The 64,620-nt window shown below is 39.3% G+C and overlaps 1 protein-coding gene across 1 annotated transcript; it reads right to left on the minus strand.

Moving 5' to 3' along the window:
* Positions 1-31,781: 31,781 nt before the first annotated feature.
* SPATA16 (spermatogenesis associated 16) lies at positions 31,782-60,127 on the minus strand. The gene is made up of 3 exons (XM_011941001.1): positions 59,990-60,127; positions 57,342-57,425; positions 31,782-32,115 (listed from the first exon to the last, which is right to left on the minus strand). The coding sequence occupies exons 1-3, from the start codon at positions 60,125-60,127 to the stop codon at positions 31,993-31,995; spliced, it is 345 nt and encodes a 114-aa protein (XP_011796391.1). The 3' UTR covers positions 31,782-31,992.
* Positions 60,128-64,620: the final 4,493 nt, after the last annotated feature.

The following is a 64,620-nucleotide window of genomic DNA, read 5'->3' on the forward strand; positions in this document are numbered from 1 at the left end:
AAAGAGTCAATAAGAAACCTCTAGTGGAGATTTAAAAGAAAAGTATAGTAATTGTTATTTTGAAATGATTTAAGTATCATCACCATGGTTTCATGTTATCTTTTTTATTTTATATTCTTAGAGAGGCTTGGATCATTTCCAGATACTGAAGCACCCAGTGTATATACAAATCGAGAAATGTCAAAATAGGATTAAAAACTGTGCTGTATTAAAAAATGTGTGTGTGTGTGTATATATGATCAATTATTTCTTTTAACACCAAAGTACAGTGTACTATAAATAAGCTTTTCACAATATAGTAACAAAATTGATTTTAAAAATCCTATTTCAAAGTATACTACAGGCACTATGAAGAACATCTTCTTTCAGTCTTGTCACTGTGTCTTTGGGAAGACTTTACAAACCTATGTTTGATGGGACTACACTGGCCATTTGTGTATGTGAGGTCTGAGTCACAGTGGGGTGGCCACAGACTTGTGGTGATGGACTCTGACCAGTACCTCTGAAAGCACAATCCTTGGCATAATGTAGATGCTCAAGAAAACTTTGTTGAATTAATCAGTGAATTCCTATGTCCTGATTACCACTTACGAAGTGTGCTGAAGATCTTTAAAACTGGTGTGCTGCTAGATTTGGGTAACAGTTTAAGATTCCATTGTTACAAAGGGAAAGAACACATTGCCTTTGCTGGGCTTCTGCATTCTTTACATGGGTGACTGCCTTAGAGAGGGCTCGGTGCCCTCTCTAAGAGAAGAGGGGGGAAGTGGAACATGATGAGGGACATGGTCAAAGGAGCTCTCTCAGGCTCAGTTTGCTCGGGTTGTTACTATTCAGAGGGCTTGAGGATTTCGGGGTTTTATAATGCACAAATCACACAGCATCAACCCTGTAATATATTAATAGAAGTTAATTCTACCAGCAGCAGCATTCGAGCATTTCTAATTTTCCTAGAAATTAAGATAAATTCATCTGTTTTTAAATGAAAGACTTTTTAAAATTTAATCTATAATCCCTGTTTTTAACAATAATTCAAAAGTGTGCTAACACCTGAGATATGACCTCCATCTTCAGAGTTTGTGTATCTAGAACAGATTATGCCAACTAACCTCATGCTTGCATGATGCTTCCTGTCATTGCCAGACCACCTTCTCATCTAACTGTGGCTCACTACTGACAGAGAGAAAGTGGGGTAAAGCGTTTAAATCCTCCTTAAATTGATGCAGCTTAGTAGGCTCAGCTTTGAAGCCCTTTGAGTCCCGAGGGCCTGGTTTTCCCATTCTAGATGGAATAATGCTTCTGTTCATTCTCCCAAAGTAGGTAATTAATTCTTGATAGTGTGGCGGAGAGAAGGTGAAGGCAAGTTGCTTTAGTTTTGAGTCTTTAAAAGAATCTGGTCTCCTTTACCCATGGGATCTTTAAGTATTCTGGTACACAAGAGGTAGAAATCGTAGTAATGATAATAATAGTAATAGTAATAATAATAATAATAATAAACCCATTATAGTCTTGTATTTAGGAATGACTCATCTACAAAAATCTGTGGATTTTTAAAAGTACGACTCATCTACATATCCTCCCTAAAAGTGAAAGAAAGATTCACTTCACTGAGGAAATTCAATTTAATGTACATACATTGAATGTTTAGTGTGTGCTCGATTCTATGTCAGGCATTTTGTCTGGAAGGATATAAAGATGATTCTAGATTATGGTCTTTGTTTTTAAGCTCAAAATCTAAACGTGGAGGCTGGCAGCACCCAAGTAAAGGAAGCCTGGCAGGTCTCAGGGCCAAAGCCCTGGCCCCATCATCATGCTGACACTTCCTGTCTCCTTTCTCTCCTCCCTTCCCTCACTCACTTCAGCTACCAATGACTGGGTGCCTGTTTTTTGTTAGGCCAGAGGCTAAGCACTAGGGGTATGAGGGATATGGACATGAATACAGTTCTGGAATTGTTCAGAAGTGCACAATCTCGTAGTGTCTTTCTCAAAAGCACCTAGGTCTCTTGCAAGTACCTGCACATACTTGAAGGTAGCAAGAGGCCTGGATGCTTTGAGAAAACCACTAGGTGTGCATGTGTGCGGCCTGGAGCGCAGACACATCGGCCTCCACTCTTCTTCTCACTCTCTTCCCAGACACTTTCAGTGAGAAGAAAGTTGAGAGTAGGGCTCAGAAGACATCTTCCCAAAATTCTTGACATGTCAGAAACCTTAACTTCCCTTTCTTTTACTTAATAATGTTATGGGCTGAACTGTTCCCCCACTACACCATCCCCTTCAATTCATATGTTAAAGTCCTAGCCCTCAGTACTTCAGAATGTGACTGTATTTGGAGCTAGGGTCTTTAAAGAGGTAATTAAATGAGGTCATATGGGTGGGCCTTAATCCAATATGACTTGGTCCTTTTAAGAACAGGAAGAGAGGCCACGCGCGGTGGCTCACACCTGTAATCCCAGCACTTTGGGAGGCCAAGGCGGGTGGATCACCTGAGGTCAGGAGTTCAAGACCAGCCTGGCCAATAAGGCGAAACCCCATCTCTACTAAAAAATACAAAAATTAGCCAGGCATGATGGCAGGCGCCTGTGATGCCAGCTACTGAGGCAGGGAGATTACTTGAACCTACGAGGCAGATGTTGCAGTGAGCCGAGATCACACCACTGGACAACATCCTGGGTAAGAGAGTGAGATTCCATCTAAAAAAAAAAAAAAGAAGAAGAAGAGGAAGAGACACCAGGAGCAGGAGCACACGTAGGGAAGACCATGTGAGAACACAAGGAGGGAGAAGGCAGCCATCTACAAGCCAAGGACAGAGGCCTCAGCAGAAACCAACGCTGCTGACACCTTGATCTCAGATTTTCAGGCTCCAAAGTTGAAAGAAAATAAATTTCAGTTGTTTGAGCCACCCAGCCATGATACTTTGTTATGGCAGCCCTGGCTAACTAAGACAACTCATTCATGCACTACCCTGCACAAGTGAGAGCAGCTGGACTTTTCTACTTCATCTTTTTGAGGAAGCTCTGAGGTTTGAAAAGCTAAGGTAGCTAAAGGCTAGAGATGTGGGATCATCATGAGCAGTTTGGTTGCCAAGGACTTACAAGAGGATGAATACCAGGAAATCAGGCACCTTAAAAGTCAGCACAGCTGATGAAAGATTATTTAGAGAATTGTGGATAAGGATCTAAGTATATCAATTATGGGTGAGTGAAAGATGTTTATATTTACTTGAACAACGTAGTAGTGACATACTACTATCTACTAAAGTTTAAGTTCTGTAACCTAGATTTTGAGAACCTTTTTTGTTGATCTTTGACGGCATTCTAATTTGATTTCTTACTACTCCCCAATTGGCCGTCTATGCTTTGACTGAATGAACTGCCCCTTGAATGTATTTTCTCACCTCAGTGTGTTTGTTCATGCCAGAGGGAAGTCTCTTTGAGGATGCCTTTTTCCACCGGAATCCCTATCTTCCTATTTATTCAAATCCAATCTATCGTTTATGCCCCGTACCTCTGCTTTCATGAAATACTAATCTTTCCCCAGCATGGAACCAACTCCCTTTCTTTTGAAACTCCATTGCACCTAATTTGAATCTCTTTCAAGCTTGCATGACAATTTTCTTTTCATGTTCTCTCCCTTAATAGGCCATACGCATATCAAGCCCAGGGTCCACATTCTGATCATTTTTGTATCCCTTACAATGCCTTGCACATAGTAGAAACTCAATAAATAGCTGATCAATAAATACATATTGCCATAAACTGAAATATCTGGATAATAGATATTTTTGGCCATTATATTAAATTCTCAATTGTTTCAGTGACTCTCATCTTTCTTCTAAATCTGCTTCTCATCTTAGAGCATCTTTTTTCCTCAATTTCTAATTTCTGGTTACCCAGACTCCCTAGAGCTATTTCTGACAATTTCTTCTTCTTCTTGACTTCCTACCTGGTAATTTCTGTATCTTATTAATTTTTTATTTAATAAGATCTGTTGTTGTCTAGACTTTAATTGTCTGCGGTTTTTCAACAGCCTGATTGTTTGACCGCAGGCTTGCCTTCTCTAATATCCCTTCCTATCACTCTACAAAGCCAGACTCATGTATTGGTATGGTTTGGATTTTTGTCCCCACCCAAATCTCTTGTTGGATTGTAATCCCTAATGTTGGAGGCGGAGCTTGGTGGGAGGTGATCGGATCATGGGGTGGAGTTCTCATGAATGGTTTAGCACCATTCCCCCTTGGTACAATATAGTGAGTGAGCTCTCATAAGAGCTCTCATAGTTGTTTAAAAGTGTGTGGCACCTCCCGCCCCCTCTTCCTCCTGCTTCCACCATGTGAAGTGCTCGCTCTCCCTTTCCCTTCTGCCATGATTGCAAGTTTCCTGAGGCCTCCCCAAAAGCCAAGCAGATGCCAGCATCATGCTTCCTGTATAGCCTGTAGAATCGTGAGCCAATTAAGCCTCTTTTCTTTATAAATTACCCAATCTCAGGTATTTCTTTATGGCAATTAGAGAATGGACTAATACACATATTTAACATGTAATAGTAATCATAGTCAATATTTATTGAGTACTTCTGAAGCACTGTATTTACATACTGCATCTCATTTTACCTTCTGAATAAACCTAGGAGGTAGAGTTATGGATTGAATGTTTGTGTCCACCAAATTTATATGGTGAAGCCCTAACCCCCAATGTGACTATATTTGGAAATGGAGCTTTTGTGGAAATAAGTAAGGTCAAATCAGGTCATAAGCATAGGACCCTGATCTGATGGGATTAGTGTCCTTATAAAAAGAGACAAGAGAGGCATGGATTTCTTTCTTCATGTGCACACACCAAGGAAAGGCCACGTAAGGATGCAATAAGAAGGCTGTCATTTGCAAGTCAGGAAGAGAGCCCTCATCAGAAACGACTATAATGGCACCTTGGTCTTGGACTTCTGGCCTCCAGAAATGTGAGAAAACCATAAACATCCAGTCTATGGTATTTTATTATGGCAGCTTGAACACACTAATATGAGTTAAGTTACATTATTATCCCACTTTATGAATGAGGATAATTAGGTTCAGAGGAGCTAGATGACTTGCTCAAAGTCTCACAACTTATAGATTGTAGAGCTAGAATACTAATTCTTGTCTGCCCAATTCTAGATTCTTATTTACTTAAATATTTTGAGACAGGGTCTTTCCCTGTCACCCAGGCTAGAATGCAGTGGTGTGATCATAGCTTACTGCAGCCTCGACCTCCTGGTCTCAAGCAATCCTCTCATCTCAGCCTCTTGAGTAGCTGGGACTACAGGCATGTGCCACTGTGCCCGGCTAACTTAAAAAAATGTTGTAAAGAGGGAGTCTTACTTTGTTGCCCATGCTGGTCTCAGACTTCCGGGCTCAAGCGATCCTCCTGCCTTGGTCTCCCAGAGTGCTGGGATTACGGGAACAAGCCACCATGTCTGGCCCCTCTTTTTAACCACCATACTATATTCCTCATTCTTTCATATTAATACTCCCAAAGGTGTGTGGAAAACTGGCTTTCTGAAACAACAACAACAGCAAGAAGCCTGATTTGTAGTGTTTGTTGATTTATATGATATAAATACTCCCACATTTTAAGTTACCCATAGTTTAACAACCAGTTAACATTTCAAGTTACCAATGGTTTAGCAACTAGTTCTAAATATTTATTTATTTACTTGAGACAGGGTCTCACTCTGTTTTCCAGACTGGATTATAGTGGCACGATTGTGTCTCACTGTAGCCTGGAACTCCTGGGCTCAAGGGATCCTCCAGGCTCAGCCTCTGGAGTAGTAGCTAGGAGCTAGGACTAGAGGCACATGCCACCATGCCAGTTATTTTTATTTTATTTTATTTTGTTCTTGGAGATATAGAGTCCTGCTATCCTGACTTGCCTGGTCCCAAACTCCTGGCCTCCAGTGATCTGCTTGCCTCGGCCTCCCAAAGTGCTGGGATTACAGGTGTGAGCCACCATCCCCAGCTCGGTTTTGAATATTTAATAATTGGCTCCTGCAAGCCAGGACAAGCTGCCTCTAGCCCACCACTGGTTGCTCCTTTGCTCTAGAACCTCTTGAGGGGGAAAAAAGGTCTAATAAGAGTAAAAGCTCCATGAAAGCAGGAATAATGCTTATCTTTTTAATTAGCATAGTGGGCCTTCCATAAGTATTTACTGAACATTTATTAGCTACTTAGGAGATTTTATGTGTATTCTTTCAATTAGCTAATGGTCTGTGCAGGTAAGCATTATTTTCTTCATTTTACAGATTTTAAAAAATGAGATTAAGTAAAGTAAGTCCCTTGCCATCTTTCCATTCCTATCCCGGGGCAAGGATTTTGCCTCCCCTGTAGTGTCAAGAAGCTGAGTTTTAAGTAAGAGCTCAATAAATACTTGATGCGTGATTGTTTACTTCATCCTGAGAATTATGACTCCCAAGGCTGTTACATGCACAGCCATTCCTGTTAAATGGTTAAATCTTGTTTTACATAGGTGATACGTGTGTGTGTGTGATGAGATTATATGTTTGTGTGCAGGTACCTGAAGTAAAAGCAATGGGAAGCGAGGAAAATAATAATAACAATTAAAAAAAGCATTTTTTTTTCCTTAAATCCACTCAAAATAGTATATCTAGAAACAAAACAAGAGGTGTTTTTCTGCTCCACTCTGAGGGTTAGGCACATACTGTTCAATGCCTGTGAGGAGCCAGATCCAGGGGCCAGCCTTCCTTTGAGGAGAGAATAAAAGATACTGTTAATTGGAGCCACATTTAGTGCTGTGGATTTGCCTGGCATCCTCTCACTCAGGCTGAGACAAATTTCTGTGCCAGAAATGGAGGATCTGGAGAGAAGACATCCAAGCTTGATTAATTTTTAGACCTGCCTAAGAGCATATCTTCTGGACCCAGAACCAGGGTTGGAAGAGAAAGTGTTGGGCCCCCAAATCCACTCCATGAGGAACAGCTCCAATCAAAGGCCTATGTACTGAGTGGGAAGTTGGCTGCAGGAGGTAACTACTACATGTGCATTATGTTTAAAATACCATTTCACTCTTTCGAACCTAGTTTATAAATGGCAGTTTGTTTAAAGGCCCAAGGATAAAGTGGGTGAATACATACTGATGTCTCAAATCCAGTGAAGCAGGGAAAGGTGCTGCTTCTTCAGGACACTTGACTGCTTTGTCTGCAAATTTTAATAAGGAATGGGCAGATCTGTGATAGATAGGATGTGAGTGTCATCCTCTAGAATAGAGCAGGGCATAACCTACACATGCTGGGGCCCTGCAGGGATTATCCAGGGTGTGTAAAAGTATGCTGGTATGGAGGGCAGGGGAGCGAACAGGTAGAAATATAAATTTAGTCAAATTAAAAAAGGATTCTTATCCAGGATCTATAATGAGATGCAACATTTATATAATCTTCATCATATTCTGAGTGGCATGAAAATGTTAAAATCTAATTAACCTTTAATGCACTCATCTGAGATTATTATGTCAATTTTAAATAGATCAAAGTGAAGGAAGGAGGGCAAATTCGTGGCCCAAGAGTGTTGAGGGAGTGGCATGGCTAAGGTTAAATGTAATTTTCTCTACCTCTCAGTTGGAAGGGCTTGCTTTTTCCTCATCTATCCTTGGCCACCAAGATGAGTCTGAAGCAAAGCTTTAAGATGCAAGTGGAAAGTAGCAGAGGCTGAACATATAAATGGATTTCAAGAAGGTTTAGATAAATTAATGGATGACAGACCCATCCTGGTAACCGAGTAACACCTGAAAAGCATCCGTGACTATTGTATGTAGTGGCAGCAAACAAGGATGTCTTTTGAGGGGGCCGCTGGCAGAGTTAGAGAACTAGGACTCGGGCTACGTGTATGTGTTTCCTATCACCCTGGGCCACCCTAAAGTTCCTATTAATGCCTATTAATGTTCTCTCTCCCCCCTCCCTCCATCACTTCTTTCTTTTCATTTCCAATTTTATAGTCTCCTGCAGGTATAGACTACTGCTGCAAAAGAACAAACAGAACTGGAGCTTTATTTCCAATTGCCTCAGAACCATGGAATGAATGTTCAATGTGAAGCCTTCTTCTTGTCTATTTATTGGAATATCTATTATGATCCTTGCTCTTATAGTTGAGGCCTCCTTATTGTCTGGAAAAAATAAAAAGGGCAGGCTAACTCAAATTCTAGTTTCAATTTCAGCTTCCAAATTTTTTCTTCCTTCACTGATTGATTGCTTTATTGATTGAGTCATTCATTCATGAGGAGTAACGAATAGTTTTTGTGTACAAAATATTTGACTGGGGTCTCTAAAGATGAATACATCACAGTTCCTGGTCTCAAAGAGTTATGTATTAATAATAATTATGGTGATAACTAAGTAAAAATGATAATAACAACAGCTAACGTATATGGAGAGCTTACTACATGTCAGGCACTGAACTAATTTCATTATGTACAGATATTAATCCTACTCTCAATGATCCTGTGGAATAGTTATTATATCCTTTTTATAGACTCAGAAACTGAAGCATAGTGAGGGGAGCTGACTTTCATTACAAAGATTTTCTCATTGCAATGTGAAAAAGAGAATAAAACATAAAAACTCTAAAACAAGGCAGAAAGTAAAGAGAACTGAAAGTGAGGAACATGCTCTGAACTAGAATTGACAACATGAGAGACAAGTTCAGGCTTCAAAATGGTGTCTGCACTGGGTCTTGAAGGAAGACGATGGTTTTGGCATTTAGAAACCAAGCATTCCAGATAGGGATAATGTGTCATAGATATTTGCTGTGTTTGGCTGCCCAGCCTCTATTATTTGTTTTTTTTATACCCAACACTCTGATTTGCTCTTGGGGAAATTCTCTCCATTTATTGGGTAAAGTCCACAAAATTATCTACAGAGATGCTCTGATTACCTCAAGCTAAAGCCAGGTCAACTGGATTCTCTCTGTAATCTGAGCAGAGTGGAAAGAGAAACAAAAAAAAAGCAAAAATGTGGACCTCATTTGTTCACTCTGGTTGTGCCCTGAAAAGACTGTCCAATAGTTTTTGTTACTCTGAGACCCTATCCCTGAGCCCCAAACCGAGCTTTCTAAGCCTAACACTTCAGTTTCTGTGAATTTCTACACATCCTTCCACTATATCCCCTTTTCCCTAAGGTAGCCAAAATCAGTTTTTGTGGCTTGCAGCAAACGAGTATTAAGTGCGCAAAGTAAATCCATGTGTGGGCTACACTGCAAAATGCCAAACCTTCCATATTGTCAGCAGTGCAGAATGCATGAAGGAGAGTAGTGAGCAACACATCTGGAAAGATAACTGGGGGCCAGGTTGTCTGAAGTCAAATGACAGGTTAAGGAGATTGAACTTCATTTGGTGAAAAAGGGAGAACTATGAAAACATCTGAACTGGATGATATGATTGCATCTCTCCTTTAAGATTACTCTGGCAGCAATGTGGTCATAAATTGGAGAATGTGGATATTAGAGATAGGGAGACCAGTTAGGAAGCTATTGTATTGGTCCAGGTAAGTGGTCATGAAGGTTTGGACTCATGGTGTAAAAGTGGAAATGAAGAGATACGCACAGATGAAAGGGCATTTTGTTCTTCTGGATGGGAGCCAATGGGAGAGAATGCTGATTTGCAACAGAGCTGGTGGGGAGCACATCCCACAGGCATATAGAGCTGATGAATTCTGCTGCATTGCACCTTAATCGCCCCAGAGAAGGAGGTTTGGGCTCATAAAGAGGAATGAAGCAACTCAGTCTGGAAAGCAAATCAGTTGGATTTGGACCAAATTAATATCTTGAGTTGTCAATGTTGAAGCTTTGACCACTCCCTTGACAAATAATTTTTGGTTGAGGCAGCAGGCAAGAGAAGTTCCCATTGGGAAGATTTGGTATTTCTGTGTTTTTTTCTGAAAAAATTAAAATACAAGCCCCAGTTTTTTTTAGTGGTTCATAAAAAGTTGCAAAAGGGAAAACATTATTGAGCAATAAAAGGTGTGTTTATGTGTATTCATAAGAAGTGGGCTACAGGCCAACTCCCATAAATGCTTTAGACTTGTACCTTGGTACTGAGCAATTTCAAGAACCCTGGAGGCTCCTATTTCACTGGGAAAATGGAATGGAGGCAGCTTCTGCAGCCCTTTCAGGCTAATCAACTTGACACAGACTGAATTGGGAAGCCTGCCGCTTTAAGTGTTGACAGGAAGCAAAATTGTAGTATAGCAAAAATGGTCTTTGGAGTCCAATTCTTTCTATTCTCCTCTCTGGCTTGGCAAACATCTGTGTCTCCATGTGTTCCCTTGCATTTCCAGCCAGTATCATGGGCTGTTAACCTATCTCAATTAACATCCACTGCTTATCAGTTTTGGGGACACCACTTTTCAACAGACATTTTGTCATCCAGGCACTATAGCATTGTGAAAACTAGATCTTTGATATCCACAGATAAAAGATTTTCTTACAGGAAGCAGGGATGGTAACCTATTCAATTGGCTGTGATATTACTTTCTTAGGTCTCAGAGCCCAGAAGAGAAGTGGGAAGGAATTTTCTAGGGAAGTAGATGAGGAAACCCTTATCCTTCCGCATGAAATCATACTGCAGAAGCAACTGTTCATCCCATACAAGAACAAGGCTAGTTCTGCCTTCCGTAATATGTATTGCCTGAAACATACAAGGGCCTTGGAGGCCGAAGATTTTGCTCTGTAGTCACTTGACTCCTTAGTCCTTATTACATAGAAACCATCTGGTCATACAGGATTTAAGGTTCTCTTGAAGGCAGAACCTATTGGAAGAAAATGCTTCAAATATTAAACTTCCTTCTTTTTGCCTAAGTCTTAGTTGAATGCCTTGGATTTTTACTGCTTCTGTAACAAATTTCTGTGAATTTAGTGGCTTAAGATAACATAATCATGGCCTCCTACAGTTCTGGAGGTCAGACCTGGGCTAAAAGCAAGAAGTTGGCAGGGCTGCATTCCTTTCTGGAGGCTCCAGGGCACAATCTGTCTTTTTTTTTTTTTTTTTTTTTTGCCTTTTCTAGTTCCTGGAGCTTGCTTGTGTTGCTTGACTTATGGACCCATTTCATTTTCAGATCCAGCAATGGCTGTAGAGCTTTCTCACATAGGATCTATGACACTAACTCTTTCTTCTGCTTCTTGCCTCTATTTTTAAGGACCCTTGTGATTACATTGAGGCCACTCAGATACTCTTCCTATTTTAATATCAGTTGATTAGCAATCTTAATTCAACTGCAACATTAATTCTCCCTTACCATGTGACATAACACATTTATGGGTTCTGGAGATGAGAACTTGGACATCTTTGGGAGGCTATTATTCTGCCTGTCACAGTGAGAAAGGATTAAAAATTCTGCTCCTTCTTCTGTGTTCTGGTTACTCTTAAAACCTATAAAATTCTTAAAATGTATTCAAACTACTTACAGGCCTCAAAAGTAGTACATCAAAAAATAGTTTTCAAATGAATTCAGGGTGCAGATCCTGTATTAGGAGCTACTGGAAGTACACAAAAGAACATGTGGGATTATACTGCCTTTAAGGAATTTGTAAGACACTATTTGAGTGAATGAAACACATACATTCAGACAACAGAGTAGAGCAGGATTTGAGAAATGCCATGGACTGATTCAGCTCATTCGTACCATGGGAGTTTAGAAGAGGGAACATCACTCTGAATCCCACTGACGGAACGTTTCCCCTCCCAACCTACAGTCATTTCAATAAGGCTTCGTGGGAGCAAATCTTCCATTGTTTTTTATTGCTGCAGGTATCCCTCAGCCTGGGGGCTGACAGTGGGGGAGAACAAATGCCAAGTATTCTCACTAGCTGGCCCTAGATAGCTATAACTTACATGATCTTCCCTTTATACTACCCAGTGCTGGAGAGGGCTCTCTCCAGCCACCGCTTCAGACTGATAACAAGAGTCAGCAAAAGTCAGAGAGCAAGAGTGCAGCTCATTGGCACAGCAGCCATGGTCAACAAGGAGGAAGAGAATCCCTTCATGAGGACAGGAGGGAAAGAAGGAGGATTTACTTTAAACCCATAAGTATTTCCAAGGCGACTGCTGGAGGGAAGTAAACAGTGGCTATAAGTAATTTTCTACCCCAAATGCTTTGGGGTCTTTTCAGCTACCTTCACCTTTGAACATCATCTGAGACTTGACATACTCAGTGAGGAGAACTTAAAGAGGGGATGGAATGAACGTAAGTGCCGTTTAGGGTAGCTCTTGTAGACATTTTAAAATGGAGTCTTGGTGATTTGCTTCTGTGCCTCCATTATTTGCCGAACAACATACTACTAGTGATATCAGAAACGTGCTATAGTGACTGCTGAAGAGGTAATCTCAGAGGTGGCTTCCTTCTCTGCGGTGACCATCCAGCCTCGTAAAGAACAACAAAGGTTGAAGGGCTGCCCCATGATTAATATCTGTGGTCAAGAGGGAAAGCCTGGTTTTTAGTCTGCTGGGAAATGCAGTCAGTGGCAGGTCAGGTTGCTGTCCCCTGGACTTCCTTCGAATTAACTGCAGCATTTCCTATGATAGTGGCTTGGTGATGCTAGAAGTCACAAATTTATTTTCTTGATTATTTAGAGCAGCAGTAAACTATATTTAAGAAGTCAGGTGCATTACCTAAACCATGGTCGTATAGGGAATGACTTCCTTTTCTACAGCTTGCAGTGCTGCCCATAATAGGGCTGTCAGTCAAAGATAAATGAGGGAGTATGACTTGTTTTTGTCACAGAAAAACAGGCCCATAATCACAGACCTGTCCAGAGTGAAGGAATTTAAAGGTTACCATTCTCCCTTTTAAAGAACATATTCCTTCCATACCCTGGATAGATCCAGCCTTTACTTGAATATTTCCTATAATGAAAATCTCACAGTCTCAGCAAACTTTTTCCATGAAGGGCCAGACTGAATATTTTAGGCTATGCAGGCCCTTGGGTTTTTGTTGTAATTGCTAAACCTGTTAATGTGGGAAAATAGCTATGGATGGACAACATATAAGTCAATGGGTATGACTGTGTTACAATAAAACTTTATTTACAAAAACTCGCAATGGGCTGAATTGGGCTCACAGTCATAATTTGCCTACCCCTGAGATAGGCCATTATTTTGCGAGACAGCCATGGTTTGTAGAACTTCTACCTTGAACTAACTCTCTGAGGACTTTCACTTGTCCTGCAGTGAGTGATTTTCCAGCTTCCCTCCGTTCTCTGTTCATTCCCTGATTTGCCTCTGGGCTTCTGAGGCCCCTGTGCACACACTGTCAAATAATCCAAGGCATCGTATTTTTATTATAGTCTGACTTGTTTCTCCTCAACTACACTGTGAAAGCAGAGATCCAGCTTTATTTCCTGTTACCACAGGAAGCACATTAGTTGGTACATGATAATAATTGCTGAACCAATGTTTGTGAAGTGAATAAATGACAAAACAAAGGAGATTTATCATATGTCTTGAGCTGGAGTCTTGATTAACACTGGCTACCGCTTTGGTTATTTGGAGATGACTACCAATGCAGAGTGGTTCAGGGAAGGGGGGAACACAGATAGTTGCTTTTGCATAGAGCTGTGCTGTCCAATACCACAGTGGCTAGATATACATGACTCTTGGGCATTTGCAATGTGGCTAGTCCAAATTGAGATGTACCGTAAATCAAAAAACACGTACTCAATGTTAAAGCCTCATTAACGTCTCATTAATACTTTAAAATTATGCTTACATTAAAAATTATAATATTTTGGATAAATTAGACTAAATAAAATATATTATCAAAATTAATTTTACCTTTTTAACTTTTTTTTTTTTTTTGGAGACGGAGTCTAGCTCTGTCGCCCAGGCTGGAGTGCAGTGGCGCGATCTCGGCTCACTGCAAGCTCCGCCTCCCGGGTTTACGCCATTCTCCTGCCTCAGCCTCCCGAGTAGCTGGGACTACAGGCGCCCGCCATCTCGCCCGGCTAGTTTTTTGTATTTTTTTTTTTTTAGTAGAGACGGGGTTTCACCGTGTAGCTCAGGATGGTCTCAATCTCCTGACCTCGTGATACACCCGTCTCGGCCTCCCAAAGTGCTGGGATTACAGGCTTGAGCCACCGCGCCCGGCCCCTTTTTAACTTTTTAAATGTTGCTATAAAAATTAAAAATTATATATGTGGTTCACCTTTGTGATGACTCATTATATTTTCATTAGCACTGATATGTCTTTGTTTTCTGCTGCTATAACAGAATACTATAGACAGAGTAATTTATAATGAACGGAGTTTTATTTGGCTTCTGACTCTTAAGGTTGGCAAGTCCCAGAGCATGGTGCTGGCATCTGGCAAAAGCCTTATCCCATGGCAGAAGGCAGAAGTGAGTACACGAGACAGAGGGAAGGAGGAGGCCAAACTCCCAAGATAACTTATTCCTTCCCAAGAGAAAAGCAGTAATAGGTTCATGGGGCCTCATGGTCTAATCACCTCTTAAATGTCTCACCTCTTAATACCATTGAGAGGTGACAATGCGTTAGCAGCCTACACTCTCAGTACCTCCTCAGCCTGGGCATCCAGGCTGGTGGCGCTTGAGGAGCCCTTCCGCCCACCACTGCACTGCCGAAGCCCCTCTCTGGGCTGGCCGGGTCTGGAGCCGCCTCCCTCTGCTTGCGGAGAGGTGTGGAGGGAAAAGCACCGGCGGGAACCGGCGCTGCGCAGGGCGAGTTCTGGCAGGCGGGGGTGCAGGCTTGGCGGGCCCCCTCACTCGGACTGGCCTGCCGGGCCGTAGGCTCAGTGCAGTGAAGAGCTTAGGACCCAGGCCAGCAACTTCGGTGGGTGCACCAGGTCCCCCAGCAGTGCCAGCCAGCTGCCTCCCAGCGGGACAGGGCTTGGGACCTGCAGCCCATCATATCCGAACCCCTTCCAAACTGCGGTGGGCTCCTGTGCCGCCAGAGCCTCCCCGACAAGGGCTGCCCCCTGCTCCGCAGCACTCAGTCCCCTCAACCGCCCAGGGGCTGAGGAGTATGGGTGCATGGTGCAGGACTGGCAGGCAGCTCCGCCTGCAGCCCAGGTGCGGGATCCACTAGCTGATGCCAGCTGGGTTCCTGAGTCTGGTGTCGACTTGGGAAACTTTTATGTCTAGCTAAGGGATTGTAAACTCACCAATCAGCACTCTGTGGCTAGCTCATGGTTTGTAAATACACCAATTAGTACTCTATATCTAGCTAACCTAGTGGGGACTTAGACAACTTTTCTGTCTAGCACTCTGTGTCTAGTCAAGGGATTGTAAATGCACCAATCAGCACTCTGTGTCTAGCTAAGGGCTTGTAATACACCAATCAACACTCTGTCAAAACAGGCCAATCAGCTCTCTGTAAAATAGACCAATCAGTTCTCTGTAAAATGGATCAATCAACAGCATGTGGGCGTGGCCAGATAAGGGACTGAAAGCAGGCGGCCCGAGCCAGCCAGCGCAACTTGCTATGGTCTCCTTCCGCAGTGTGGAATCTGTTCTTTAGCTCTTTGTAATAAATCTTGCTGCTGCTCACTGTTTGGGTACACACCACCTTATGAGCTGTAACACTTACCGCGAAGGTCTGCAGCTTCACTCCTGAAGCCAGCAAGACCACAAACCCACTGGGAAGAACGAAGGACTCCAGACGCATTGCCTTTAAGAGCTGTGACACTCACCACGAAGATCTGCAGCTTCCCTCCTGACAGCGAGACCATGAACCCGCCAGAAGGAAGAAGCCTCAGACACATCTGAACGTCTGAAGGAACTAACTCTGGACAGACCATCTTTAAGAACTATAACACTCACTGCGAGAATCCGCGGCTTCATTCTTGAAGTCAATGAGACCAAGAACCCACCAATTCCGTACACACCATCACAACGGTAATAAATGTTAACATAAATTTTAGAGAGTATATTCAAACCATAGCGACTTGTTTAGAGAGCAGATCCAGCCTGGGGAAATGGTAGCTATACCCTTCCATCTTGAAAGTTAGGCAAGATGTTTTTGCATTCACATATTAGGTCGTCTTACCAGATCATGTATTCTCATTTTGTTCTTAGAAAATGTGATCCCCACATAGTTTCATTACCGTGGCAGTAACCAACCCCTTGAGAAGTTGCCCTGTTCTATGGCCCATGGCATAACCACATTGGAGATGTTCATAAGGTATAGGAAGGCAGGAGCCATTTACTCAGTCAGTTCCTGCAATACTACAGCTGAGGACCCTGTGGCTTGAAATTTTGGCTGACCCCTTTGAAAATGTCTCATGCCCTGGCTTAAATCTTTCTTTCTTTATTATTTATTTTATTATTACTGTTTTTTTGAGACAGAGTCTAGCTCTGTTGCCCAGGCTGGAGTGTAGTGGCACGATCTCGGCTCACTGCAACCTCCTCTTCCCGGATTCAAACAATTCTCCTGCCTCAGCCTCCCGAGTAGCTGCAACTACAGATGCTTGCCACCACGCCCAGCTAATTTTAGTATTTTTAGTAGAGCCAGTTTCACCACTTTGGCCAGGCTGATCTCAAACACCTGGCCTCAGGTGATACACCCGTCTCGCCCACCCAGTGTGCCCAGCCTGGCTTAAACATTTCTTACTCACCTGGGTAAGTCTTAGTTACTTGGCAATACTCAACAAGTTTGGTTTGATTACTTCCTAAGACCTGTGAGATCAAGGGTGATGACAGTGTGAAAAGAGCATGTTAGTTACTGTTTTGTGGTTATTAGTAACGAAATCTTACGTTTGTTCATACCACTAAAGAGGAACAGAAGCAAAGTTCCAAATTATTTGTACTGGAGTTTTGCCTGTGTTGTGTGATTTAGAGAGGGAATGGGGAAGTGATGAAAAGTAGATATCCTTCACTTAATTATATTTTGCTTAGGCCAGAAATAAAATTGCATTCCTTCTGTATACATCTCTTTTTCTCTTTCCTTGATCAGGGATTCCTTTGAGCTTTCTCCATTTGGAAATGTCTTACTCATCCTTTAAAATCCAACTCAAATAGCGTCTTCTATGTTAAACGTGCCTGCCTGGGTCTCTTGGCATAGATTTTTATTTGATTTTGAATTTCACAACAACACACAAATAGTTCTGTAATGTAATTGTTTGTTTCTTTTCCCACTAGACTATATGCTTTTTGAGAGCAAGAACTCTCTCCTTGCCATTTTTGCATATCCCACGCTTGTTACCTTTTCACACTGCCTTGTGTATAGTATATGTTCAGTAAATATTTGTGGAATAAATGAATGAATAAATGAAAGAGTTAATTTGCTGTCTGAGAATAGTAATGATTATAAAAGAACTGGGTGATTTTTTTTCAAGTGTGTTGCTTGCCAAATCTACATGCAAATGATGAAGAGCAGAGTGCCCATTTCATTTATGTTTGTATAATGACCACAATTAAAATAACTAACAAGAGGCTGTTTATCCAACTGGAATTTCTGAGGCTACCACATCCATCATAAAACACTATATAGAAATGCTCTAATGCTACATATGATAGGATTTACTCCGTTTTGCAGCCTCAAAGAGCAAACACCTCATAGGTCCCAAATGTCTCCTGTGTATAAAGCCACCCAGGAGCAGATAGAGGATAACATAAGTGATGGGTATAGGAGTGCAGTTCTTCAATCAGGTCAGTTGTCAGCATCATACCAATTTCTTATGCTTGATATATTTTCTATGGTATAAAAGGATATGCAGTACCGCTGGATCAAGAGGAAAAAGAAATCAACAAAGAGAAGAAAAAGTTCTCCTTTTTAATTTTGAAATCACTGGATTTTTATGTTATCCTTACAGTTACCCACTTGCGGGATTTGAATAACACTTTAAAAATGTAACATAATCCATGTCTTCTTTTTTCATTTCTCTTTCCCTGGTGCAGCTATAGTCTTCCAGATGGTTGCATATATAGCACAATAATACAGGTGAGTGCATACTGCTGTGGCCCCACTGTAGGCACTAACAGTTAATAACCAGACTAGAGTCCAGAGGCATTGGATCCAAGATATTTGCATTTGTTTCTTTGCATATGAGCTTTGATACCTTCACACTGCATTTCATGAACAGGAAATTTCTAGAAAAATCAAGATTTTCATTTGTTATAGCAGTCCTTATCAATTCGATAGAAGTTCCTTTAATATACAGAGGAAAAAGAGCTGAAAAAATTTCTTACTAAGGAATAAAGAGCACTCTATTGTAATAGGGTGTTGTAGGAAAGGGAGAGGTAGAAATTTCCCCTGGATTACTGGTATAAAAAGTATGTATGGCCAGAAAGCATTAGAAAAATGTCATTTAAAAACCATTCAGGAAGAGCCTTGCTTTGTGTTGTTTCTTATGATTATAGACCGGGAACATGGAACAAGATATCAGCATTTAAAACCTGTGCTTGTTTATGAAAAACATTCAGCAAAAGCCTTTTTGGTTTTAACCTTTTTAATATTCTGGATGCTAATTGTCCAGACCATCTCACCCTTCCAGGTAAATGAGGTGGCTAACAGACCACAAAAGAAAATGACTGATCAATCAAATTATGATAAACAAGCAAAACCGGAAAACAAAAGCAAAACAAATGGAAAGATTGGAAGTTACACAGGCTTTTATTGTCTTCAAAGAATGTACAGCAACATTACCATTCCGTTGCCTCCTTGTGATGGATTGCAAAAAGAATCAGAAAAGGCAAAACATGAATCTGCTCTCAGGACAATGATTGTAATCAAAATAGGAAATGGTACAAATGTAAGCCATTCTCCTTGCAGTTTAAAGATTATAAATCCCTTATTCATCTGTTATGATCCAGGGCCTACTTGTGATTTTTATGGTTCTTCACACGCTTGGAATTTTAAAACTATAATGTGAAGGGGCTACAGCTGTTCTCTTTCTGATTTTGATGTTTAATTCCCGCTTGGAGCATTGCACCCTGGTCTCTCCCTCTGTCCATCTGCAGCCCGAGCCTGCTGCCAATGCCTTTCACATGAGAAATTCAGTCCTTCCTGGTCCCTTCCACTCCAGATGTTAAGACACAGCATCTCCTTCTCTAAAGGGCTCTGGAAAAATTTAGGAGCACTTGTAAAGGGTTTTGCTCTTTCTGGAAGACTTGAGCTATTCTCATGATCATTACGTAACTTATAATGGAAATGAGACCTACAGCAGGTTTGGACCCAGAAGACTTGGATTTTTATCTTCAATGTGCCTCTTTCTGGGAGTATGACCTGCTTTCTCTGAGCTTTTGTTTTTTCATTAGGAAAATAACTGCCCTGCTTACTGCACAGGGCTGTGTCGAAGATCAAAGGAGCTAATGCATGTGAAGTGCTTTGGGAACTGGGGCCAGCTTTTCAAATGTAAGATGTTGTCAGTATTGCTATCTGGCAGTGAGGTGAAAAAAGCAAGTGGGACATAGTAGTAACAGTGATTTGTAGCCTTGTAGATTTCTTAAGTACATTGAGTGCTTTGAGCTAGAGCTAGATGTTTCCTGTTTGTAAAAGACTCTTAACAGTGACTCTTAACCTCATGGTCCCTTGAGAGGCCTAGTTTTTCATCTAGTAAAGTTGGGAGCCTTTGGGTGTAAGAGAAATTTTTTTTACCTACTTCTGAGGGAACAACACATGTGATGCATGCTCTAAGGTACTCGGCTTATACCCTGGAAGATTCTTGTTTGTTGGGTCATGTGTTCTCACATATATTTTTCATTTTTTCTTTTTATATTGAAATTCTTCAGTAATTATCAAGATGAATATCTATGTTCCAAAATACTTATAATGAATGAAGTTTAATGCTTATTGCAATCCTTTCTGTTCATCATCATAGTCACGTTTTGAAAGTGACATCAGGCTGGGCACAGTGGCTTACTCCAGCACTTTGGGAGGCCAAGGTGGGTGGATCACGAGGCCAGGAAATCGGGACTCTCCTGGACAACATGGTGAAACTCCGTCTCTACTAAAAATAGAAAAATCAGCTGGTTATGGTGGCACATGCCTGTAATCCCAGCTACTTGGGAGGCTGAGGCAGGAGAATCGTTTGAACCCAGGTGGCGGAGGTTGCAGTGAGCTGAGACGGTGCCACTGCACTCCAGCCTGGTGACAGAGCGATACTACATCTCAAAAAGAAAAAGAAAATGACATCAAAGCTTGATACTGACACAATTTTGCCAAATATAACCTTTCGCTGTTCTTTGAAGAGTCCATTTCTCTCTGGAGTAACCATCCTTTCAACTTTGCTGTACTTTTTGCCTATGAAGACTCTTTCTCATGGCATCTACCTTGTTGGCAAGTTCTTCCTGTTTTCAGCTGTGCTGGGATGGCAGAATCCCTGTTTCCTAGTCACACACTGCTCCTTCACTTGTGGCTATGCCTTCCTGCATAACCCATATGGACCTTCTATTCGTGAACAATTTCTCGTTTCCTATGGTCAAAGCTGATGCAGAGCCTAACGCTTTTAACTATTGTTTGTCTTTGAGTTGGATGCCTGACACTTCCAAATTTGGGTAGCACAATTTATTCTGTGGCCATTTTGGTTTTGCATTTTCTAATTTCATTCATGTCTAATTTCCTTCACTTCTAATTTCTATGGAGAGAAAAGCAGAATTAAGCCTACCTTTTATCAGGTGGTCTCATGATTTTAAAGAATCTCCACACATTAAATTCCATTTTTACGTAATATCATTTTAATAGAAATGCTCATTTTATGGAAGGAAAATGACTAATAAAATGTGAATGATTCTTAGGAGCCTCTTATACCCTTTTTATTGCATTTTGATGTGGCTTACTTCATTAATAAAGGTAGAAGAGTTGGAACTGTGGCATATTTTATCTCCTCTTATTATTCAACAAAAGATAATTTTTTTCAATAAATGTTTAGAGAAAATTTCCGAGTTTTCTTTTCTCAATAGTATATTTTTTAAGAAATAGAATGACCACAGACTCAATTGATTGGTATTTTAAAGCCATTCTTTCAATTCATTTATTCTCTTAGCCCCAAGGAGTAAGATATGATATTATTATTTCTATTTTGCAGATGGGGTGAGTGATATTCAGAAAAACAATGTGGGTTGCCCTGGAACACAGTGCACCAACAGCATTTCTAGGAACTAGGCTAAGAACCAGTTGTTTTAGATTTTAAACCCAATTGCTAAACATTCCCCCTACTCTTTCCTTCTCTTTCATCTTCCCCTTCTTTCCTATAAATACTCATGGAGAATTCACTCTATTTTAGAAACTGGAGGAGCTTTGGGGATAAAAAGAAAAAAAATCCTTGCCCTCTAAAAGTTCACACTGTAATGGAGAAAAATAATGTACACATAATTCATTCTTATATGATATGACATGACCAGAGTTATGCTGGTAGTATGAAGAAAGTGTTATGTGAAGACTGAGAAAAGTATGATTAAGTCTGCCTGGGTGTTGGAGAAGGGAAGTGACTGGGTAAAGATTTTAAAGAATGAGGACATTTTGAATTGAGAATTTGAAGACTGAGTAGGGAAGAAAGGAAAGGGTTAGAGGAGATCATCAGGGTGTAGTACTAATATGGTTCGGCTGTGTCCCCATCCAAATCTCATCTTGAATTCCCACGTGTTGTGGGAGAGATGTGGTGGAAGGTAGTTGAATCATGGGGGCAGGTCTTTCCCATGCTGTTTTTGTGATAGTGAATGGGTCTAATGGTTTTAAAAACAGGAATTTCTTTGCACAAGCCCTCTCTTTGCCTGCCGCCATCCACGTAAGACGTGAGTTGCTCTTCCTTGCCTTGTGCCACGATTATGAGGTCTCACTAGCCATGTGGAACTGTAAGCCCAGTAAATCTCTTTCTTTTGTAAATTGCCCAGTCTTGAGTATGTATTTACCAGCAGTGATAAAACAGACTAATACAGTAAATTGGTACCAGTAGAGTGGGATGCTGCTGAAAAGATAGATACCTGAAAATGTGGAAGTGACTTTGGAACTTGGTAACAGGCAGAGGTTGAAACAGTTTAGAGGGCTCAGAAGAAGATGGGAAAATGTGGAAAAGTTTGGAACTTCCTAGAGACTTGTTGAATGGCTTTGACAAAAAATGCTAGTAGTGATATGAACAATAAGGTCCACACTCAGGTGGTCTCAGATGGACATGAGGAACTTGCTGGGAACTGGAGCAAAGGTGAGTCTTGTGTGTTTTAGCAAAGAGACTGGTGGCATTTTGCCCTTGCCTTAGAGATTTGTGCAACTTTGAACTTTAGAGAGAGAATTTAGGGCATCTGGTAGAATAAATTTCTAAGCAGCAAAGCATTCAAGAGGTGACTAGGGTGCTGTTAAAGGTATTCAGTTTCAAAAGGGAAACAGAGCATAAAAGTTGGGAAAATTAGCAGCCTGACAATGCAATAGAAGAGAAAAACCTCATTTTCTGAGGAGAAATTCAAGCTAGCTGCAGAAATTTGCATAAGTAACAGGGATCCAAATGTTAATCTCCAAGACAGGGAAAATGTCTCTGGGATATGTCAGAGGTCTTCACAGCAGCCCCTCCCATCACAGGCCTGGAGGCCTAGCAAGAAAAAATGGTTTCATGGGCTGAGCCCAGGGCCCCCATGCTATGTGCAGTCTAGTGACTTGGTGCCCTGCATTCCGGCTGCTGCAGACATGACTAAAAGGGGCCAAGGTACAGCTTGGGCCATGGCTTCAGAGGGTGCAAGCCCCAAGCCTTGGCAGCTTCCATATGGTGTTGATCCTGCAGGTGCACAAGAGTCAATAAGTGAGATTCGGGAACCTCCTCCTAGATTTCAGAAAGTGTTTGGAAACACCTGGATGTCCAGACAGATTTGATGCGGGGGCAGGGCTCTCATGAAGAACCTCTGCTAAGGCAGTGGGGAAGGGAAATGTGGGGTCAGAGTCCTCACACACAATCCCTACTGGAGCACTGCCTAGTGCAGCTATGAGAAGAAGGCCACCATCCTCCAGACCCCAGAATGGTAGATTCATCAACAACTTGCACTGTGTGCCTGGAAAAGCCACAGACACTCAACACCAGCCTGTGAAAGCAGCCAGGAAGGAGGCTGCACCCTGCAAAGTCACTGTGATGGAGCTGCCCAAGACAATGGAAACCCACCTCTTGCATCAGTGTGACCTGGATATGAGACATGAAGTCAAAGGAGATCATTTTGGAGCTTTAAGATTTCACTGTATTTCTGGATTTTGGATTTGCTTGGGGCCTGTAGCCCCTTTGTTTTGGCCAATTTCTCCCATTTGGAATGGCTGTACCCAATACCTGTACCTCCATTGTATCTAGGAAGTGACTAACTTGCTTTTTATTTTACAGGCTTATAGGTGGAAAGGACTTGCCTTGTCTCAGACGAGATGACTTTGGACTGTGTACTTCTGAGTTGTTAATGCTGAAATGAGTTAAGACTTTGGGGGATTGTTGGGAAGGGATGATTGCTTTTGAAATGTGAGGACCTGAGATTTGGGAGGGGTCAGGGGTGGAATGATATGGTTTTGAAGTGTCTCCATCCAAATCTCATCTTGAATTCCCATGTGTTGTGGGAGGGACCTGGTGGGAGGTAATTGAAGCATGAGGCCAGGTCTTTCTTGTGCTGTTCTCGTGATAGTGAATGGGTCTCATGAGATCTGATGGTTTAAAAATGGGAGTTTCTCTGCATAAGCCCTCTCTTCGCCTGCTGCCATCCATGTGAGATGTGACTTGCTCCTCCATGTCTTCTGACATGACTGTGAGGCCTCCTCAGCCATGTGGCATTATAAGTCCAATAAATCTCTTTCTTTTGTAAATTGCCCAGTCTCAGGTACATCTTTATCAGCAGCAAGAAAGCAGACTAATACAGGTACCCATCGTCCTGAAATATGGGGTGCTCCAGGGTGGGGTTACCCAAAAGACAGGGCAGCAAGTTAGGTAGAGCTGGTTCTTGAAATCCCAGTGCCTTTGAAGTAGTCTGGAATCTCTTGTGGAAATAGGGAGCTGCCTCTGGTGTGAAAGTGTGTGACATTCATACACCCATGCAGATTCAGATTGTGAAATTCATAAAGATTGTTCTGATCATGGTGTGGAGGGGGGATTGGAGTGAGGAGAAATCAGGGAAAATGATACCTGTTATGGGGTGCATCATTGTGACCCCCCAAATTCATGTGTTGAAAACCTAACCTTCAATGGGATGATATTAGGAGATGCAGCCTTTGGGAGGTAATTAGGTCATAAGGGTAGAGACTTAATGATGGGATTATTGTTTTCATAAATGGAGACACAATGAGCTTGCTTCCCTTTTCTACTCTCTACCAGGTGAGAATACAGCAGGAAAGCATCCATCTATAAGCCAGGAAGAGGGTCCTCACCAGACATCAGATCTGCTAGCACCTTGATCTTGAACTTCCTAGACTCCATAACTAGGAGTAATAAATGTTGTTTATGCCACCCAGTTTATGATAATTTGTTACAGCAACAAACTGATTGGGGCAAGACCCATCCACAATGACAACTTGTAGGAGATGCGAAAAAGTCTGAACTAAGGCAATGACAGTGGGAATGAAGCAGGCAAGGTGGAAAAATTTGACATTTTGTGCTAGAATAGAAAAAAAAGACTGCCTTGTTGCAAAGTATAAGGGAGAAGACATACTTCTATCTTAAAAAGATCTAGAGTTCTGGTAGAGCATGCATATATTTAGTTTTAAGTTGTTACTATTTGGACCACAGGTCATTAAATACCTCAAATAATTGGCTTTTCTGTGTTAAACATTTATGAGAAAGGCAAATGACAAGAAAATAGCCTGAAACCAATTTTATTTTCCAGTAAGTCATTTCTACTTTCTGTTTTGGGACCACTTCATATTAGTTCAATTTCGTACATCTTTGGTGTCACATTCCTGCCCCTCTGTCCTCTGAACATCCATTTTCTGGTTGTCCTGCATTCATACACCCACACAGAGCTAGCAGCCCCTTCTTCCTTGCCGCATAGACTCAGTTAGGCAGCACTGTCAAGAGATATTTCAGGATAGTCCTTTGCATTCTTGCCCCTTCTGCTATAGTGTTAACTCCTTTAGGCCAGGGACTGTTTTTTTACTCCACTTTCTATCTCAGAGGGAGGACACTAATATTTAGAGTCTCCACTATGTGTCACACACTATTTAGGCCATTAAAATGTATGGGGGCTCTCAATATCCATATGAGGACTATTATCATCACTTCATGGATTTGGTAACTGAGATCTGGATTGCACAATGAGAAAGCCAATGCTTTCTGTATTACTTCACATTACTGTCCTAATGTCCATTCTATGTCCTGGCATATATTTGGACGCTTTCGTTTAATTAGCATTATATGGAGGTCAATTTTCTCATCAAGAGACAGCTCTTTCTATGCTAGTGGAAGGGAATCTCTGTCTCTGGAGTATATAAATAGTATTGTGTTTCTACTTTGTTCTTAGTTAAATGCATTGTGTCTGTTAGTTCAGGAACTTCACTTTGCTACCACTTGTGTTTTTATGCGATAATGTGACTCAAGGGACTAACACTGGTTACAGATGTTCCCAGTACATCCTTGGCTTCTCCTGTGTTAAGTAACCATGTGTTATGTTAACAATAAGATCGCAAATCTCAATGCTCTTTGAGTATCCACCTTTGTACTAGTAGAAAATTTCAGGCTTTTCCTGGGATTATTCTGCTCAAGTATTCCCAGGAGGCACTGTTGTGCAAGGTGGGTCCTTGAGCAATCACCATCTGTCTTCAACCAAGGCAGATCCTATAGTTCTGCTTTATAAAGAAAGGCTTTATTGGGGAAACAGTGCAAGGTTCAGTCAGATGTAATATTTGTCATGTCCACAGCATGATGTGCTGGCTGTAGGGCATTGTGTTGGACACACTGTGGGTGCACATTTTGGGAGCAGAACCTGCTTCCTTGTTGATCTCTTATCTTAAGGAAAAGTATTAAAGGGGATAGATACTGATGTTGTCTGGCTCTGTGTCCCCACCCAAATCTCATCTTGAATTGTAACCTGAATTGTAATCCCCATGTGTTGGGGGCGGGACCTGGTGGAAGGTAATTGAATCATGGGGATGGTACCCTCATGCTGTTCTCATGATAGTGAATGAGTTATCATGAGATATGATGGTTTTATAAGAGGCTTGCCCCCTTTGCTCTGCACTTTTCTCTCCTGCCTCCATGTGAAGAAGGACACGTTTGCTTCCCCTTCACCTCCCATCATTATTGTAAGTTTCCTGAGGCCTCTCCAGCCATGTGGAATTGTGAATAAATTAAACCTCCTTCCTTTAGAAATTACCTGGTCTTGGGCTGTTCTTTAGTAGCAGTGAAAGAACAGACTAATACAGATAGTAACAGACTATAGGATTTTCATGGCCAGTTGTCTGGAAAAGCCAATTGCCCTGCTCCTGGGGACCTTGGGTCCACAGAAACTTACAGTCGAGGTCTGAAGGCTGAGATCCAGTTCAGCTCATCCTGCCAGAAGAAGTGGAGAGCTCTCAATTCCATCTGACTTATTGTCCAGGCCAGTGCTGTTCACGGAAATGTGATTTGAGCCACCTATGTAATTTTAATATTTTAATAACTACATTAAAAAATTAACAAAAAACAGGTAACATTAATTTTAATATTTTATTTGAATCACTATATCTGAAAATTGTTGTTTTATGTAATCAATATAAAAATTGTTATTGAGGTGTTTTACATCCTTTTTTAATACCAAGTCTTTGAAATTAAGTGTGTATTTTACACTTACAGCACATCTCAATTTGAATGCTAAATTTTCATCCAAAATACTTGATCTGTATTTAGATTTCATAAAATGTGTAGTTAAAAAGTCAATATTCATACCCAAGTTGTCCCAAATATACTTCAACATTTTCCAATAACTGAATTGAGTATCAGTTTTTAACTGATTTTAACTTGTTAAAGTTAAGTTTAAATTTAAAAATTTAGTTATTTGTTTGCACTAGGCAATTTCAGGGCCTCAGTTGTCCCACATGAGTAGTGGCTACCAAATTGGACAGAGTGAGTTCCCACGGTCATTTTTGGGCAATCTCAGGCATGTGTATTTCTAATTTTACTTAGGACCCACAAGGTCCTAAAAACAGTAATATGAAAATAAAACACAGAAAAGTAGTATATCAATTCCCTATTCTGGAGTAAAACTGCCTGGTTCAAATTCAAGCTTTACTACTTTCCAGCTGTAAGAAAGTCACTCCACCCCTTGGGCTTGACGTTACTATTAGGTCAAAAGAAGATAACATTTCTTGCCTCAGCAATGTGATAAGGACTAAGCTGAACAATGTTTGGTTTATAGTGAGTTGTCAATACAGGTAAGGTATTATTGCTTCAGTGTTTAAAAATTATTTCATAATTCATTATGTCATTTATTCCTTACTAAAACCTTATTAGGTAGGAAAAGAATGATCCCTTTTTACACAGAGCTAGGATTTGAACACAGGTCTTCAAAATCTAAGCCCATTTTGCTTTTCATATGATGATCACTATCATCATCAGCTAATTTGAGTGGTACCCGTGAGAGGTATCTTTCTATTTAACAGCTGTACTACACCAGCTTTCCCTTCCGGCTTTATGGAAGCAGACCTGAGGCAGCAATTTTATCTGTAAACCTGTTGTATGAGTTTTAGAGAAAGGGCTGACTTCCTGCTAACATCAGGGATTTGGTCTTCTCATTTCTCACTAAATATTTGCCTTGCTACTTTTTCAAACATTTATCTTAAAAGGAAACTAAAGTCTTGATTATTAATGCATATTAATTCTGCACATTGCCTTGGATGGCAGATCACAATAAAAGCATATATTCAGTATATAATTTTCAAATTCCCATACTATTTATTATATCACATGCATGGAGAATAATTTTGAGCTTTGATTACCTCTTGTGGTCTGAGTGTCTCTGGCTTTTTTCATTGAGATACAAACAGAGTATGCTCACATTATAACTTTTGGGATGCTCTTTGGGTCTATCTTCTGACTTACCTTTCTTTTGATGGTTTGTCATAAATAGCTGCCTGCCTCCAAGTGTCATTACACTCCATCTTGACAATCTGCTGCTTGTCAAGATTGTACAATAGTCCTTTGTATCCATGTCCATGAACCCAGGACACTGCTGAGTGGATCAGGCCACTTGTGAAATATCTGATTGAACTTAGACTCCATCATACCATCTCAATGAATCAGGCCACTGTAAATCACAGCTTTGCTCTGCCAGTGGTCTCTCAACCTTCAATACCTTTTGATTTAAGGGACGTTGGTCTGTGATCATCTCATATTTCATGAGATGATATACTATGAGTACAGGGAAAGAACTAAACAAAATAATCAGAGGAGAAACTTATGGGGAACACAAGTGAGACAGATAAGGGACAACCCACATATTACCATATTTGTTATTTGTAAACACAGATAAAATACCATAATTGGTTCTTTAGTAATAGTTACTTAGTGACCTTCTGGACTTCCCGCACCAGGGATGCTTGGTGGAGGCAGTCATAAACATTTTTATGCCTTAAAGAATTCTTTAAGTGAAATGCTTCTTTTGGCTTCTGTCTGTGCAATCACCATTATTTATGATGCCAGTATCAGAATATATATATATATATATACTGAAAAAATAATTTTTTCTTATAAAGAAAAAATACATATTTTTATATAAACTAGGAAGAAAAGGTGATGTGAATTAGTTCTTTCTCTGCAAAGTGATAAATAATAATAATTTTTTTTAAAATTTTTTAATTTTTTTTGAGACGGAGTCTCGCTCTGTCGCCCAGGCTGGAGTACAGTGGCCGGATCTCAGCTCACTGCAAGCTCCGCCTCCCAGATTCACACCATTCTCCTGCCTCAGCCTCCTGAATAGCTGGGACCACAGGCACCCGCCACCTCGCCCGGCTAGTTTTTTTTTTGTATTTTTTAGTAGAGACGGGGTTTCACTGTGTTAGCCAGGATGGTCTCGATCTCCTGACCTCGTGATCTGCCCGTCTCGGCCTCCCAAAGTGCTGGGATTACAGGCTTGAGCCACCGCGCCCAGCCAAATAATAATTTTTTAAAAGAAATCAAGGAACATATTACATAACATTAAGGAAAAGATAACAAAATTACTCATAATTGCTCCTACTAGAGATAGCCATTCTTATTTCTTTCCAGTCTTTTATAGGTATATATTTAATAACAAATATATATTTAATTCAAATTATAATGTAGTTATAATTATGTGGCATATATTAATAGTTCTGTATCTTTTTTCTTTTAACATAATTTTATAAAAAGTTTCATTTTCAATTGACAACTAGTAATTGTATATAATGTGATATTTCATTATATGTGTATATTGTGGAATGATCCAGTCAGGCTAATTAACATACCCCTCACTGCAAATATTTATCACTTCATTATGGTGAGAACATTTAAAATCCTCCTTTAGCGATTTTGAAATACACATTATCGTTAACTTGTAGTCGCCATCCTGTGGAATACATTACCAGGACTTACTCCTCCTTTCTAACCATAATTTTGTCCTCTTTGACCAATGTCTTCCCTTTTCCTGTCTCCCCCAAGTTTCTTGTAACTACTATTCAGCTCTCTACTTCTGTGAGTATCCTTTCTGTTCCAGGGGTGTGTGAAAATGTGCAGCCACTCCTCTGCTTGGGAGGGTGAGTTGCTGCCAGTGGTTTCTGTCTTGGCTCCATTAGTGGCAGCTATACGTGGGAAATGTCAATGGGGTCTAGGAATGTGGCGGTGTAGGGGTGTCTGGGCCCCAGGGCAAGATGCTGTGTAGTGGGCACTGGGTTCTCAAACTGGCATCCTGCTGGAGCTACTTAGGACCTGGGTGTTCGTGGGGCTCTTTGTGGGCTCCCTCTCTGGAGTACAGTCTTCAGGCCATTCTTTATGTTACTCAGGGCCTGCAAGGGTCAAGGGGCTTTCCAATGGCTAGGACTGCAGGAGTCTGCAGTGGGAATATGGACCACTAGGGGTCTCTCACTTACCCTTAACCTGCATTAGAAAACTTCTCCAGGCTCCCAGCCAATAGGAGCTGAGCAGGCTGACCTGCTTCCCTTTCCTTCCTTGCTTTCAGTGTTTCCTTTCCCTTGTCAGATGAATTCCAGTGTTCTCTCTTATATAATCTATTTGAAGTATAATTATCTACTTGCTGTTTGGTTCTTCTTTGCGGAAGAAGCAAGTGCCAGATGCATTTAGTCAGCCACCTTGTACTGTTTTGTCCTCTGATAATTCTTTTACCTTATTAAGGAATCCCCATATTGTTTTCCAAAATGGTTGTACTAATTTACAATACCACCAACCATCTACAAGGGTTTTTTTTTCTTCAAATCCTCAACAATACTTAATATCTTTAATCTTTTTATAAATAGCAAATCTAACATATGTTAGGTGATATCTCACTGTGGTTTTAATTTACATTTCTCTGATGATTAGAGATGTTGAGCATTTTATATATCTGTTGTCCACTTATATTTTAATTTGAGAAATGTCTTTTCAGGTCTTTTGCCATTTTTTATATGGTGGTTTTATTTTTACTGAGTAGTTTGAGTTCCTTGTATATTTTAGGTATTAGCCCTTTATCCAATAAATGATTTGCAAATATTTCATCCCAATCTGTGGGTTGTCTCTTCATTCTGTTAATTGTTTCCTTTGCTGTGCAAAAGCTCTTTAGTTTGATGCAAACCCAGTTATTTATTTTTGCTTTCATTATGTGTGCTTTGGGCTCTTAAGAAATCACAGCCCAGACCAATGTTATGGAGCTTCCCTTCTATATTCCCTACTAGTAGTTTTACAATTGCAGATCTTACATTTAAGTCTTCAACCCGTTTTGAGTTGATTCTTGTATAAGGAGTGGAACAAGGGTCCATTTTTCCTTTTCTGCATGTGGATATCCAATTTTACCAATGCCTTTCACTGAAGAGATCATCCTTTCCTCATTGTGTATTCTTGGCACCTTTGTCAAAAGTCAATTGACCATAAATGTGTGGGTTTATTTTAGAGCTCTGTATCTTATTTCATTGGTCAATGTGCTGTTTTATTTTAGGGCTCTGTATCCTATTTCATTGGTCAATGTGCTGTTTTTGTGCTAGTACCATGCTGTTTTGATTACTATAGCTTTGTAATCTATTTTGAAATCCAGTAGTATGATGCCTCTGGCTTTAATATTATAAATTTTTGTATGTTATTAGGTTAAGATTGGATAAACTGTCATAAATCATTTAGTCTATTACTTCTGCTGGGAAATTTTGATTGGTTTCATTTTATTTTTTGAGCTTTTATCAATGTATTCCAAAATTCTATTTATTTTTCACTATTAAACAAATTATGTTTTCCTATTTTACTCAGGATCTGGGCTCTTCCTCCTTATTTTATTCTCAAATCTTTTTGTTGGCATCAGTTGAGGTCTTCAGTGATGGCTATCAACTCACTACTTTGTCAAACATGTGCAAACTTGACTACCTTGTCAGATTTGTGTTGCATAGCTTAAGAGGCAGAGAAAATACAATATAAAGGATCTAAAGGAAAACAACAATTTAATGAGACAACTTAACTGATGTCAGCCATACCATGTATGACTATCTTTATAAGAGTTGGGAAAGTACATTATAAGTTTTATAAGTTCAATTTTGCATTTATATTGTTTTCTATATCTGTAGGTGGCCCGTGAATAATTCTTAATGAATGCACATGATTATAGATGTATACTATAAACATTATTGGGTAGACCTGGTATACCTTCATCCATTTTGAAAGATCAAGGCAGTGAAAGAGGTATCAATGGTTATTTTATAAGCTCTTTAAACAAGAAAAATCTGAACAAAAGTCAAGTCAAACCTGCTGAGAATATTTATTGCTGTCAGTTGAGATTAATGAAACATAGAGTGTCTTCGGTAAAGATGAACTGAGGGGAATACCACCTCTTTCGTTTGGTGACAAGTTTTTGTTATCCAGCTGTCACAGTTCTAGGTGGGCATTGGGATGGGTGCCCTTGCCTCTTCTTCTGGGATGTCTTAGTGGTAGTGCCTGCTCCCTAATGACTAGCTTTGCTGAACAATTTGAAGTCGCTTCATTTTTGTTTTTTGCCTTCGAGCCATTCTCAGTTTTTTAGTTTTTAAGAAACTGTCCTCTAATTGGTATAGAAAATCTTCAATTTGTCCAACCTAGAAGAAATAAACAGATGCAACAAGATTTTTTGTTGGTATCCTGGGTTTTGTATACTTATAAAAAATGGTGAGGTATTTAAAATAAATGGCACACACAAATCCATGTTGGAACAGAACTGGCAGAAACAGAAATGATTAAACACAAAAGCCTCCTTCTGTTTCCATTACAGATCCCCCTGTTTTACTAACTTAATGCAAAGCAGAAGCACAGGAGTTTGCTTTATCACTTGGTCCAAGGTATTGGAATGGAAATGGGGATTACTGTCACCATGCAGTTTTTAATGGTCAGTAAAACCAGGGATTTCAAAAGAAAGTGGATGGTAAAAGATTAATCCATGGCAAGCCTTTTCTCCATCTCCTTTGCCAACAATAAGAGTGAAAACAAACAAACTTACCTCCCTCAAAGCCAGAGATTCTAGCATTTAGATGCCCCTAACCAACATGGGAGAAAAATGAATATTTGTATAGTCTTGGCAAGAATCATTTCTCCTTTCAATCAAAACAAAATTCTGAAAGAATGCATTCTTTTAAAAAATGCCACACTCCAGGGAATAAGATAAAATAATGATATACACAACAATTCTTGAAAAAGAATTAGTCTTTCTTCAAAGAAAACTTACAATTATTCAATGGCAGTTGATAGAATGTATCATACTGTTTGTCAGAGAAAAACTATAGAATAAAAGTTTACACATATGCTGAATTGAGTTCTCATGAAAGTCAGTAGATATACAATTCATAGGTAACCCTGACTCCTAGGACCTGCATATTGTATTAGCCTAACATTACTCACTGAAGAGCTCATTGTCATAAAGTTAACTCAAAGCTAGAGCACTTACTATTCAAGGTACATGAACGTATCATCTACTTAAGATAAAAGCACTTACAACTTCAGTTTTCCAATTTTGAGTTCCACTTTTAAATTGCTTGATTTATCATTCAGAGTAATATCCAAAGGATGATTCAGATTGTCAAAAAGGGAATAATAAATGGTAGCACTCATCCATATGTTATGCTTAGATCTTATATCATACTAGTGATATAAACTGTCCACTGTTTTTTTTTAAGAAAACAAAATAAATTATTTATATGAAAACTATTCTTTTTGAAACCCTTGTAAAAACTATTTCAGGTACATTTTTTAAAAAGCACATTGTTTTTTAAGATGTCTGATCACTGCAGGACATATCAAAATCATTTGACAGAATATTCTTGGATTCCTCCATGAAGTCAATGCATTTTTCTATGTATTCCATACACACACACACACACACACACACACACACACACACACATACACAATATCTGATTTTCACCAAAGTAAGACATTTAAAAATTAACATGGAGCACAATCAGTGCAAATATAATGGATGGCAGCTTACCATTACTTCAATAGTTGAGTTGATGATTCATTCACATTATTTGTACTGACAATATATCATTTAAATCAAAGCTCTTTACAATGAGAATATTTGCAATTAGCCCAAATATAATTTAAAATTACAATTCTAATGCAGTAAAAAAGCTTCCTTCAATAAGACAGTGAAATAATTGTTTTTAAATATCCATTAGGTATCTGCTGTCTTTTAAAAACAATTGTATTCATTAAGAGTAGTATTTAATAACAGGTTTGCATTTTATTTTAAAAAGACAAAGAAGAAATACAAGATGTGTCACTGGAAAAAAAGAATTCTGCTGAATTAACTGGGCAGGTCCAGACCACATATTATGTGCGTGCTGTATCTGGCCCGTATGTTCATCTCCTACCTGGCCTGTCTCCCTCCTGTGCTTTTAATCCATCTCATAAAGATGCCAGAATGAACTTTCAAACAGATAAATCTGATCTCACATCTTTCCCTTGTTCAAATTCCATTAAATGGATTTCTAAACTCTTACCATGGCCTATACACCTGTATACCTGGGTTATCAGGTTTCACTTGCATCTCTGGCACTAACATCAATCCATCTGCTTTAGCTATGGGGGACATCTCTCAATTATCTGAGCACAGCCATGCACTGTTCTATGTCCCCTCCATCTTCCTAATGGAACATGTCCATTAGAACACTTACATATCCTCTGGATTTCATGTCAAACATCAATGCCTCAGGGAAGTCTTCCTTTAGAACCGAGGCCAAGTTGGTTGTCTCAGTAACATTTTTTCATCTTTTTAGATATCATAATTTTTAAACTTAATTGTTTATAATGATTTATATAATATCTGTCTTCTCATCTGGACTTTCAGCTCCATAAGGCAGGGACCAGGTCCATGTTGTCCACTATTTCCAAAACCTAGGATATTGTAGACCCTCAGTAATCCTACTCTCTAATAAAAGAGTTGAAGAGATTCAGAAGACCATGTGTTTTTTCCATATTTAAGTGATGCCTGGAATGAAGGATATCAGAAGTCCTTCTTTTCTTCTATAAATTAAATAAACATGACTTTCTCATGCCACCATTCTTTTACCATTGTTTAGCTTTGAGACTGTCAAGACAAGCAAGGTTATGACAAGGTGTTGCCTGTATACTTGAAACAGCCAGGAGTAGAAAAGGCACTGGATGAGGAGTCAGCAGGAATGCTGAATTCTGCTCTCGGGTTGGCTTCTAACCCTGCTCTGTGACCCCAGGGAAATTACTTGGCCTTTCTGAACTTCAGTTTTCACCAACAGTTGGTATTAAAAGAGGATTGGCCTGGAAAATTCCCAAAGACACATCTGGTCATAAAATTCCGTGACTTACAACCATATCAGATCCAAGTAGTCCAGTCCTAAAAATGAGTACTCACATTTTCAAATCAGAGGTTATTCTCTTATATTACACCATTAGATGAATGACACAATACGCAGCAAAGTAAGTCAATTTTAGCTTCTATACTTACTGACGTGTAGGAGAGCTGCAACATGTTTTTTAGAAAAGCTGGTTCTTTTCATTTTTTTTTTATGTCAAGGAAAGAAAAATGCTGGTTAAAGAGAAAATAGATTCATATAACTAGAAGAACAGATTGCAAATGATAGAAATTTCTGTAAAGCCCTTGGGAAAATAAAACACAAAGAAATATGTAAATACACAAGAAAGTACACAGTTTTTGAAGCAGAGGCTTTATTATACTCTCTTTGGTACAGAATCTACTTGCTTAACTGTATGAGATAGGCTACTTGGTCATTCTGGGTCTAACTTTCCCTTTGCAAAATGGGCAGATAACATTTTTGTGTGTGTATATATGTGCCAATGCTGACTTGACATTACAGTGATGTGGACATTAGACCAAATGAGCTTGCAGAGAATTTTAGGCTGATGATGGAGGGGAACGAACTATCTCTGTTGGAGGGCAGGTTCTGACCCATCATATGACTGTTGGTCATAACCCATGTCAAAGAGTAAGGAAATTGTCATCAGCCAGTTTCTCAACGCCTTTTAATTCACATTTAAACACTACTATTATGGGCTGAATCATGTTCCCCTCTCAATTTACATGTTAAAGTATCCAGTACTTTCCAATGTGGCCTTATCTGGAGGTATTTACATAGCTAATCAAGTTAAAATGAGGTCTTCAGGGCAGGCCCTAATCCAGAATGACTGGTGTCATTATAAAACAGGGACATTTGGAGACAGATGCACACACAGGAAGAATACCATGTGAAGAGGAAGGCAGAGATTGGGGTGATGCCCCCACAAGCCAAGGTACGATAAAGAATGCCAGCAAATCACCAGAAACTAGGGAGAGGCATGGAACAGTTCCTTCTTCACAGCCCTTGGAGGACCCAACCTTGAAGACACTGATTTCACATTCTTACGCTTCAGAATTGTGAAACAATACATTTCTGTTATTTAAGCCCCTCAGTTTTTGGTACTTTGCTATGGCAGTCCTAGCATCTGAATATAACTACTAAGCCATAAAGTGAAGGGAAGAGCAATTAAGTTATAATTTTCCCCTCAAACATGACTTTGATCCTTTCTGAAACTCTCATTTCCCACTGATGTTCCCTACTTGGTTGATGCCCCCTGGCACAGGTGTAGTGTATACCTTGGGAACCAGGCTTCTCTCTTGCCAGTAATGGCTGTGAGAAGAAGCTGATCTCAAACATGAATGAACAAGTAAATTATACTGAGAAGGAAGATGCTGGGCTTGAATTTAGGCTTCCTATTAAATTTCATGTAGTCTGAATCAAGGAGAGAGGATTAGGTGGGTTTATATGGGTTTGCTTGCACATGTTCATGCCTTAGGAATTGAGTGCTCAAATAATTATTTTAATTAAAGCTTTAAAAGACTTTTTTAAAGAAGAAAGTTGAGGAAATAGGAACACAATTCATCAGGAATAAATATCAGGCTTATATGACTATAGTGGTAGTTACAGAATGGGAATGTGTTTCAGTGATTAGCAGTTTGGACCAAAATCCTCTCGGCAAAACAGACATTTCACCCCACCACAGTGGATTTGATAACGTTAGTTTCTTTGCTCTGTTCCAGTTTTATTTCCAGACCAAAAGCTTTTAAATATTTATCATCCAAAATGGTTTGAATTTTAATTCTTATTAGAATTACAGTTGTTTTCAAATAGGCTTGAAATTAATTTCTAAAATAAACTTAGTTTCTGAAACGGAGTTGTTTCTACTATTCATAATACAGCAGTTTCCTTTAGCTTTGGGCTGGTATTCAAACAGACAGAAAAGCCCCTAAGTTTTTGCTTTTTCATTTAGTGAATTTGGTATATTATTTAGTTTTTTGTCATAAGAGTGTAACATAAAAATCTGGGGTCCCTACCCCTGAGATTTTATAAAACATACAAAAAAAATGCTAAACTATATCACCAACTCTTGAAAATACCCATAATCATAAGTCTTTTCAGTGTGTTTAATATAGAGTTAGAAACTCTTATGAAATTTTGCTATCACATAGTCCAGGAAAGTGTGTGTTATGGTCTGAATGTCTATGTGCCCCCAAACTCATATGTTGAAATTCTAACTCCCAAAGTGATAGTATTAGAAGGTAAGATCTTTGGAAGGTGATTAGGTCACAAGAATGGAGCTCTCGTGAATGGCATTAGTACCCTTATGAAAAGAGGCCCAAGGGAACTTGTTTGCTCTGTCCACCATGTGAAGACACAGCTAGAAGGCACCATCTATGAACCAGAAAAGGGGCCTTCAATGGACACTGAGTCTGCCGCTGCCTTGATTTTCCAGCCTCTAGAATGATAAAAAATAAATTTCTGTTGTTCATAAGCTACCCAGTCTATGGCATTTTATTATAGCAGCCTGAACAGGCTACCATGTATCATAGTTTTAAAAAAATTCATTTTGGTAAGATTTATCTGAAGGTTTGAATATATATTATTAAATTAAACTTTTGTTTTGAGATAATTGAGGATTCACACACATCAGTAAAAAGTAACTCAGTAACACCCAGCATAATTTTTACCCAGTGTCTGTCAGTGGTAATATCTTGCAAAACTATAGAATACTACAGCCAGGATATTGACATTAATACAGTCAAGACATGGAACAGTTCTATTATCACAAAGGTCTCTCATGTTGCCTTTTTATAGCCATCTGTTTTCCTCCTGGTCCCTAACTTCTTCTTAAGCCCTGGCAACCACAATACAATAGTAAGTTCTTTTTTTTTCTTTTGAGACAGTCTCGCTCTGTCACCCAATCGGCATAGTCTCGGCTCACAGTAACCTCTGCCTCTTGGGTTCAAGTGATTCTCTTGCCTCAGCATCCTGAGTAGCTGGGATTACAGGCATGTGCCACCACAGTAGGCTAGTTTTTGTATTTTTGGTAGAGACAGGGTTTTGCCATGTTGCTCAGGCTGGTCTCGAACTCCTGGCCTCAAGTGATCCGCCTGCATCAGCCTCCCAAAGTGCTGGGATTAGAAGTGAGCCACCGTGCCTAGCCATAGGTTCTTCATTTATATAATTTTGTTATTGCAAGAAGGTTATCTAAATGGAATTATATAGTATATAACTCTACACTTCTCTGGAGATTTATTCAGGTTGTATCAATAGTTTATTTCTTTTTATCACTGACTAATATTCCATGGTATGAATTAACCAGTTTGTTTAACCATTCATGCTTTAAAGGATAGTTAGATTATTTCCAGTTTAGGGTTATTGTAAGATATGTTACAATAATTTGGGCTATTGTAAAATAAGTTATAAACATTTGTATACAGGTCTTTGTTTGAACATGTCTTTATTTTTCTGGGATAAAAGCCCAGGAGGGCAGTTTCTAGGTTATATGGGAGTTGCATATTTAATTTTTTTTTTCCAGTAGTGCTGATTGGTTGGATTGGAAATGAAATCAAAGGGAGTTGAAGCTGTCTTGTGCTGAGTCAGTTCTGGGAGGAGGCCACAAGGTCAGATGAGCCAGTTTATCTGTCCGGGTGGTGCCAGCTGATCAGGTGCAGCATCTGCCAAATATCTCAAGCACTGATCTTAGGCTTTATAATAGTGATGTTATCCCTAGGTTATATTTAGTTTTATTTATTTATTTATTTATTTATTTTTGAGATGGAGTCTCACTCTGTCACCCAGGCTGGAGTGCAGTGGCGCGATCTCCTGCTCACCGCAACCTCCACCTCCCAGGTTCACACCATTCTCCCACCTCACCACCTCAGCCTCCCGAGTAACTGAGACTAAAGGTGCCCAGCACTACGCCCAGCTAATTTTCTGTATTTTTTTAGTAGAGATGGGGTTTCACCGTATTAGCCAGGATGGTCTCGATCTCTTGACCTCATGATCCGCCCGCCTTGGCCTCCCAAAGTGCTGGGATTACAGGCGTGAGCCACCGCGCCCGAAACTGTCATATTATTTTCCAAGTGGTTGTGCCATTTTACATCACATTAGTAATGTATTAGTGATCTAATTTTTCTGTGTCCTTACCAGCATTTAGTATTGTCATTATTGCTCATTTTAGACATTTTAATAGGTGTGTAGTGACATCTCATTGTGGTTTTAATTTGCATTTCCTTAATGGCTAGTGATGTTGAACATGTTTTAACATGCTCACTTGTCATTCACTCTGGTGAATGTCTGTTCATATCTTTTGTCATTTTCAAATTGGACTGGTTTTTTTACTCCTGAATTTTGAGAGCTCTTTATAGAATCTGTATATAGATTAGTCTTTTGTTGGATGTGGGGTTTGCATGTATTTTCTCTCATGCTGAGCTTTTTTTTCATCCTTTTTTTTTTTTTGTAACAGAGTCCTTTCACAGATACAGTTTTTAATTTTGATGAAGTCTAATTTATAAATTAAACTTCTATGGATTGTGCTTTTGGTGTCAAGTCTAAGAAGTTTGCATAGACCAAAATCCCATAGACTTTTTCCTATTGTTTTGTAGAAGTTTTATAGTTTTATATTTTGCATTTAAGCCTATGACCTAATTTGAGTTAATTTTTGTATGAAGTATAAGGATTAGGTCAAGGCTGTGTTTTGGTTTTCTTTTATTTTTGGTCTACAGATGTGTAAATGTTCCAGCATCATTTGTTGAAAATGCTATTTTTCTTCCACTGAATTGCTTTTACTCCTTTATAAAAAAAATCAGCAGAGGATATATGGGTTTATTTCTGGGTTCTCTATTCTGTTCCATTGAGCTTTGTGTTAATCCGCCAGTACACAAATTCTTGATTACTGAAGCTATATAAAAAGTCTTGTATATCAAATTTGAGAGTTCAATGTCTATATTACGTCAGATCTTTCAATCCATAAACATGGTATATGTCTCCATTTATTTAGAGCTTTGATTTCTTTCATCACTCTTTTGTAATTTTAGGCATACAAGTCCTGTAGATGTTTTGCTAGATTCACACCAAAGTATTTCATTTGTTTGAGTAATTGTAAATAATACTGTCTTAAATTGTAGTGTCCCCGATCACTGCTATTATATAAAAATACAACTGAGTTTTGTACATTTGTTTTGTATCTTGCAACGTTGCTGAACTCATTTTTTGGGGGGGATTTTTATGTAGACAATTATGTTATCTGCAAATAGGGAAGGGCAGATTTCTTTCTTTCTTTCCGTTTTACATGCTTTTTATTTCCTTTTTGTGCCTTAATGCCATGGCTAGAATTTCCAGCACTATGTTGAGTAAGAGCGGTGAAAGCTAATATCCTTTTCCTCTTCCTGATTTTAGAGGGAAAGATTTTATTCTTTCACTATTAAGTGTAATGTTAGCTGTAGAATTTTTGGAGATGCTCTTTAACAATTTAAGGAGGTTCCCCTTTATCCCTAGTTTTCTGAGTATTTTTTAAATCATAAATACGTGTCAATGTTGTCCAATGATTTTTCTGCATCAATTTATATAACTTTGTAATTTTTCTTGTGTAATCTGTTTATATGGTAGATTGTACTGATTTTGAAATATTCAAACATCCTTGCATCTGTGGGATAAATTCCACTTAGTTATGGTATGTAATTTTAAACATATTGCTAATTTCTATTTGTTAATAATATTAAGATTTTTGCCTCTATATTCAAGAGAGATATTGGTTTGTAAATTTTTTTGGTACTATTTTTGTCTGATTTGGTATTAGGATAATACTAGTTTTATAACATGAATTGGGAAGGCTTTGCTACTCTTGTATTCTCTGAAAGAAACTGTGCAGAATTGGTGTTAATTCTTTAAATGTGTGGCAGAATCATCCAGTGAAACAATATAGGCTTGGAGATTTCTGGGGAGTTTATAATTATGAATAGTTAGAGGGTTAATGAAACTATTTTATATTGGGTGAGTGGTGGTAGCATGTTTTTTCAGGAATTGGTATATATCATCAAAGTTGTCAAATTTATATATGTAGAATTGTTCTAAAGATTCTCTTATCCTTTTACTGTCTGCAGCATCTGTAGTGACGTTCCATTTCATTCCTGGTATTGGTGATTTGTGTCTTCTCCCTTTTTTATTCATTAGTCTTGCTAGATTTTTTTTTTTTTTTTAATTTTACTAACCCATTCAAAGAACCACTTCTTTGTGGCATTGGTTTTCTCTATTTTTCTGTTTTCATTTCCATTGATTGCTAGTTTAATCCTTATTGTTTTCTTCCTTCTGCTTGCTTTGTGTTTATTTTGCCCTTCTTTTTCTAGGTTTTTGAACTCGGACTTGAGTTATTGATTTGAGATAGTTTCTTCTTTTATAATATATGCATTTAGTGCTATGAATTTTTCTCTCATTGCTCTTTTACCTGTATCCCACAAATTTTGATACATTATATTTTCATTTTTATTCAGTTCAATATATTCTTATATTTCCCTTGAGACTTCATTTTTGATCTATGAACTATCCAAGTATTTGGAGATTTTTCTAATTTTCTAATTTTCTGGTCTAATTTGAAGACTTTTGCTAATAGTCTTCAGAAGTTTGACTATGATACATCCTGGTATGAATTTCTTTGGGCTTATCCTAGTTGATATCCACTGAACTTCTAGTTTGCATCCATTGCAGTTGTAGAACACATTCTTTATGATTTCAGTTTTTAGAAATTTGTTAAGTTTGTTATGATCCAGAATAGCATTTATTTTGGTGCATGTTCCATGGGCACATAAATGTTGATTAGATTCTGTTGCTTGATGGTGCTATTGGGTTATTGTATATTCTTGTTGATTTTCTGTTTAGTTGTTCTATCAGTTGTTGAGAAAGGGCAGTTGAAATCTCCAACTATAATTGTGGACATGTCTGTTTTTTTTTAGTCCCATCGGTTTTTGCTTCATATATTTTACAGACCCTGTTGTTTGTGCATACACACTTAGAATTGCTTTGTCTTTTTGGTGGATTGGTACTTTCATTGTTATAGAATATCATATCCCTCCCTGTCTCTGGTAACTTCCTTTGCTTGAAGTCTCCTTTGTCTGATATTAATATAACCACTACTGCTTTCCTTTTGTTAAAGTTTACATGATATTTCTTTTTATATCTTTTAACCCTTAAACTTTCTATGTCATCACATTTGAAGTGAGTTTGTAGACAGAATATTTGGGTCATATTCTGAATATTTTGCCAGTCTCTGTCTTTCAATAAGTGTATTTAGGCCACTCAAATTTAGTGTAATTATTGGTATGTTAGACCTTAGTCTGACATTTTATTTTTATTTTTTTTGGTTGTTGCTTCTGTTTTATCTCCCTACCTTTCTGAGGTTACTTAAACAGTTTTTAGAATTCCATTTTGACTTAACCAGAGTTTTTGATATATCTTTTGTATAGCTTTTTAAGTATTTGCTCTAGATATTACATTATATGTGTGTATGTAAAATATGTATGTGTGTTCATTTTAAATTTGAAGTATAGAATCATTTCTTTCTTTGTCTCTTCACCCTCTCCCATTTATAATTATCTTAAATCCTTTATATAAATTGAGAACTACATTAAGCAATGTTATTATTTTTGTTTCCCCCACCAAACATGATGAAGAGGAGAAGAAAAGTGTATAATTTTTAGTCATATTTTTACTTACTGTATTCTTTCAGCCTTTTTGATATTTTTAGGTGATTCTTTTGATTCCTTTCTATTCAGAAAACTTTATTCAACTCTTCTTTTGGAGTAGGTTTTCTGATGATGAATTCTCTCAGTTTTCCTTCATTTGAGAATGTCTTAATTTCTTCCTTATTCCTGAAAGATGTTTGCATTGGATTGGTAATTCTTTTCTTTTAGTGCTTGAAAAATATTATGCCACTTCCCACTGGCTTCCATAGTTTCTTATGAGAAAGCCATTGTCATTAATTTTTTCGTATGGATAAGGCATCATTTCCCTCTCACTGGTAAGATAATTTGCTAATAGTCTTCAGAAGTTTGACTATGATATATCCTGGTATGAATTTCTTTGGGCTTATGCTAGTTGATATCCACTGAACTTCTTAAATTTATAGTTTTGTCTTTTGCCAAATTTGGGAAGTTTTCAGCCATTATTTCTTTGACAACTTTTTTCATCCTGCCTGCTCTTACTCTTCCTCTGAAACTCTGATGTCATGGATGTTAGATCTGTTGTTACAGTCTTACAGACTCCAGAGGCTTTTTTTAGTTTATTTTTTCTTTATTGTTAAGAATAGGCAATTTTTTTTTGAGGTGGAGTCTCACACTGTCACCTGGGCTTGGGTGCAATGGTGTGATCTCGGCTCACTGCAACCTCTGCCTCCTGGATTCAATCAATTCTCCCTCAGGCTCCTGAGTAGCTGGGATTACAGGCACATGCCACCATGCCCAGCTAATTTTTTTTGTATTTTTAGTAGAGATGGGGTTTCGCTATGTTGGCCAGGCTGGACTCGAACTCCTGACCTCATGATCTGCCCTCCTCATCCTCCCAAAGTGCTGGGATTCAGGCATAAGCCACCGTGCCTGGCCTAAGATTGGGTAATTTTTATCGTCCTATTGTTCTTTCACTGATTGTTTCCTCTGTCCCTTTCATTCTGCTGTTGAGTCCATCCAATACATTTTTTGTTTCAGTTATTTTTTTTTCAGTTCTAAAATTTCTAGTTTTTCTTTATACTTTCTCTTTCTTTGCTGATACTTCCTGTTTATTTGCTGTGACTATTTTTCTCACTTAAATGTGCTTGTAATTGCTCATTAAAGCATTTTTATAATACCTGCTTTAAAATGTCAGATAACTCTTCTTTTTTTGAGACAGAGCCTCACTCTATTGCCCAGGCTGGAGTACAATCACATGATCTTGCCTCATTGCAACCTCCACCTCGCGGGTTCAAGCAATTCTCCTGCCTCAGTCTCCTGAGTAGCTGGGATTACAGGCACGTGCCACCATGTCTTGTTAATTTTTGTATTTTTGGTAAAGATGGAGTTTTGCCATGATGGCCAGGCTGGTCTCAAACTCCTGGTCTCAAGTGATCTGCCTGCCTTGGCCTACCAAAGTGTTGAGATTACAGGCATGAACCATTACACCCGGCCTAAAATGTCAATAATTCTAATACATTTGACATCTCTGTTTTGGCAGTCATTGATTATCTTTCTTCATTCAGTTCAAGATCTTTCCAGTTCTTGGTATGATGAGTGATCTTTTAAGTCTGGACATTCTGGGTATTTTGTTACGAGGGATCTGCCTCGTTAATTCCACGTGGAAACAGAAGTTCAGGTTCCCAATTCACCCTCCATAACACCTGATGGAGAGGCTTCTCATTACTTCTGGTTGGGGATGGGAGTTCAAGCTCCTCACTAGGTTTCCACTGATACCTTCGTGGCTTGGAGGGTAGGAATGTTTTATCATTGTTTCCCACATGGCTTTCACTGATACGACATTGTGGGAGAAGACTCACTACCATTGCTGCGTGCTAAAATTCCTGACTTTCTACCAGGTCTCATCCAACAACATACCAGCAAGAATGGGGAAGGAAAAGGAGAGATTTACTTCCTACTGGGGATAAAAGTCTAGACTCCCTATTTGTTCTTCTCTGATACTACCCTATTAGAATAGGAAGATTGGGATACTTTGTTTTTTTGTTTTTGAGAGACGGAGTCTTGGTCTGTTGCCCAGGCTGGAGTTCTGTGGCATGATCTTGGCTCACTGGAACCTCCGCCTCCTGGGTTCAAGTGATTCTCCTGCCTCAGCTTCCCAAGTAGCTGGGACTACAGGCATGTGCCACCACACCCAGCTAATTTTTGTATTTTTTTAGTAGAGATGGGGTTTCACTCTATGTTGGCCAGGCTGGCCTCAAACTCCTGACCTCAGGTGATCTGCCCACCTTGGCCTCCTAAAGTGCTGGGATTACAGGCATGAGCCACCATGCCCAGCCATACCTAGGAATTTTAATTGTATGTAATGGGGTGAATGGGGGAAAGCACACCTGCTCCATATTCTTCAAAGTAAAAGTACTCTATCACAGGTTTTTAAAAAATGATTTTGACTCCTGTGCCTTAGGAAGATGTGCTTTCATTTCTCAAATCAGTTTGACCAGTTGCTTCTAGATAACTTTATCAATGTGATAAAGTGAATCACCTATTGTAAAGCTGAAGGGGCCTTCTTTCCATAAGAGGTCTTTGGAAGTTAAAAGCCTTTCAAATTTCTTGTAATAAGAGATAGGTCTTACTTTATTCTACATCTAAGTTAGGATCTCTCCAGCATATGTCCACACTCCTCACTAGTCCTCTCATGTTCCTCTCCAGAGTCTATTCTCCAGCAGAAAGTCATTTTGGTAGAGTACACATTAGTTTAACTCAGTTTTGATGATGCTGAGAGACATGGGTATATTTTGCTTGGAATTTGTGTGTGTTTTAGATTCCAGTCTTGTCCCCTTCTCCACAGGTATCATTTTAAGAAAATCATAATCAGAAGGATAAATGATCCATATCTTCCTTTAGAGCTGCATGTAAAGGCACTTTTATTTTTGCCCTTCTCTCAAAGATGAAAGGTATAATGAGTACACTATAAATGACTGAATGAGCTACAAGTCAATTGCTCTGAACTCCATATTAATCCCACTTTTAATACAGAATGGAAGATGTCCTATGGTTCATTTAGCTACCAAGTGGTATAAGCTGTTATTCTGTTATTCTCCAGAATTATAAAGGATTGCAAAACTTAATGTATAAAAGACAGGCAATAAAATGCTGGGCTGCCAAGCAAAGAAGACACTTTTAGTAATTTAAAGGAAGCAATGTATAGAAGGAACTACAAACTTACTCTTCAGTTCAAAATACAATTGAGATATATGTTTCCACTCCTCTCACCAGACTATTACACTGAAATTTTGAAAGATGTATTTTGAAAAACTTTTGCAAAGATAAAACTCCTCTAATAGGTTTGGACTAATATGAGCATTTCCAATTTCTGTTTTATTCACTTCCATAAATTAGCTCATAAGTGGATCAGGCAGAGAAAGTGCTCAGGAAGTGGAGGTGGTAGACTTTGTGTTGGTCCACTTCCAGCCTCAAGACCCCCTGTGTTGTGATGGTAAAACTTGGAGGGGTTATGGCAATATATGCTTATAAAATTGTGTTTTCACTGAAAGCCTAATGCATTTGCGGATGATAATTCAGATTATTCACCAGAGAGTGACCCTCAGGGCAACAGTAAGTAGAACGCAGAAATGTCTGGACTTTTAAGCTGTTTCCTTGCAGTTCTGAAGTTGCAGAAAGAGGGAAAATAGTGAGCTATCAAAGCAAACCTTAACATGATATGTCTACAAAAGGAAGGATGGTAAGGGAGGACAGTAAGAGCATCATGATTCAGGGAAGTGCAGTGGGTTAGGCAGCTACCACGAAGCAGTGTGGGCAAGTCGCCAGATGGGCAGCAAGCTGTGACCTAGTGATGGACAAAGGATTCCCTGCCAAAAAGCAGACTCAAAGGTTGTCTCACTGGCTGTCTTACAGAATCTGAACTTAGGTCAGGCAATGTTCTTTGTGCCATTGACTTGTGGCAGCTTTGTTTGGTTTAATGTAAGTGTGCGAGCTAACAATTAAGAACAAGCCTTTGACCCAAACAAATCTGATTCAAAACTAAACCCTGTCACTACAAAGTCGGACTTGTTTTTTAAATTCTACACAGCTATTTTTCCTCATCTTTCAAGAGAGATTTCTCTCTTATAGGGTTGTTGCAATCATTAAATGTGATAATGTATTGAAATGCTTGGCACACACTAAGACATCAGGAATAAAAACTGATAATATCTGTCATCATCATTATTAATTAATTATCTGAAATACATTTTTCTATAGCTTGTTCCAATTGTGATAGTTATTAAAAAGCAAGCTTCAGACAAACTAACATAGTTTGATAATTTGTGTGGTAACATAGTATTTTATTAGGTACATGTGAATGGTGGCAGATTAGCTTTGTCTGCCCCTTGATAAATTCTTGTTTAAAAGTGGCCAAGCTCCTGGATACATGCTCCCTAGATGAGGGCTATGCCACGATTTGACACCTGCATAGAAATACTTCTGCTGCAGAGGTTTCCTGCCAAATCATCAAAGTTTTAGAAGACAGTATTTTCAGCCAACAAAGCACTTAAAAGAGGTGTTTCCAGTTTTGGAGGCAAGGCCAAGCACAGGTGGGAAGTGGGTGATTAGGAAATGCAGCTGCTGAGCAGCTGCTGAAAATGTTTTACCTATTAACCTTATACTTTTCCCTTGAAGTCAGAGGAGAAAGATGTTGGTTTAAATGATAATTGAAGTTCACCATCTAGATTTGGAGCATCGCACTGTGGTGGGGAAGATGGCCAGACCAATGCTTTCGGCTTTCTCCATTCTGAAGGTGAGGCTTGGGCTTTGCTCTGTAAACATCTGAAAATGAGGTCCTCCCTTCCCAGGTCCAATTGCCCCAGGAGTTAGCTTCTGACCACAATCACGAGGCTCTGCCAGGACTTTAGTTAAGGCTCTTCCACTGCAGTTGCTGGCCTGGATGCCGTTGACACAACTCTTTCAGCCACTTGGGCCTTGTCTCCCTCCCTGCTTGTCCCCGGAACCTTTCCTCTCCTCCCCAGCGTGATCAGCAGTAAAAGCACTTAGGTTTCTTTCCCTGCATGATCCGCACTACGCCTTGGACAGAACTGCTTAGCAGTGCTTGGAGCACACACACTGTAAAGGAATTTGGGGATATGCTAATGAGGAAGCCCATAACCAAAAGCAAGAAGATTCACAATCAAATTGCAATAAATCTGCAGAGACTCCTTAAAGAACAAGACACACAGGAAAAGGCTGACTGCTGGAAAAACTGCTTTGCAAATGGATGGTATGGCTGCTGAATCTTTGAAAAGACAGCAGTACTCTCAGAAGTACTAACCTAGCCACGTGTCAGCCCAAATGACTGGCCGATGAATGATAGTGCCATGTGTACAATCTCTCTCAGAAGAGTTTCTGGAAGGATTTGGGTTTAAATGCTGATGTGGAAAGTAAATAACACGTTCCAATTTGCTCTTCCCTCTACCTTCTCAACCAACTGCCCCTGCCCCATTTCCCAAATTTGTGTTCTCTCCTGTTTGCTTTGCCTACTTCAACAGTCTTGAACAGAACAGAGTTGCTAAGTGACATGTAACTCCATCACATTTTCATCTGAAAAGACCAAATTAGTATATCAGTGAATACCATTTCTGTATGATCACAATGAGTATGATTCATAAGTTAAGATTTTGAGGTTAAAAGGAACACAAGCAGTAAAATAATTTTGAATAAATTCATATGGATGGTTTAAAGAGATCTACCTATATGCTATTTGTTGAATTCATTGAAGCTTAGGAGGTGCTATATTATATTAGATGAAATTTTAAAGTGGCATTTCTCCTCAGGAAAACTCACAGGTCCGAAAGTATATGCTGGAGCACTTTTCTCATTACTTTTAACGTAACAAAGTTTTATTTTCCTCATTTAGTTTTCAATCAGTGATCCAGAGCCATAGCAGAACAAGACAATACTTTATGTCATACCATGTTAAATGCTGATCTTCTCAGTGCCAGGTTTAGGCTTTATAAATGAAGAGCAAATAACTTTTTCTTCTTAGTTGCAGACAGAGTGTTGCTTAGCTGTTTGATTCTATGACAAGAAGAAATAGAAGTGTTCCAACTTAACAGTTGGTACTTTTTTTTTTTAAGATCCCTTTTTCTATTTACTTTAAGCCTAGTTCTTAAAACTCCAAGGGACCTTGGGATTCAATGGTAACAGAAAATCATGGAATCTAAAAGTGGTGTTGGTAAGGACACATCATGCTTCTCAGAAGGCTATGACTTGCCCGCTGTCCCATGAATGCGAGCTGAATTAATGGTTAAGGACTTCCAGATTTAGGCTCTGTATTCTTTCTGGATATAGATGGAAAACTAAGGAACAAAGATGGAGGATCCTATACAAGTGAGTTACAGAGGTGGACTAAGCACAAATTCCTCAGTGACTCTTTAGCTCAGATTGAAAGAACTTTATTTTGAGAACTGAAGACAAACTAGGCTGGTTTATAGCTAAATTCCACTTTGGTTGGAGGTCTCAATTGCCCACTCGGCCTCACACCTAAATGTTCAACTATACAGACAACAATGCTGGTCACTCAGGCCTTTTCAGGCAGCACAAAACCTGGACTTTTATCAAGAAAGAGTTTAGGCCCCCGGAGTCAGATCGTTTGCTAGCTCCATTTACTGGCTGTGTGACTTGAGGCAAACTGCTAAACTTCTCTTTTTAATACATTATACTTTTTACCTCTCGTGAGGATTATTAGTTTGGTATATGTAAAGTAAATAGGAGAGTTTGGGTCCCTACTAAGAGCTCAGAAAATATTAACTCCTATCCTATCCTTTTATTTGATGATCTGATTTTCAAAAGACCTGTTCAATCAGAGCTGCAAGGGGACTTAGAATCATCCAGCCCAATATCCTTATTTTACACATGAGAACACCGAGGACCAGAGAAAGGAAGTGGCTTCTGATTTAATTTGTGACTGACCCAGTCTCCAAAATGCTAGTTCAGGGTTTTCTTGTTTTATTTGGTTTGTGTTTTCTTTTACTAGTCTCCCTCTAAATCAGCCTTTGCCCTTCTGAATAGATGACTTCTTACCTCCACTCCTACCACTGGGTTCAAGGGTTAAGCCACCATTATTGCTCTCACTGCAATAACCGACTAACTCATTTCCCTGCTTCCATTCTTGCCTTCTTCAATCTATTTCCAACTTAACAGATTAGAGTGCTTCTTTGCAAAGCATTATGTCCCCTCTCACTTCATCTCTTACTACTCTCACTCATTCAGCTTGTTACCCTACCCTGTTTGCTGTTCCTTGTGCATGTTGGCACACTCCAATCTCAGGTTTGGTGTTTTTTGTTTTGTTTTGTTTTATTGAGATAGAGTCTCGCTCTGTCGCCCAAGCTGGAGTACAATGGCGTGATCTTGACTCACTGCAACCGCCTCCCGGGTTCAAGCAATTATTCTGCCTCAGCCTCCTGAGTAGCTGGGATTACAGGTGTGTGCCACCATGCCTGGCTAATTTTTTTGTATTTTTAGTAGAAACAGGGTTCCACCATGTTAGCCAGGCTGGTCTGGAACTCCTGACCTTCGGTGAGCCGCCGCCTCGGCCTCCCAAAGTGTTGGTATTACAGGCATGAGCCACTGTACCCGACCCAATCTCAGGTTTCACATGTGCTGTTTTCTTTACTTGGGATGTTTTTCACCTGATATTTGCATGATATGCTCTCTCCTCTGGCATTTTCCATTTTCCTATTGTGCTTTCTCTCCAAGGGGGCATTCACTACTTTATAACATATCCTGTATTTCTTTAGGTAGTGTTTGCCTACTTCAGTACAGTGCAAACATGAGGGCACACTTGTTCACAGCTGTTTCTCCAATGTCTAGAATGACGACTGACATAGAGGAGGTACCAGTAAATGAGTGATGAATACATAAATGAGCAATGTGTCAATAGGATTTGTGGGATGTTCAAAAGAATATGTTTCCTCAGGTGTTTTAGTTATATAACAAAACTAAGCAAATGTTCTATCCTTAATTAAATATGCGGTGGCAGGGGACTTTCCAACACATAAAAATTTACCTTTTTTTAAAAAATCATAACCTGGTAATTTTATGTTTGCATAGCTAAACCTATAGGCATCTATCTTTCTTGAGTTAATTGTTAGGAAATACTCTGCAAAGCCAAACCAAAACAACAACCACTTTCCTAAAACTCTGTAAAGAATATATTTCTATTTTAGTGAATCAGGAGAAAATACATTTGTTTCATTCGCTCTCTTTCTGGGCTCTTAGAGAAACTTCAAAGAAAACAGAATGTAGACAGGAGGTCAGCTTTCATGAATCAGATTTCATCTTGATCGGCTTTTTATAGACCTATAACAAAGTAGAGCCCTGAAAATTGTGTTAGGTAATGGGGATTCTGACAGACCCTTTAACTATGTGGAACTAGGAGGTTCTGCTATAATTCTGCTGCTTCAGATGAAAATTTCAAGTGTTTTCATTAGGTACAACAGCTGTTTCTATTACAGATAACAGATCTCAGAGGTGGTGATGCTGATATCAACTTCTACTGGGCTCAGAACACAGTGTAGCTTGTACAATTAGGTTTTTTTTTTCTTTAATTATTTTTTTTCTGCACACGCAAATTAACTCTGTAGCAGTAAAAGGAAATTACTTACTTGCTACCAGAATTGTCTGAAAGTGATACGATCATCTTTTGTAGAATCACATTAACCAAATTAAAAGCCCTTGGGAAAAATTTGGCACCTTGTTCCTTACGATTCACATCTTCCTCAAGACCTCTCATTTAGAAAGTGATGATCATTATCAGGGCTTTTAATTTGGAAAGATTGGCTGCTCACCAGTGAGCCTTTCTAGATACCCAGTGGTTGGGTAGAGTGGCTGTACTGTGTTTCAGCCTTGGAGGCCTTGACTTTACTATCCTCCTGCTTGCTTGAATGTATGATTTCTAGCCTGGGACACACAGTCACAGTCCTGCTACTGTACATTGTTTCCGAGATGGTGCCATCATTTTATTCTCTCATTGAATGCACATATTACTCCTTCATTGAGAGGAGGTGGATTGATTCTTCCAACTCTTGGAACATAAGCTGGCCTGTGACTGCTTTAATGAGTAGAATGTGATGGGATTTGCTGTGCAAGTTCTAGGCTTACCCTTTAAGAGGATTGATGTTTTCTACTTCCTTTCTCTTAAAATACTCCCCTTCTTGAAACCCAGTTCATAGGAGCACATTCTGTGATGGATTTGCCACTATTTTGCCATGCTGTTTAAAGCCTAATTCACATAGAGAGGCCATAGTTAGGTACTCCAGTCAACTACCTCAGCGGATTAGTGTCAACCGTAAGCCATGTGAGCGAACCATCTTGGAGTTCAGTCCATCTTTGCCTTCAGATGACTCCAGCCCCATGCATGGAAGCCATTTGACTAAACTGAATGAGAGGCATTGAGTAAGAGCCACCTACAGGAGTCTGGTCTTGAATTGTTGTTTTAAACTGCTACATTTGGAGTGGTTTGGTTTGTAACACAGCAATAGATAACAACTGCAATCGTGGCAAAATAGTGGCAAATCCATCATAGGATGTGCTCCTATGAACATGGGTATCAAAGATCTTTCAAGTGAGGTGAAATTAGTTGTTGCTTACATGATATAGACAGATGTCATGTCAATCCTTATTGTATCTTTTCAGCTGGTCCCTAGAAGGTGATAATTGGATTATTGTTCTATTACCATTTGGATTTGTAAACACAAATATTTATTGTACAAATGCAATTTTTTTGGGGAGAGGTAACGCTCTACACCAGAGTACAGCAAATACTTTTTTTTTTTTTTTTTGAGATGGAGTCCCACTCGGTCACCCAGGCTGGAGTGCAGTGGTACGATCTCGGCTCACTGCAACCTCCATCCCCCGGGTTCAAGCGATTCTGATGCCTCAGCCTCCTGAGTAGCTGGGATTGCAGGCACCCGCCACCACACCTGGCTAACTTTTGTATTTTTAGTAGAGACGGGGTTTCACCATGTTGGTCAGGCTGGTCTCGAACTCCTGACCTCATGATTCTCCTGCCTCAGCCTCCCAAAGTGCTGGGGTTACAGGCATGAGCCACCGTGCCCAGCCAGCAAATGTTTTTGATGGTGCTAGATAGTAAATATTTTAGGGTTTGTGAGTTATTATAGTTTTTGTGGCAACTACTTAACTCAGTCAAGTTGACTTAGATAACGTGTAAATAAATGGCATGGCTGTGTGAAATCAACTTTATTGACAAAAACAGGTAATATGCTAGATTTGACCTGCAGACTGTAGTTTGTTGAGCCCTGTTCTAAACAACTATTTCTAGAGCCAACAGAGACATGTGATTATATTGCTTGAGTCTCATCAGGACCACGTTTGGCTGCTCTATCTCTAATACCTCTTGCCAGTCCTTCTTAGTCTCTGTCATGGGCTTCTCCTCCTAAGTTTGAAATGTGCTTCTCAAGGCCCTCTTGTCTCCTTACTCTATTATACTCTTTCTAAGCCATGATTTCGGCTAATGACAATTTGCCAATGACTAAGAAATATCTATCTTTATTCAGTCTTTTATCCAGAACCCGAGGCTTTTGTATTTCCTGTTGGATGTCTTGCCAGCACCCTGTGTGAACATAGGCGCACTTTTGTGCCAGTTGTTAACCTACAGCCTTGCAACTCCAAATCTGCTCTTCTATACTCAGCCCTGTGATAAATATGGCTGGGACTCTGCAATTCCATTTCTTTTTTTTTGCCAACTGTTAGATTCTAGCATCAGAGGGCATTAGAGGAGAAAGAAGGGACTTGCTTCTTCTTTGCTTCTTGTTTACTTCTGTCTGCTTTAGGGTTCCTGGGAATATCTTGTCAGCAAACCTTCAATCAGAAACATACTTTCTTTTCTGCAGTAGCAGCCAAATTTAGTTTTTACAAAAGTTGCAAACTACATCCATTACTACCCACCTCCCCATCACTTCCCACAGCACCGGTGGGTTAGTGGTCCCTCCTTAGAGGTTTGGGTCCCAGCCCTTCAGGACTCCAACCTCAGCGACACCATTACCTGCTGAGTAGCACTTTCTAGTGGGGGGTCTGGGTTTTGGCATAGCAGGGTCCTTGCTCTAAGTTTCTAAGTGTTAGCCATTCCAACTTCTCTTTCATTCCCCAGCCCTAAGACATGGTAGTTGCTTTCTTTAATGGTTTTCTTTGTGACAACTTACTGTTCTCCTTTGCTTCTTCAGTTACCTAATTAACAACTTCATAAGTTAGTTAACCATTCTTTATATTAAATTTCCATTCATATATCTGGCACGGTTTCTTTCTCCCAACTGAACTCTAAAGGCATTTATATTCTTGGCCAAAAGCTGCTCCTATGACAGTATCTTCTTCTTTAGTAAATGACACCAGCAAACCTTTCCCTATTCCCTGCTCAATTGCTCAAGCAAGTATCTAGGCATCATTCTTAACCATTTCTATTCTCTCAACTCCCAGACCCCATCAGTTGAACAAGGCCTATAGATGTGGCTTCCTGAATATTTCTCAGGTCCATCTGCTTCTTTTCTTCTCTGTGTCTACAACCCTAAACCAAGACGCCAGCATGTCTCACCGGGATGACGATCCCTACTTTATCACTGACGTCCCCGCATTTCTGCAGCCCCTCAATCTCTTCTCCCCACCACAGCCCTAAAGATGTCCTAAAAACATTTTCTAGTTAAATATACTCTAAAACTATCCAAACTTCGTTTACAAGTCCTTCCGTAATTTCTCCTGCCTCTGCACTTCATTTTGAAATATCTTATTTACTTTTTGGTTAGTTTTGAATGTGCCATGCTTTTTTTTAAAAAAAACACTTTTGGGGGGGCGGAGCAAGATGGCCGAATAGGAACAGCTCCAGTCTCCAACTCCCAGCGCGAAGGACACAGAAGACCGGTGATTTCTGCATTTTGAACTGAGGTACTGGGGTCATCTCACTAGTGAGTGCCGGACAATCGGTGCTGGTTAGCTGTTGCGGCCCGACCAGCGAGAGCTGAACCAGGGCGAGGCATCGCCTCACCTGGGAAGCGCAAGGGGGAAGGGAATCCCTTTTCCTAACCAGGGGAACTGAGACACACAACACCTGGAAAATCGGGTAACTCCCACCCCAATACTGCGCTATAGGCTAACGGGCACACCAGGAGAATATACCCCACGCCTGGCCGGGAGGGTCCCACGCCCCTGGAGCCTCCCTCCTTGCTAACACAGCAGTCTGCGGGGATCTAACCGCAGGGCAGCAGCGAGGCTGGGGGAGGGGTGGCCGCCATTGCTGAGGCTTAAGTAGGTAAACAAAGCCGCTGGGAAGCTCCAACTGGGTGGAGCTCACAGCAGCTCAAGGAAACCTGCCTGTCTCTGTAGACTCCGCCTCTGGGGACAGGGCTCAGCTAAAAAAAAAAAATAACAAGGGAAGCAGCAGAGACCTGTGCAGGCGCGAACGACTCTGTCTGACAACTTTGAAGAGAGCAGTGGATCTCCCAACACGGAGGTTGAGATCTGAGAAGGGACAGACTGCCTGCTCAAGTGGGTCCCTGAACCCTGAGTAGCCTAACTGGGAGACATCCCCCACTAGGGGCAGTCTGACACCCCACATCTCACATGGTGGAGTACACCCCTGAGAGGAAGCTTCCAAAGTAAGAATCAGACAGGTACACTCACTGTTCAGCAATATTCTATCTTCTGCAACCTCTGCTGCTGATACCCAGGCAGACAGGGTCTGGAGTGGACCTCAAGCAATCTCCAACAGACCTATAGCTGAGGGTTCTGACTGTCAGAAGGAAAACTATCAAACAGGAAGGACACCTATACCAAAACCCCATCAGTGCGTCACCATCATCAAAGACCAAAGACAGATAAAACCACAAAGATGGGGAAAAAGCAGGGCAGAAAAGCTGGGAATTCAAAAAATAAGAGCGCATCTCCCCCTGCAAAGGAGCGCAGCCCATCGCCAGCAACGGATCAAAGCTGGTCAGAGAATGACTTTGACGAGATGAGAGAAGAAGGCTTCAGTCCATCAAACTTCTCAGAGCTAAAGGAGGAATTACATACCCAGCGCAAAGAAACTAAAAATCTTGAAAAAAGAGTGGAAGAATTGACAGCTAGACTAATTAATGCAGAGAAGGTCATAAACGACATGACAGAGATGAAAACCATGACACGAGAAATACGTGACAAATGCACAAGCTTCCGTAACCGACTCGATCAACTGGAAGAAAGAGTATCAGCGATTGAGGATCAAATGAATGAAATGAAGCGAGAAGAGAAACCAAAAGAAAAAAGAAGAAAAAGAAATGAACAAAGCCTGCAAGAAGTATGGGATTATGTAAAAAGACCAAATCTACGTCTGATTGGGGTGCCTGAAAGTGAGGGGGAGAATGGAAACAAGTTGGAAAACACTCTTCAGGATATCATCCAGGAGAACTTCCCCAACCTAGTAGGGCAGGCCAACATTCAAATTCAGGAAATACAGAGAACGCCACAAAGATACTCCTCCAGAAGGGCAACTCCAAGACATATAATTGCCAGATTCACCAAAGTTGAAATGAAGGAAAAAATCTTAAGGGCAGCCAGAGAGAAAGGTCGGGTTACCCACAAAGGGAAGCCCATCAGACTAACAGCAGATCTCTCGGCAGAAACTCTACAAGCCAGAAGAGAGTGGGGGCCAATATTCAACGTTCTTAAAGAAAAGAATTTTAAACCCAGAATTTCATATCCAGCCAAACTAAGTTTCATCAGTGAAGGAGAAATAAAATCCTTTAGAGATAAGCAAATGCTTAGAGATTTTGTCACCACCAGGCCTGCCTTACAAGAGACCCTGAAGGAAGCCCTAAACATGGAAAGGAACAACTGGTACCAGCCATTGCAAAAACAAGCCAAAATGTAAATCAACTAATGAGCAAAATAACCAGTTAATATCATAATGGCAGGATCAAGTTCACACATAACAATATTAACCTTAAATGTTAATGGACTAAATGCTCCAATTAAAAGACACAGACTGGCAAACTGGATCAAGAGTCAAGACCCATCAGTCTGCTGTATTCAGGAGACCCATCTCACATGCAGAGACATACATAGGCTCAAAATAAAGGGATGGAGGAAGATCTACCAAGCAAATGGAGAACAAAAAAAAGCAGGGGTTGCAATCCCAGTCTCTGATAAAATAGACTTTAAACCATCAAAGATCAAAAGAGACAAAGAAGGCCATCAAAGGATCAAAAGAGACAAAGGATCAAAAGAGACAAGATTACTAACTTTTACATTTTCAGAGGGTCCTATTGTGTCACACAAGTCTCCTGAGTACTTGGGTCCAGGTGCATCTCGGCACTTCCTGAATTTAAACCCCAGTAGCCAACGATGGGATGTTCCTCTATTTCTAACAACCAGTATGTTACTCCTTTACAACAAACATCAATGTGCTAGTTTCTTTGTAGTTCCCTGAAATGTAGTCATTATTCCTCAAGTGAAAAAAGTGGAAATATAGTTGGGGAGTGGACTAAAACACTGATGAAAGGGCTTTAAAGAATTACAAAACCGAGAACGAAGGCGCAGATAATGAAAATAGAATATGAAAATGAGCATGATAATGAAGAAAAATCATGAAAGCATATGAACACAGTCTGTTGGAAAAGAAGCAGATTAAATAAATCCATATTTGATTTTGGTCACACTTCCATGGAGAGAGCTGCATTTATTTTTAAAAAGAAAAAAAACAGCCCAAAGAACTTGGATTTCTTTTTATCCTCCAAACAGATTTGACCCAAGATGGACATTTTCCTTGAGAATAATAGATCTTTTTCCTTCAGCTCAAAGTTTTACCTTTTGGATTGTATTCCACACACGTTCATTATCGTTTCTTCTTCCTTCAAGGGTGTCCATAGCATCTGCCATTAGTGACTGCAGCTGTGGCACCAAGATAAAAATTATCAGTGTGGAATTCACACAGAAGTAACTTCTCTAAATACACAGATTAAAACCTAATTAAAAAATCATTTGTACGCTGATGATTTTATTACTCATCTTTCCTACAATGAATATTGCCACCTCATCTTTGCTTGTCATTGCTGAATATTATTGCAGATATAAAATACTGAAACAATGAAAAGATTCTTCTTGAAAATTTGTAGAAAACATATAGGTTTTAATGTAGTAAGTGTTGATATTTTGTGAAAAACAGATTTGGGTTGTAAAGAATGAAGCCGGCAGTTAATTCTCTCAGGAAATGGCATGTAGTACATGAATGCATTTTAGTGTTTTCTCCTGAGGCTAATGTATCATAATTCTAGGCATCATGCAAGAGCTCACCAGAGGACAATACTACAGTTGTGCCGTTTTATTGCCTCTTAAAGAATCTAGCTCATTTAACTTCTTTTACTATTCTTTTCTTCGTTAACATTTTAAAATAGCCAAGGTTTTACAATTTTTAGGTCCCATTCAAAGGTTTTAAACATTCTAACCTTTGTCCCAAACAGGCACCTACTGTACTCTAATGTGAAACTATCCTGTACACATGGTCCATAGGTGACCACAAAAATGAAATGAAGTTATATCAAGCTGTGTGATATTCAAAGGTTAAAAAAAGTTCTCAAAAAATACCAGTTCAGTTCACTATGGCATCAAACAGTATGGACCCTTAGATAATCTTTCTTTGGTTTAGATATTGCAGAGTGTAAGCAGGAAGAGAGAGAATTGAGTCACTCAAAAATCTTCTATTAAACAGTCACTGTTTAGATAGCAGCATACAGGGTATTACTAGGATTAATTCTCTTTGTAAGTTACAAAGTAAAATCTATTATTGAAGGTCATGAAACCTTATAAGATACATAATTTTTGAATATTTGGCATACAGATATACATCCATATATATTTCAATTTTTTTCTGCTGGGCATATAAGTACAAGAATATCCAATGAAATTTCATTTTCTAAGGTTTCAAATAGAGAAAAATTACACTTTAGAAAGGAATGTCAATAATGCTACTTTGAGGCTCCTTTGTGTATATTTTGAAAACCAAGTATTTCCAGTAAAAAAACAAAAACAAAACAAAACAAAAAAGTCATAGATGTGTGATTAAGAAGACTTAAGTGCAGAGAATTCCCCTGTATTTTTCATTTAAATCTTGAATGTGCTTTTCAGGAAGACAGGATCAACATTTTGCCGGCTTCTTAAATTAACATTTTCTTTGCTTCCTCTTATCTCTGAGAAGCATTAATCATGTAAAATTGGCCATAATATGCACTTTGAAAGCTCTATACTTACTATACTTCTGAGTGCTTTATGAATGGCAGGATAAACACTTAGCCTTTTAGAAAGTATTCTTTTGTACGCAACCATAAAGGTTTAGAAAGTATCATTGCCAGTTTTGACTTGGTAATTCCTTGATTCATAGACTTATTTCATAGTTTTCATCTTTAGTATGCGTAGTTTTATTATTTGGCGAGTCATACAACTTTGTATGCTTACTCTGAATATCAGTATTTATTTAACATGCTTTTAGCTGGTTTAGATGAACATTATAAATGTTGGCAGCTCATTTCTTGATTAAATCTTAAAAAGCTCAAGGAGGGAGGGTTTCTTTAGTTATCTGAAAATTACAGGTAATCAGTTTGGGCTGTTCTTATCATTACTATGTGAATTCAATTCGGGACTATAATTAGTTTCAGCTACTCTCAATTAAAGCTTCACAGTAAACGGCCTTTCCCTACAACACACTAGGAGCTCTATATAGAGTAAATTTTACCTTCCCTTGAATGGGCAACACACTGTTCAGTAAACTGTTTTTCAAATGAGGTGCTACCATTTCTGATATTAATTATGGTTATAATGTGCACATCTGTCTGAAGATTATTTCTGTGAGAATCCCTTTAACTAGCTTTTGCCTGGGTCTGTGTGTGGCTAAAGTGTCTGGTTTTCTAAATTAACTCGTCAATTCAGTTAAAAAAAAAACCATCTATGTTGACCAGCTACATTTTCCTTTCAAATAAACAACTTTTGTTGATTTATCTAAAGGTACTAGTGTTGGCACTGCCAATACCTATTTTAACCCTAGAAGTGATTGAGAAAACTCTAAAGATGATTTTGTAGGGTCATTTTTCTATACAATAATTACTCTTTTGTCCTCTCACATTTTCATAAAAGAGAATCATGTATCAATATATCTTGGAGCTTATTAATCTCATTTTACAAAAAACCAGAAGCCTGACACACAATGTAAATAACCAGCCCCTTTCTACGTTTCTACACATCACAATGATTTTGCTGTAATAATGGTAGCTAGTTAATGTGAGCAAATAAAAACCAGACACACACCTTCCTACAGTTTTCAGTTTTGTCATGAGAACGCTTCAGGAGGGTTGGGGAGTTTGCCCTCAGACTACATTTATTACCACAGTTTTTTTTTTCCAGACCGTATCACTTTTCTGTTGGTGCTGGGCCTATGAAACCCTTAAACAAAGAAAAATACTTACCAATTCTGCCTCCTGTTGACTGATGTCCTGTAGGTAGGGAATGGTTGCTATCTCTGCCATTGCTTGATTAATCACCTGGGACTGCTCCTTTACTCTCTGCAGCTGGCTGAGGAGGCCGGCATATTGCAACTTCTCCATCACACCTGAGGATGCAGGAAAACTCCCCTAGTCTCAAAGTAAAAGAAACGTTTTAGAACAAAACCACAGAAATAGACCTCTCCCCAGGGATGGAAGTCAGGGCTTGTGATAATGTATTTAGATCTTTTGAAACAATGGAATCTAGTACAAATACATGTTTCCTTGTATCATTTTACAGTATTGTCTTATACCCCTTTTTCTAGTAGGTAAATATACATAAAAGGGAGTCCTTTGGAGATGTGTTGAGACTGATTTGCTGATTGTCTTGCATTAGGAGTTAGGCTGAGGGGAAAAGAGGGGACTGAATTTGAATCTGCACTTCACTCACCCAGGAGTGATCCCACAGAGCTGTGTCTGCCTAGAAGGGGTGACTTTATCTATACCACCAAAGCATCATAAGAACTAAGAGTTGCCTACTATCTTGTTTATCTGAAAGAAAATTTTTTAATACAGGTCGAATCTTGACAAATGTTGTATAAGTTCAATTCTGTTTATCCCAATAGCTTACATGAAAACTCTAGCTCTGCTTTTATCTCCAGTTCTTATTGGATAGCCTTGCACAGTCTCTTCTTGTTGACTAGCTTCCCTCTGTCTACTAGGACCATTTCAACAACTAACATGTTCCATCTTGACACAGACTACTGTATACCTTTGTAAGGACTGCCAACTCCCATGCATCTATTGGCATTTTGGGCTTTCTTAAGATGAGGCACATTTAGAAAAAAGTGGCCCACCAAGGTGCGTGTTACTGCCATGCACAAAAGAGGAGATGTTACCATCTTTAAAAACGTTTAATACAAATTGTAATGCTTGATAGGAGAGACAAAGTTAGTCATGAAATTCTTAAGTTTATCTTTAAGAAAAAGTACTTTTGACATGGGGGTATATAAGGGTTAACATAAAAGCCTTGAGATTCTGCTGCATTTGGAGGGTGATGAGAAATGGGAATTCAAAAGAGGACTTAGTTTGGCAATTGCATTGTACGTCCTGGTCCTCAGAAGAGAAGCCTCCAAGTGCGCCTTTATAGCAGGGGCCCCCTGGACTGCCTACACCAGAATCACTACGCTTGCTTGTGGACTTTGGTAGTTAGCAAACTGAGTGCTGGGCTTCACCCAATCACGATCTCTTGTTATGTGGCCCTAGAAATATGAATTTCAGCTAGGTGCCTCCCCAGATACTCAAATATCTCAAACAGAAGTTTGAGACAAACCACCACCTTAAAGTTTAGTATCTGAGTAAAGACTCTTTTGGTTTGCGCATACTTATGAAACATAATTTCTTCCAGCAATCAGAGAGTGCAGACACATAATTTCACTTTCTTAAGAGAATCTCCTCTAAGGAGAAAAACTGCTAGAAACTAATATTATTGAAGTTCAACTTAAAATTAGAAAGCACTTCTTTTTGAAAGGCCATACTCATATTCTGATTGACAGCAGCCTTTGGAAGCTGACATTTTTCTAGAATCTTGGAAATAAATGAAGACTGGGCACCATCGTGCTGTATCTGCTTTATTTGTCCCTAACACCTATACATGCTGTTCAATGAATGTTTTCTTACTCACAGTAATTTGTTCTTTCTGATTCATCATTTATCTGAAAATCCATAAACCTATAAGATTGATGATTGCAAGTGGTAGATTTGGGGTTCCTTCCTGAATTGATGAAAAACCTAGACTACCCATTCAGTTTAAACATGTAGCTAAACAATGGCATTCTGTCAAATAGAGGAAAGCAAGCTGGAGGAGAAACGGTTTTCATTCTGAAGAAAAATTGCTTTCTTTGTCCTTCTTTAAAATAAACAATGGGGCTAGTTGTAGGAAAGTGGTGTAGTGATTCAACTCTAAAGAGCAGAAACAACTGCAGGCTGCTCAGGAACATAATCTATCAGTGTAATTTCTCAAAACATCAGGAAAATAAACATAGTTGGAAGGCAACCATTTTAGCATGATTGTTGGATGTATAACGAAACAGGAAGTGCTCTATTTGAATAAGAAAGCAGGGAAAGAATACAGTTGACTGCTAATAGTCACCCCTCCTCCTGAAGCCAAATGCAGTTTTGGTTATCAGGAAACTGTAGTTAATATTTTACCTATCCAAAATAGGGGTTTTTGAAAGACAAAGTGAAAAAGAAATAAAATTGCTATCTAGTGTGGCAGAAATGTTTTAATGCTGTTGCTTTAAGGAAATAAAGAGCATAATAAAAAATAGAAATTAACTTAAATATCTAATGCTAACAAAGACTAAATCTAAAGGTAGGTAGCCCTCCCAGTGAGACTTCAGGAATGATCAAAGGGCTCCTGAGCTGCTGGAGAGAGTGTAATAAAGTGGCCACGATTGAAGCAAAAACCTCACACAGGTACAATGAGGGCTAGGTAATAGCGAGTTCAAGTGAAGGCTTAATAGCAGTTACAAATAAATATTTGGCAAATAAGTGGCACTATATAATACTGCTGAAAAGCAGAGTCCTAGCATTTGGAATGTATTTCCGTTTGGCATAAGATATAGAAACATTGATTGCAAAAAAGGGGTAGGAAACATTATTGTTCATTTCAAATGTGCATATGTAAACATTTTTTATGCTTCACTTGGAAGAAATTAAAAGTAAAATTAATGAGGTATTAAAAACATGGTTAGTTAGGTCATTTTTTGGCAAGTCATCCTGTGAAGGCGGCTTCATGCATGGCAAGAGATGTGATTATTTTAACTCTTTAACATTTAGCCCAGGAAGCACACAGTACATAAGGTCTGAAACTGACAGCAGCCAATAAAGTTAATGAATGGAAAGGTATAGTGCCATCCAGTAGCATGTGAAATAATTAGGACAAAAATCTAGAGAATGAAAATACCATAGCAGCAGGGCTGCTGGCTGAATGAGGTTGATGTTCAGTGGGATTAGAAGTCACCAGGAAGGTTGTATCAGATTGCAGATTATAACTCTTAAAATGCTGGAATCATCCTTGTTTGGCCATGTATTGTGTACCTAGTAGACTAATCTACAAAGATAAGGAAACTAGGGTCAGAAGTGTAAAGAGAATCATTGTCTGACACATAGAAACCTCCCTGAGACCAGGAAAGGTCTTTACTAACTGTATCCACTACCTCATAGCAAGAGTTGAAAATTCATGTTCTCTAGGAAGCTTTTTATAATTAATTTTTGGAGTCTAATTTGTACATTATATGTTCATTTTAATTTTTTTTTATTCTTTCTTTTTTTTTTTGAGGCAGAGTCTTGCTGTGTTGCACAGGCTGGAGTACAGTGGTGTGATCTCAGCCCACTGCAGACTCCGCCTCCCAGGTTCAAGCAATTCTCTTGCTTCAGCCTCCTGAATAGCTGGGACTACAGGCATGCACCACCACATGTGTCTATTTTTGTGTGTGTTTGCGTGTGTGTTTTTAATAGAGACGGAGTTTTGCCATGTTGGTCAGGCTGGTCTCGAACTCCTGGCCTCATGTGATACACCCACCTTGGCCTCCCAAAGTGCTGGGATTACAGGCGTGAGCCACTGCACCTGGCCTATATGTTCGCTTTTTTAAAAATTGAATCCAGCTATGGAATCATTCCTATGTTGTGTGTACGCATGTTTTGCCTCTGGCAAGGATCATACTTTTAAATCAAAGAAATATAATCTGATTTAATAAAAGAATATTGGCACAATATTCTGAAGCTCTGATTTTGAGCCCTAGCTGTGTGAACTTGAATATATCCCCACTCTGAGCCATAGTTTCCTCACTGGTAAAATGAAGGTGACACAATGTCACCAAATTGTGAGGGTCAAATTAAAGAATGTGCAGGAAAAATACTTATTAAATTGTAGAGCACTATGCATGTGCTTCTCCTAAATCATAGTTCCAAAGTGGTAATTTCTACATGCAGTCAGCACCTGGTTAATGACCAGGACTGCGCTGTACTTTAAAAAAGATATGTTTGAGTAAGGAAAACTTCTTGACTATCAAATATTTCAAGAGTTTGGAAGCAAGAGTATTTTGTTAGCTTTAGAAGAAAATTTTACTCACTTTATATTTAAAATGCTTTGGTTGAGAGTAAGTTGCTAAACTATCTCTTTATATGTAATTTGTGGAGAATAAATACATGTATCTTTTAGTTTAATGGAGACAAATTGAAAATTAGAGCAGCTAAAAGTATTCCCTATGATACTATAATTTAGTGTATTATTGCCAAGTTAACTTTTTTCTAATTAGATATTAGGCAGGCATTATAAACCTAATATTTACAAGGTGACTAAATATTCAATATGTTTAGGGAATAGATCATGAGAATTCTAGGCATTGTCTAAGTATTGTTTAGAAAGCTACATATTTATCATTATTTATGTGACAGTATAAATGTGATAATACTTAAACATTGTGTAACTGATTCTGGTCATGGTATTATGTCAAGAACTGAAACTAGTAGGCCTCACAAAACCTAAAAAGTTAGCACCAGGTGGCCCTAGATAGGGTCCCACCCTGCCTAGATAGGGTCCCACCCTGCCT

Source organism: Colobus angolensis, unplaced genomic scaffold (assembly GCF_000951035.1).
Source record: "Colobus angolensis palliatus isolate OR3802 unplaced genomic scaffold, Cang.pa_1.0 Scaffold197, whole genome shotgun sequence".
NCBI classification, from domain to species: Eukaryota; Metazoa; Chordata; class Mammalia; order Primates; family Cercopithecidae; genus Colobus; species Colobus angolensis.

What these genes read in the sequence shown, in the direction of transcription:
- SPATA16 (XM_011941001.1), bottom strand. Translation starts at nt 60,127, where the DNA reads ATGGAGAAGTTGCAATATGCCGGCCTCCTCAGCCAGCTGCAGAGAGTA. An exon ending in GTCAACAGGAGGCAGAATTG is followed by an intron (nt 57,426 to 59,989) that starts GTAAGTATTTTT and finishes TTGGTGCCACAG; the next exon opens with CTGCAGTCACTAATGGCAGA. An exon ending in TGTGGAATACAATCCAAAAG is followed by an intron (nt 32,116 to 57,341) that starts GTAAAACTTTGA and finishes TATTTCTTCTAG; the next exon opens with GTTGGACAAATTGAAGATTT.